This window comes from Esox lucius, chromosome 9, assembly GCF_011004845.1.
Source record: "Esox lucius isolate fEsoLuc1 chromosome 9, fEsoLuc1.pri, whole genome shotgun sequence".
Taxonomy (NCBI): domain Eukaryota; kingdom Metazoa; phylum Chordata; class Actinopteri; order Esociformes; family Esocidae; genus Esox; species Esox lucius.
In genome coordinates, this window is record NC_047577.1 from 8,140,988 (window position 1) to 8,213,076 (window position 72,089).

General features: G+C 41.3%; 1 protein-coding gene and 1 long non-coding RNA gene across 2 annotated transcripts; one reads left to right on the forward strand and one right to left on the reverse strand.

Annotated features, from left to right (window-relative positions):
- The first annotated feature begins 14,494 nt into the window (after positions 1 to 14,494).
- Positions 14,495 to 15,337, forward strand: LOC117594885. The gene is made up of 3 exons (XR_004576170.1): positions 14,495 to 14,585; positions 14,696 to 14,854; positions 15,246 to 15,337. It is a non-coding gene; the product is annotated as an uncharacterized LOC117594885 (long non-coding RNA).
- A 1,652-nt stretch (positions 15,338 to 16,989) lies between these two features.
- On the reverse strand, positions 16,990 to 21,563 carry LOC105007107 (probable carboxypeptidase X1). The gene is made up of 7 exons (XM_034294318.1): positions 21,434 to 21,563; positions 20,470 to 20,858; positions 19,642 to 19,765; positions 18,497 to 18,693; positions 17,912 to 18,386; positions 17,744 to 17,824; positions 16,990 to 17,367 (listed from the first exon to the last, which is right to left on the reverse strand). The coding sequence occupies exons 3-7, from the start codon at positions 19,760 to 19,762 to the stop codon at positions 17,057 to 17,059; spliced, it is 1,185 nt and encodes a 394-aa protein (XP_034150209.1). The 5' UTR covers positions 19,763 to 19,765; positions 20,470 to 20,858; positions 21,434 to 21,563; the 3' UTR covers positions 16,990 to 17,056.
- Positions 21,564 to 72,089: the final 50,526 nt, after the last annotated feature.

Consider the following 72,089-nt stretch of genomic DNA (forward strand, 5'->3'; position numbering starts at 1 on the left):
TTCTCAGTTCACCTATATAATTTACATCTGATTGTGTTGTATCGGAACTACAATCAAATTCACCCATTGTTTCACATAAAGGACCAAATACCTTATTTCAAATAAAACATTTCACACCATCTTGAAGGTCAGCTAACATAACTGTTATTTTGCCTAATTTCTCTACAAGATGAAACTTAGTGTGAATTCTCCAAGTCTCTTCTTATTATCCTAGCACATCAAACACACTCTGAAATCCTGTCATAAATCATGACCCCCCCTTTTTACTCCTTTACCACCACAGGGCTCTCCCTGGAGTGGGGGGTGGTCTACTGACCTAAGAACAAACCCTGGTCTTATCAATAAGGGACACTGGTGTTATCTTGAAACACCCCAGGCATTGACAATAGCAAAACAACCTTTTTTCTCTTCATTCACCTCAAAGAAACCTCTGTTAACCATTAACTTTCCAATGATTGCCTACTAGGACAGAACTTAAATTAGAATTAGAATACCCAATTTTGATAATGTCTGTTTCTCTTCTAAAGAGTCCAAACAAGTTAAAATCCATCTCAAACTGTTTTTTGTGTCAGTGAGTGGAGTGATCCAGTGGGTCTGTACCTCTCTTTATGCAATTTAGACTATGTAAGACTTCTCAACTTGTAAATATAAATTGATGCAGAATTATTTTCTCAATATCAATTAAAACATGGCAAAATGTAGTAAACGTAAGAAATAACAAAATGTGCTCCCTGCACGTTTTTACCCACTTATTCCATAGTGCATAAGATTAATATGATTACTTCTAATCAAATTTTAAATAACTGAAAAGTAACACACCCATCAAATTAGTTATTGCTTAGCTAAACCATTTCAAAATGGTAAGATGTATTCTACTCAACCATAACCATGTTAGATTTCACATAAAACAAACTTTTCAAAGACCCAATTTGACAAACTAGATTATTCACGTAACCTCTTTAAGTACCTATTTAATTTGCTTTGAACTCTAAGTTCAACTCTTTTTCATTTGAGCTCTAAGTTCAACTCTTTTCCACTATAGATAATCATTTCATACAATCCCCCCTTGCTTTCAAGACAGAAAATGACTTCAAGCTTGAAAGCAGAACCATTACAGGACCGAAATTAAAAAGAAAATTGATAGTTGGGAGGAATCTAACATACATCCAGTAAACGTCGCAAACTGAATATCCAACCAAAACAACCGAAAATAAGAAAAACAAAGGAAATAAAAACTGCACCACACACACGGTCGCTCGTGTGAAGGAACTCCCAAATTAGCATATCAAAATTTGCATTTACACAGGCAACGGCCAAACGAAGTTGAGACCAACAAACATCATGACTCAATTTACCTCCTAAACTCTAGGGAATTTTTTCAATTTTAGATATAAGTCTACGTCATTCAAAATAGTGGCGGTCAGCCAAAATCGCTACTTCCATGCATAAATCATGCAAAGACATCGAATTTGTTCTCAGCAATTAACAATGTTGGATGACTTAAGGTCTTCACCCTTACTACAATTTGATTCGAAATCATAAATGTAAACATTAAAGCAACCAAAGGGAAAACTTATTCAGCTTTCACTTAATGTTTTATCATCCCAAAACTGAACATGCTTGTGTTGGTAAAATTACCACGAGAACAGGCTGAACACTCGAATTTAACCCTTTGTAATATGCTACCTTGATATAATGTTAAGGGTGGCGGAAGCCATCCCAGTGGACCTGCCCACCCTTCCTGAAGCTCTGAGCTCAACACATATATGGTGAGCCATTAGCAAGGCCAAATGTTCGTTTATGGTCTACAGACTATACTATCAATTTAGCCTACATTGTTCGTTAACTTAAGATTTTAGATTTAGTGTCCAACCTATCTAATATTTTCGCAGTTTGTAAAAATGTGCTTATCATTATCTATACAGAAACTCAACATTATGGTGGAAATCAGAAACTCTTAAGAATGGCAATCCAGGCAGAAAACAGATTTATGATGTCACTATAATCAAGGTACAATAAGAAATCCAAAGGAAACTCAATGCAGCCTTAAACACCGTTACATCAATACCCTATTTGTTCACTAATGTACCATTCCAGAATATACATTCCATGAACAAGTAGCAGGCGCTGGTTTTAAAAACACAAGTATTATCCCAGTTATCGTTGGAAAACACCATTATTTAACCAAACTCAATTTAGCATGTAAAATAGGACGTCTAATTTTACGGGTTTATTTAAACGGGGAATAAACTGGCTTTGACTATTTGGGGAATAAACGGGCCGTAGTCATTTTACCCTCTTTTGCAGGCTATGACTATATTGGCTGAATCCAGTCTTCATGGAAAACAGCATATTACCTTAATATTAAACCTTTCGCTATCGTCTGCTTCCCACTCCATACAAGGAGAGAGAAAACACTATTTCAACCCCTCATTACGAAACCACGAGACCATATTTTACCAAATCACAGAATCATCATTATACCAATTTCTAAGCTATCCCTGTAATTATATTTCGGACAATATTCCCTTAAACACTTAAGTTAGCAGGCTAACACTCCCACGTGTGCCAGCCATCAGGCAAATTCAATTTCACAATTTCAGCACAAAGGGAAAAGCCAAAAGAGTAGGCCTCGCATAATAACCATGTTAACAACGCAATGTAAGCGTTCGCCCAAACGCACACCAAACAAGAAGAAACATTGCGATTACAAATACTTCCAAGTTAACACCAACCTCGGTAAACGAGATCCAATATTCTATCAAGGAATACTCAATGCAGCCAATCGGATCCCTCGTGCACAGGGAATACCAAAATGGACAAATGCATTTACTAGACCGACCACAACCAGAACAAACACAAGTGGCGCGTGCATATACAACTTCTGTAGCATACTGATCCAAACCATAAGCTGACCAACAATTGCGGCAATTTACAGGAAAGTATGAGATCCAATCTCAATTGCATATTTAAGTCCAACCTAAATTGCAGACGTTCAAGCAGTCCAACCGCTTATAATCCAGCACTAATCGCAACGCAATAGGTTAGCAGCATAGGAATGGTTGTCAGGCCTAACTACAGTCGCTATTAACCAAAACACCACACTTCACAAACACACATACAGGAGCACGCTATACTCCATCACGCAGTCCAACTGCTGCACGGGAATTGGTGTCAGGACATGGAACAAAAACGACATGTTTCTAACTACAGCCGCCCTGACTGCAATACTCAAAAAAAAAACTTCTAGTCACCATACTTACTCAAATCCATCTATCAATTTCCACAAAACCAACCACATTGTTTACTAAAGCATATGAAAACTGTATTAAGGAACAATCTCACCGGTTGATGCTCCCTCTGGTCCCCTGTCTGACCGTCCGCACCCCTCCCTCAGGCGGTTCAGCGTTCCTGCGTGTTCCCGTTGAATCACTCGCGGCAAGGCCAAAGAGATTACGGGTGTGTACACCTGGTGTGTACAACTCCCCACTTTTGGAACTTTTCTTGAAACTCGTAGACATGCTCAACACTTCCAAAGCGGAGCAGAAAACGGCCTCCAGCGGCCCACAGCATTTCCACGTTCACAACGAAAAGGTCCACAGAGCTTATGACTCCAACGATGCAGTGTCCCGATCGGGCCTCCAAGGAGACCCACCTATCGGTCCAGCTGAACTCCGCGGGGTGGGGTGACGGGCGATCAGAGGAGAACGAGCCATCTAACCTGAGCAAAAAAAACTACACCACAGATCAATATACTCCACACTGTCTACACACCGTAGTCTACGCTTTCCAAACAACTTTTCATACGTTACCACGTCCATCTACCTCCAATCAGCCCGACAGGCTGCGCATCCATCACCGAATGAAAACGCCAGTCGCCGGAAAACCTAATAACACTCAAAGAAACATTGTTCACATGTCCAAACACCATATACGTCAGTGATAATTTTTGCCGGTCCAGCGTAAACACGAGAGACCGGCAAAGATTTACTGTCGCACGTCCCCATGTTTCAGATTTACCCAGTAAATCTAATTTATACTCAACCAACCAGAAAGCGAAGTCAAGCTCGTCAGCCCACAAATGAGATTTTAAAAAGGTCCAACCTTTTACTGCAGATTTTAAACTATAAAGTCCAACTTTAAGTTTTTAGACCGAATTGCGTTCTTGCCTCCAAATTCAATTTCCGCAGGAAACCTGTACTGATCAAGCACGAGTCACAGCTCCCGTCAGGCACTCTTTCTCAGCCCGTCAAAGGATAAGCCTTTTCTGGACGATACTAGAATTCCAGAGCTTTCTCTGGCCGTGCACGGTTAACCTGTTAGGAAAGGGACTCAAACCGATCAGGATTAGGATCCCGGACGAGCCCCCAAATTGTGATGGCAATTTCTAAAATCCAAATAATTCTATGAAAATGGTAGGTAAGACAGGAGAAATCAATTGCGCAATAAACGGTCTTAATGAAACTTGCAAGGAGAAAGTATACAGGTTACAAAGTAACGGTGAATAGTTTCTAAATAAAAACATCATTTCGACAGTATTTATTACATAGGAAAAAGGGGTGTGGTAAGATGCTGCCATCTGTTTCATGTCAATCAAACACCTTTCCCTTTGTTCTATCACACACGTCAAATGCTATCTTCCCCCACCTTATCCTTCCTGCCATAATGTTTACTGTAGTGTTTACCCAAAGGGGCCAACTGACCTTACTGCCCCCTGTTGTATCTTCTCCTATCTTGTCCTAAAACCCATTGATCTCCATCTGGACAGACAATAGATGCCCCCTATGCAAATACCAGGTCCCACACATTCCTGTACCTATCTTAACAGTGGGACTCAGTCCTTTACTCAGAGAGAATACATTGTGCATAGAAATTTCCACAACACAAATCATGTTTAATCATTAAAATTTACCACAGGTGGTGTTATGGAATTTCTTAAACTAATGTTTAAAATGTCAGATTTTCTATTCCCTGGAATGTAAATCTAGTCTTTGTTTGTGACATGTCATTGTGTCCTCTGACCATCTGTTAATATGCCTAAACCAATAAGTTTTCTGTCCTTTGTTCTTCAGGAATGTGGCTAGCTGTCTGAGAGTGACTTTTACAATGTTCCCCTACCCCCTTGAGAGTAAACACCTAGAGGAAAACACAAGTGGGGGCAGGAAGGATAAGGAACACATTTTGTCTTTAGAGAATGAATGGGCAGTCTTGTCACATCCCATTTAATTTTTATTCATTGAGACGAGTCAAGTCAGAATGGAGTATTTATTGAATTATTATGCCATGCAAATTATAATGACTTAGTCAAGGTGTAAGGTTCTGATCACATATAGGGTAGCCCAACGCCATACTCCCGACTGTGTAGCTACCAGAACAATACCGGCATCACAAGATGGCAAAAACCAGGCACGCCGTGCTAACATCATGACACAACCCATGCTTGTCCTGAATTGTGTCTAGAACTGAGGTTACTGACCAGTCTCACGTAGTCTAGTTCCCTACAGTCGCCTGCGGGCGACTGAGTGCGCTTACGACCGTACTGGGGACTTGTGTTTAGCTGACAACCGCCCACATCGTCAGCAGTCGTGCAGAAACTGCTAGCGCTATTTTACTTACACTATTTCGTCGATGCACCAGGTAGCGAGACGTGGAAATAAAAGGATAGAAGGAATTACAAATAGCAGATATGAAGACTGGAGTTCCCACACTTCCCTTATCAGTCTTTGAAGGTTTCAAACATTTCTCAAACATGCCCGTTCCCATCACTAAATCAGGCATATAATTAAATCACACAGAGGATCGAAAGGTTGTATATTCCCCACACCTGAGGAAGCCATAGAAAGCCATAAATACATTGCCTTGAAAAAAACTTGTCTTTGGGAAGTACATCTCGAGTCTAACAGGGTGTACTCTACAGGGTGTATAGAAAGGTTCTGCATTGCAGATGCATCTTCAGGCCTACATTTTGAAAAAAAAAAAAAGTATTTATTTGAATTCTGGTTTTTGTTTGCATTGATCGATGTTAAATTCAAACTAGCTATAGCCTTTAAATTGTATTCCTGCCTGGAATGTAGTTCATCAGTTAGCTACGTACAATATGTAACGCGCCACACACACAGACACACACTCAAAATCTGCAATATGAATAGTAAATATGATGTAAACATGAACCTAATATTCGTTAAGCATCAATAATGAATTATTCGTTAATACAAGTAAGAATTCTACAAAAAGTCCAGGGTATGGCAGCCGCAATACCTCACCATACGCAATTGATGCCTATGGCCACGCCAATGGGGCTGACCCTGAACGGTGAGAATGGAGAAGCGTAAAACAGGCCGATGAGATCACCGCGACCAAACTCCTTAGCTAACAGAGTGTCCACCACCTCAGGTTCATAGACCTCACATATTATGTCCCGAAAGAGGCCAAACCACCACGAAGTCCCCCAGGTCAAGGCTCTTCACCATCCTGGGATCGGACTCCTTGAGTGTAGCGGGGCACAATGCCAATATTTATTTGGCTCTGCACTTACTACCATTAAGAGTTCTTATCGATGGAACTTCCACAACAGTGGACTCCAGTTGAGTTGTAGGAGCATCTCAAAGATGATCAACGGAAACATGAGTGTTTTAGTTCTGTTTGTATTTTTTTTATACATTTTCAAACACAAACTTTCTTGTTAGTAATGCAGAGTTCTTCAAATGGTTGACTTGTACACCATAACTCGACTCCCAGCAAGAGAACAATGAGTCACTGGAGAGGCCAAAGTGATTGTTGGCCTCTCACTGTAGAAAACTGATCCTCATCAATTCTCACACTCTGTTGTTTTATCTTGTATGCATTGACAAAGATGTGTAACTCCTTCAAAATTTTGGGTGCCATAATTACAATGATAAACTCAGCGTGTAATATTGATCTAATTCAGGTCTGCAGGTGAAGATGACACCTGTCATTGTGACAGACGGAGATAGGGTGACTGACCTGTACAACCACATGTACTGTGATTGGCCCCACCTACATCTGGTACAGGAACAAACAACTCCTCACCAACCAGGAAGTAAGTCTGCATCTAAACCCAGTCAGCAGTGAGGATGCTGGGAACTATTCCTGTGCTGTAAAAGGACTTGAGTCTCTTCCCTCACCTGAGGAGAAACTCATAGTCAGATGTGAGTATTTCAATAGAAGGTACAGTATCTCACAAAAGTGAGTAAAACCCCTTGTGTTTTTGTAAATATTTGATTATATCTTTAAATGTGACAACACTGAAGAAATGACACTTCGCTACAATGTAAAGTAGTGAGTGTAAAGCTTGTATAACAGTGTAAATTTGCTGTCCACTCAAAATAACACAACACACAGCCATTAATGTCTAAACTGCTGGCAACAAAAGTGGGTCCACCCCTAAGTGAAAATGTCCACATTGGGCAAGTGTCAATATTTTGTGTGGCCACCATTATTTTCCAGCACTGCCTTAACCCTCTTGGGCATGGAGTTCAACAGGGTTTCACTGGTTACCACTGGAATGACAACATCACTGAGCTGGTGGATAGAGACCGTGCACTCCTCCACCTTCCATTTGAGGATGCCCCACAGATAGGGTTTAGGTCTGGGTTTAGGTCTGGAGACATGCGTGGCCAGTCCATCACCTTTACCCTCAGCTTCTTTATCAAGACAGTGGTCGTCTTGGAGGTGTGTTTGGGGTCATTATCATGTAGGAATACTGCCCTGTGGCCCAGTCTCTGAAGGGAGGGGATCATGCTCTGCTTCAATATGTCACAGTATGTTGGCATTCATGGTTCCCTCAATGAACTGTAGCTCCCCGGTGCCGGCAGGACTCATGCAGCCCCAGACCATAACAGTCCCACCTTGACTGTAGGCAAGACACACTTGTCTTTGTACTCCTCACCTGGTTGCTGCCACACATGCTTGACACCCTCTGAACCAAATAAGTTTATCTTGGTCTCATCAGACCACGGGACATGGTTCCAGTAATCCATGTCCTTCGTCTGCTTGTCTTCAGCAAACTGTTTGCAGGATTTCTTGTGCATCATCTTTCGAACGGGCTTCCTACTGGGACGACAGCCATGCAGTGTTGATGCAGTGTGCGGTGTATGGTCAGACAGGCTGACCCCCCACCCCTTCAACCTCTGCTGCAATACTGGCAGCACTGTTACGTCTATTTCCCAAAGACAACCTCTGGATATGATGCTGAGCATGTGCACCCAACTTCTTTGGTCGACCATGGCGAGGCCTGTTCTGAGTGGAACCTGTCCTTTTAAACCGCTGTATGGTCTTGGCCACCGTGCTGCAGCTCAGTTTCAGGGTCTTGGCAATCTTCTTATAGCCTAGGCCATCTTTATGGCAACTATTCTTTTTTTCAGATCCTCAGAGAGTTCTTTGCCATGAGGTACCATGAACTTCCAGTGACCAGTATGAGGGAGTGTGAGAGCAATAACACCAGATTTAACAAACCTGCTCCCCATTCACACCTGAGACGTTCAAACACTAACGAGTCACATGATGCCTAGGAGGGAAAACTGTTAATTGGGCCCAATTTGGACATATTCACTTAGGGGTGTACTCACTTTTTTTTGCCAGCGGTTTAGACATTCATGGCTGTGTGTTGAGTTATTTTGAGGGGACAGCACATGTACAATGTTATACAAGCTGAACACTCACTACTTTACATTTTAGCAAAGTGTCATTTCTTCACATGAAAAGATATAATCAAATATTTAAAGAAATGTGAGGGGTGTACTCACTTTTGTGTGATACTGTATATTATTGTAGTGATGTCTTTTATGTTCTCCATTGCTCATAATATTAATTTCTTCCAGATGCCCCAAAGAACACCTCAGTGTCAGTCAGTCCCTCTGGTAAAATAATGGAGGGCAGTTCAGTGACTCTGACCTGCAGCAGTGATGCCAACCCACCTGTGGACAAATACACCTGGTACAAGAAGACTGTAACCTCACCAAAAGCATCAGGACAGAGTTACAGCATCACTAACATCACATCTGAGGACAGTGGAGAATATTACTGTGAGGCTCAGAATAAATACGGACGTCTAAACTCATCTACTTTGTCTGTGGATGTTCAATGTAAGTAACTATCTGCTACATCTAATGGACACATTTACTGTTACATTGTATTACAGTCATAATTCCAGACTTTCCTCATGTAAAATACTGTGTAGCTGAGAATAAATATGGACGTCTAAACTCTCCCCCATTGTACAGGAACACTAAATGTAAATACACCTAATATCTGATATTTCATTTAACAAATTATACCATACCACACGGTTAAAAACAAAAGCTTAAATTAATACTTACAACATTTGATGTACTGCAAATAGTATTTTTTATAACTTGAATGATCATATATAAGGTACGTGTACAAAGTGTTGTAAATATATATTTTTTTGTTATCTTACATATCTTTAACAAAAGTCCAATCCATCCCTGCAATGAGATAGCTTTGTTCCATTTGTTCTTTGAATTGGGTTACAAAACACTGGCTATCTTAGATTGCTCTGATTTTAAAAAATCTAAATGGGGTGGCGTTGTCATTATATTTTGCCGCAGTGCATGACCTCATGAACAAGACAAAGACAGCAGCTGATATCTGAAACTTTGCACTAATTTGCTGGACACGTTAGGCATTATTAAGAGACTAATAGTTTTTTCATCAAGTTCTGTAATAAACTGCAATTTCTATTTCATGGGAATGTCCACTATGTATGGGTGATTGTATTATTTCACTCATTTAGCAAAGAGTCTGAACCAGAAGCAGAAAGTCAGAGAGATGAGATGGAGAGTAGGGTGAATGAGAAGTGAGTGATAAAAATGATACTAGCCCTCTGGACCTGTTTAGTTTTAAACGTGTTATGGTACACTGTGTTACAGTTTGTCTATTTTGAAGACTTCTGGCCTGAACTATGTTGTTCTCCACAAGACTAAGGTATCCACACTTAATTCTACATAGCAAAAATGTGCCCAAAAACATTGTTGATATAAAGATAATAGTATATGTTTGTATCATTCAGAAAATCTGAATGTGAAGTAGGCTCCATTTTAAATTAGATTGTGAAAATAGTTACCTTTTCTGAGTTTCAGGTAGGACAGGGAATGTGTTTGGGTCATTCTCATACAAGTGTGTGCGGCGGCGCATTTACAAAGTATGCGCTGGTTAATTTTCATGTTAATATTGTGCATATTTCACTTCATTAAGCTTTGCGAATGTTTATGGACATAATTTATTTGAGGCATTGGAGATAGACTGGCTGTAACGTTTTTATCATTTTGACACATTAAGGGACAGGTCTTTACGATTAGTCCCTAAGAAAATTGTGCAAACACAGGAAGTTTGCATATGCAAACACAGGAAGTCGAGCGACTGCCTCTGACAGCAAAAGAACATAGTGTGAAGGTGTGAGAAACGCCATTGTCCTTGGCTCTCATGATGTAGAGCACGTTGTCTGAATATTCTAAGGCAGTATTTTCAAATCATCCCTACAAGGTCTGGGTCCTGCTTGTTTCCTGTTTTTGCCGGACCATGTAAGCGGAGCCGGCCAAGAAGAGCTTTGGGTCATGAAAAAGTTGCCTTTGTTGATAGTTATTGTATAAATGTCATTTACGAATGAAATAAAAAAATATGTTGTTTTACCATGAAATAAAAAAAAATGTTCTCATGCCATGAAATGAAATAGCTTTGGCAGACTCGCCAGCAATTGCTCAACTCTTTTGACTATTCCAGTAAGTTAGTAGATACTGGTAAAGCTTATTACTGGCTAAAACACTGTTAAAATGGCTAGTGGCAAACGCCATACGTAGACGCTATTTGTGGTGGAGGTGAACTTAGTAAGAAACGTTAGTCAGTATAACTGTATCAATGTCATTCATGAATGGCAAATTAACTATTAAAACAGCCAGTGGCAAAAGAGGATTTGTTCTGGATAGAGACAAGAGGCTATACTGACACACAGCAAATGTACAGCTCCGTTGGTTAACCACACAGCTTTTTACGTAAGCGATCTGGGTTCGAATCTCAAGATGGCAACACTTTCTATTGCGGGCCGGCTGAACTAGGCTTGCCTGGTTTCTTGTTACAGTCAATTTGTCTCTTTTCACTGCTTATTTTTCTGTTTTCAATCCCTCTCACCGTTCAACTGAACTCTGTGGGGAAGATTCAACTTGCCTCAACACCAATGGCAGCTACTCCTGTCACTGTCTTCCTGGGTTCAAAAGTAACAGGACTGGACTGTGTGTTAGTAATTACTGTGTAATGAGTGAGTGTGTGTGCATTTGTGTTTGTGTATGTGTGTGTGTGTGTGTGTTTCTGTGTGTGCATGCATGTTTGCACATCCGTGCTTGCTTGCATGGATCCATGTAATTGTGTTGTTTCCTCACTACTCTCTTTCAGACATAAATGAGTGTGTGGAGGATAAACGTTACTGTGGAAATGAAGGGCTTTGCCACAACCTGACTTGCAGCTACTGGTGTCAATGCTCACCTGGATCGACCAACAATGGCCACAAAGGAACTAAATGTGTCGGTGAGGGACTGACACCATTCCACCATTCCTGATAAATGTATTCCCTACTCATGGACTTGTGTAGCTAACGTAGAAGAGTACCTGAGATAAACCCTTTTCATTTTCTTACTTCAGAGCTCAGTTGTGACCCGCAAGAAGCGCAGCCTGGAAAGGTAAAACCTTTGTTTTTACAGTACATTTAGAAAGGTGTGTATTTTGTTGTTTCAACTGTTGTATTTCCCCACTGCTACACATGCCCCACCCCAATCCCAGACTCTTCCAGGCCTTGGCAGTCTCATGTCTCTGGTGAGTGAAAACTGTTTGTGGTTGAGAAGTAAGGTACCATTTCTTTACCCTAACTCCAAGCCTCCAATATTCATAGGACCAACCACATGTCCTGACTATGATAGATTTTCCATGTATTAATATTCTGAGGTGACTTCTGGTCAAGTACACTTAACAAAAATATAAATACAACATGAAGCAATTTTAACAATTCTACTGAGTTTCTTTTCTCAGATCCTCAGAGAGTTCTTTGTCATGAGGTGCCATATTGACCTTCCAGTGACCAGAATGAGGGAGTGTGAGAGCGATAACACCAGATTTGACACACCTGCTCCCCATTCACACCAGAGACCTTGTAACACTAACGAGCCACATGACACCAGGGAGGGAAAATGGCTGATTGGGCCCAATTTGGAAATTTTTGTTGCCAGTGGTTTAGACATTAATGGCTGTGTGTTGAATTATTTTGAGGGGACAGTCAGTCAGTCTGGTTATATACGTCTCCTTTCAGTCAGTCTGGTTATGTACGTCTCCTTTCAGTCAGTCTGGTTATATACATCTCAAGTGCTGGCAGGAAAACCCACACCTACTGACCAACATTCTCTTTAGTCATCTGTTTACTTTGTTTCTCTTTTGTCCAGGAATTGATTAATGCCACTGACCATGTTCAGCAGAATAACAGTGGTCCCCATGGTAGCAGTGATGTGACTAGTTTTTTGCAGACCGTTGAAAATTTCATTAGACTGATCGCTCCACTGCTGACAGAGAAGACGGACAGGATAGAGACTAACTATACAGGTTACACACACACAATCTGAACACACACTAAACACACGCTAAACACACTGAACACACGCTAAACACACCCACTGAACACACGCTAAACACACACAATGAACACACGCTAAAAACAATGAACACACGCTAAACACACACTCTGAACACACGCTAAACACAATGAACACATGCTAAACACAGAATCTGAACACACGCTAAACACAATGAACACACGCTAAACATACACTCTGAACACACACTAAACACACACACTGAACACACGCTAAACACACGCTAAACACAATGAACACACACTAAACACACACACTGAACACACGCTAAACACACACACTGAACACACGCTAAACACACACTCTGAGCACTAATGATTCACAGACCATTTTGCAGGTCCCACAAGGGACCACCCATGTATCACATAGATTAATGGGGTATCTGGTCCATGTTTTGAATTTGCCCATGTTTTGGAACACAGAGGCCAATATACTGGTGAACAGAAACAAGACTCAACCTAAAGGTCCAGTCAGCCTGACCAGTGAGAACGCTCAACTTGACACTACCTGGGAGACTGTTACTGGAGATCAAAAAAATTACCCAGGTAGCCTCATCTAATAGCATCACTGCACACTACTCTAGTTGTTAATAAAGGGACACACTGAAGAGTTCACTGGCAATATTCAGAGTGGCAAATGTTTAGCACCGGGAAATTGTAATAATTTGACCATATTGGAGGCTTATCTGACAGACATTTACAGGATGCAAGCGCGTGCCCAGGTAAGGCCCACCTGGGCACAGCACATGTCCATTTGCCATATAGTGCCCTTTCCAGTTGACACGTGCCCACCCGTCTCCGTTACACACGTCAGGCACTCCGATGGATATGTGGTGTCCGGCATCACGCTCTCCGACACATCGCCATCGTCCGTCCATGTGAGACGACAAATCTGCCCATTTGTTTTCAGTTTCAGCATGCCTCTTGAAAGGTCTGTGCACGGTACTGACAGTTATGTGATTGGTTGTCTTAATGAGAAGGAAAGAGCTAACATCCAATCTCTTAAGGCATTCAATTGAAATTAGGTTAAGTGGTGAGGTTTCAGTGGATAAGGGCTAGGTTTTAGGCTAGGTAACAAGCACTTACCCTGGTCAAACATACTCAGAGCATTCAACCTATTTGAAAATGCAACATCCTCCATCTCCACTGAGTCAACCAATGAAAGGTTTTTTCAGTTTTCTAGTCAGATGTTTTTCCCCCCAATTTTAATAAGGAAATCAAGCTGAGACCAAGGTCTCGTTCATACCTGAGCCCTGTATTCCAGAAAGTAGACAGAAGACAGAAAGAAAACAATGAAACAAATCAACAAGAAGCACACACATTAAGAAAAGCAAAGAAAGACACTTGAACTGCTTTATAGGCACCAATGTTTCAAACATAACTTGACCATGCACGGCATTCCATAAATATGGAGCATAGCAGTTGAAACCGGTATTACCTAACTCAGAGTAAGGCGCTTGGTTTCTCTAGTACCTGCAAGTCTTGTGAGCGTATCTGATAACTGCTGTTTTTCCCAATTGTTATGTTGAGGGGAGAAGCCCTATTTAAAAACATCAACCAGTGTTTTGGCCCTTCTAGGAGTCAGAATGTTCCAGCCAATCAAAACTGTATGGAAGATGAGCTATACGAAAGTTGGCACGAGTAATAAAGCATAGAGCTGCATGATGGACTGGGATAGGGCTGGATCTAGTAAAATTCCCACATTCGAAAACGCTGTATAGCACGTTATCAAGTTTTTGTTTTGTTTGCAGGGTTTGCATTTGTCATCATGGTCAGCTTTAAGAATGTGCATATTCTGAACGGCAATTCATCTCAGACCCAGCAGCTCATATCCAATGCTGTCATAGTGTCTACTGGCAACCCCAACTCAACAAACCTGAACCAACCGGTCAACCTCACCTTCCGTCACCTGGAGGTAGCACCATTTAAAATGGTCTCTGACTTTCAGCAAAACAGGTTTTGCATTGATGCATTTTCAGTGACATAAGGTAATAACAATGTTTTAATGTCCCATAAACCTCCTAGTTGGCTGACAAGGACCCCAACTGTGTTTATTGGTCAGAAGAGAATGGGACGTGGTCTAGGCAGGGCTGCAACTTGGTGATAACAAATGCCACCCACACTTTATGCTCCTATAACCATCTCAGCACTTTCTCTTTGCTACAAGGACTACAACAGGAAAAGGTGATGAGAACAGTAAGGCTCCGCTAAATGGGGGGGGGGGTCTGGGTAAAATATCTGTGTAACAGGTAGGATGGCACAATTCTAGGAACTACTGTATTTGTACATGCTCATGGATTTATAAAATTCCAGGTTGGAGCATTATCAATTTCCTGCTCATTCCCTCCTGATTGTGGAAACTTTCAACAGGGTTCTCTGAAATCCTATTTGAAGTTTTTTCGGTAATAAATTGAAAGTTCCCAGAATTGTAAAAAAATTGTCAGAGACCAATTTTTGCTTCCCCAGGAAACGTCACTGGTTACACAGTTTTGATGCTTTTAGGGTTCTGCTAGGTGTTTTCTACCTTCCTGCCAGCCAGGTGTTTTGTCTAATGCATGTCATTTCTTGACAGCAGCTTTCCAGAGTAATGTGGACGGGCATTCTCGTGGCACTGGCCTGTGTGGTCCTATCCCTGACCACGGCCCTGCTGTGTCGTTTTGCCAGCAGAAGACGCCATGTAGGACGCTACCATCTTAGTGTGAAATTCTTTAGAAAATGAAACATTGGTTTGAACAATGGGTGGTAATGTAATGCTTTATTTTGGATCCATTTGTAACATTGTCCCTTGGATTGCAAGGACATCCAAAGCCAGCACTTGTTTTGGTTGTATAACGATAAACCATTGTTATGGAAATTTTGAACTAAGGTGCATTTGAGAAATGTCTGTCTTTCTATTGGCTGGTATGTAAATCTGTACTTTTATTGTGACACATGTCTGTATAATATCAGAGGACTATTAGGTATTCCTGCCTCGAAGAAGGATGTATTCTTTGTCGTCCTATATATGTATGAATGAGTTACTAGTTAAAGATACAGAGAGGGGTCTGGTGTTTGAATAGGAGACATCCTTGACCGGTACGGGTGGATTAGAGGGGTACTCGTAAATCTGTATAACCCTTTAGTGTCTCTGTTGATTTTCCAGATATTGTGTCTCCTCAGGAGTTGAGAAGGATAAGGTGGGGGGACAGCCCGCCCTTTGGGGTAAACAGATGGCAGCATCTTAACACACCCCTTTTCTATGTAATAAATACGGATTGTTCATGTATGGAGTTAGAGACTCCTCAGACGATTATGTGTGTGTAAGCGGTTGACGCGTATCTCATATGTGCATATTAGTTAATAAAACTGTTCGAATGTACAAAGAGAACTTTGTCTCTGTGTTCCATTCTCCGAGTGTCGATACATTGGAATTTCCATCACACCATAGAAATACAGATATAAGAAGTCTTATAATTGAATGTAAAAAACATCTACTGTGTAGAAGAACTTTAAAAGCAGGGCTTGTCTCTATGGCAAAATACATATCAATTTAGCGATCAGTACGGATTTTTTAAAAATTCACGGTGTATTTGATCAGTATCGAAACACTGAGATTAAGTTTATGCTGTTTTTAAACAATGTAAAAATCTGTAAAAGTAATTTGACAAAACTAATTTGCCAATCGCCACCCACACGTTTATATTAATTGTAGCAGAACCATGCAGAGTAGGAACTTAACTTTCTACCCCAGATGAAAGCTTCTGCCGAAAAGAATAACATGTGGCACACCTTTGTACGTGAATGACAGCAGAAAACATTCAACCCCTGACGCCCCCCGCCTCTCCCAACCCCCACCGTTCCACCTCCTCAACAGAGGAAATCTGATTAAGGTCACAGGGTTAAATGAGGTAGGATGTCTAACTGGGTGATTATGTTTAGGTGTTTTATCTATCCACCCCCCCCCCCCGCCCTCCCACCCCCCAACACTGTCACACTGGTTCTCGTGCGCAGGGGGAATTCCAAATGTGATGTCCACATTCTAGAATTGTGTACTTTATTGGCGTGGCCAGTTCAGCCATGAAGCCCGGGTGTTAATTGGTCAGCGACGCATCAGCTGATGTCGGATCGCTCCGATCACAATGTCAGATTGAACCCGGTTGGGGAACTCATTGGGGATTAATATTACCAGTATTACACTGATGTTATTGTTGGTAGTATTGTAGACATGATCGAGTAATGGCACTAAGGTACCCCAGGGTAGCAGAACCCAATAACAAGACATAGTATGTACACATTGCTGTACATAAGTTCTAAAATAACTGACACTGACTTATACCAGGAAGTTTCATCACAATGTAATAAAAGCATTTTCCAGACATTGTGTGTTGTGGTTGACACAACTCGAGGTCAAGATCCCAGACTGCGTACCCTCCTGCTAGCAGCCGCACGCCTGCGGTTTATTGTTTTGGTGCTTGCTCTCAGCTTTCGCAGACGCCGCTGCCGCAGTGTAATCTGCAGGTCTTTGGGAGGCTTGATCCCCTTGGCCAGCATCTCCTTCAGCCTCTGTCTGGGGGTCTTGGTGAGGCGGAAGTCACACACGGTGGGGTAGTGGTCATACATAACCTGGCACCGGCGCGTGGACGGGTTGTAGCCCTCGGCGCTTGTGGTGACTTCATACTCTCCGGGGTTTAGCAGGCGCCAGTAGTCCCCATCAGCGACTGCGGTAGAGGGAGGTGACCATATTAATCCGGGTTAGCAGATTTCACCTCAGTTCAAACAAGGGGTTTTCATCAGAGTCTGCTGAGGATAGCTGGCTAATGCAACGTTCGGTATGTAGAAACAAATACAGCGCTGACAGATATACTATTAAGCAATCGGTTGTCGAGAAGCCGTGTCTCTGTCCCTCCCTTTCTTTGCTCCGTGACGTAGTGAGAGCAAACGGAATTCAAAAAAGGGAGAACGCCTCAAATATATAATGTGGAAAATTGTAAAATAGAGACAATGATTTTACTTATCAAACCATTAGAACCCATGCACTACTTCAGATTAAAAGGCAGATTAAAAGGTTGTTCATCCACTCAGTGGGCAGCTCACTAGGATGGGGGAACTTGTCGCAGGACAGCTCCACCGTCACGTCGAAGCAGTTGGTGTGCAGATAGGTGAAGTCATTCATGCCTGGAAAACAGAGGTTTCAGACTTAACAATCGTCTCTTGGTATTTAAACGCAACGTCCTCGAGGCGACAATAAAAGCAGTGTCTCACTTCCTGGAACTGTGTGCCAGTTGGCGCCGTTGATGATGTTGTTGTAGCACTGGAAGTTTTCATTGTGACAGGGTCGGCGGTCGGGATTCGACATGGCCTGGTTGGTGCTGGCATACACTGTGGCCAGCCAGCGGAAGAAGCTATTATCGGGTGTGGATGTTTCATCGCGGGGCGCCCAGTCTACGGTCCTGTCGAAGGGGTAGGTGACCACCAGTTCCCCGCCGTGCAGGTTGGCGCTCAGTACGAATTTGCCTAACGTGTGTGATTCTCCAGAACAGCAACTCACAAATGCGTCCTCCGAAGTGTAATACTCTGGTATCGGGATGTAGTGGCTGATGAGCTTGGACTTATCATTATTCTGGAAGTCGTATTCTATAGCATCCCACATGACTTTGTTCAGGTCAGCAAAGTTGTGGTTCATGTCGATGCCTTCGTAGCTATAACGGCCAAGCGCCCACCCTGCCAACTCGGATCCCTGGGGTTAGAGGAGAGAGTGGAGGGTCAGAGGTCAACGATTGGTTGAGAAATACTACTTGTGCGCATCAACAGGCTATCTAAATAACATTCCAACATGCTTTCAGAGACCTTCTTGTAGGCCATTTCGTAACCGTCTGGGTTCATCGAAGGCAGCAGGTGGATGCGTGTCTCTTTGACCAGCCAGACGATGCGCTGGTCGCCCTGTTTGTATTCCTGGCAGATGTACTGCATAAGGTTAAGCAACAGCTCCCGGCCCAGAACTTCATTCCCATGCATTCCTGCTACATAGCGGAATTCAGGCTCACCTTAAGAGAAAGACAAAGCAGTTGTGTTATAACATAAGGCGGTGTCTCCAGGAATTGCGTGTCACTGAGCGTTTCGATAAGAATTGTGATTTACACTACCACCCTTGTCTTGAGACCCACCAGGTTGTAAAAAACATGTCTCGGGCCACTGGTGTGTTTGAGAGGTTAAGGTAGACAGATCATTTAAACTCAGGAAGAAGGTGTCATGGCTGAGGTGGGGGTTTCTTCCTGTTAGGAAAGTACTCTTTCATGCCATTGAGGTTTACCCTCATGTAATCCCTTGGCATAAAGCTCTGAAATCCAGCACATTCTGCTTAGGTTGTTATGCCTTTCAGAAAGTAATCTGAGAAAGAAGAGTTTTTGACCATTGAGTGTGAGTTATATAAAACCGCTGAACATATTAATTTAAAAAGATTGCATTTCAATGGTGGATTTTGCAAAAACAAGATTGGACTGAATCTAACACAACAAACAATACTGCACAAATATTTTTTGGCCTAGAAAATTACTGTCAGCTTCGGGAGAGTACAAATCGCGTCTGTTCCCATTCCCAAGGGGCTTCTATAGGTTCAGAGTGCAACGTTCCTGCAATGTTTTTCAACTTCCCGTCTCAGATTCAGCACACACCCATTACCCCTTCAAAGCAGCAATCTGGGCAGAGTTAGACAGTGCTATATAATAACAACAGGCAGCCAACAATTGCGTTTATATTTTAAAGCTAGTCACCCTACTTTACTTTCTCCTTAGATTACAGTGCAAATTACAGTGCAAAGTCTGCCCAGTTCCCTGTCCACGGCATTCCTGGCTCCGTGTCCCATTGTTCTGGCGGCAAATGGTATGAGGGTCTGCCAGAGATAAGCTCAATGGGGGCAGGGCACGCTCAGTGACTCCACTCAGCTCATGCAGGTGACCCGCGGGCCTCCTGTTGTTGACGCCTGGTCTACTCACCCAGCTCATGCTTCCCAGGGTTGTCTGATATCTCCATGACGTACATCTTCAGGCCCATATGGCTTTTCCCGATGCTGTAGATGCGTGTAATGTCAGGGCAGTCCTCAGTCACTGACTTCATGAGCTAAGGGACAGATTTGAATGGTTTTGAGCGTTATGGTGTTGTCTGTAGGCAGAAGACTTCCATTCCAGTGGAACCAAAGCTTGAGGCGGCCTACCAGACAACTAGACTGGTTTAATTCACGAAGCACCTGGAATAGTGATATGTTAAATGGATAGCTTGACCCGATTACAAAATGGTAGCCTTTCTGGTTCAAATCCCATTAGCCGAGAGACACATTTTAGCATTTGTGCCACAAATCCCAAAAAGCTAGCATTTAGAAATCCTGAAAATAAACCAAGGTAAGAGCACGTGGCCAATGCAAAAAAGAAATTATACACAAGCTACTAACAGTGGCTCTGGACAAGAGTGTCTGCACTGCAAAATGACTTAAACGTAAACCAACCAGCTGGACTGGACACAATTCTGCATTTTAAATGGTCAAGCTTATTATACCTGGCATCAGGTGTGCATTTCTACGGTAGCTTCATCCTCCTACCTCATTTCATTCCCTTCACCAATTTTAAACTTGTAATATCGGTGAAAGCTTGCCTCTATTGCAGATGAAGGAAATTACACAACGAAGGACACAACTAAACTATTGAGACTCAACCCGGAGGCCCTCCATCTCAGCACTGCCTGTTAGGACTAGTGGTCCTCAAAACCAGCGCTAGAACAGGCACAACAAACTCTAGAACATGGCATTCGGTTGTCGACGTGAAACTGACCGTGGCAACGACAACGGCCTGGTAGGCTCCAAGGGGCAGAGTGATGGCTGTCCTCAGAGCAAAGGTGGTGCACACGATGGTGGCCCACCAGGGTCTGATTGACCCAGTCCGCTACGCCCTCGTACCAGCCTGCGCCACCGGTCGTTGACGCCTGTCTACAGAGATGGAGGCACGGCGCCGATCTGTGAAGCCGACTGGGGTGGAGGAGGGGTAACGTGTGAAGTGGGACGTGGCGGTGGCGGCTTGTCGCTCTGCGTTCGCCGGTGAAGGGTGCTGGGGTGACGCTTTGCGCAGGGGGTCCGGATGAGTGCCGGCTGACTTGACATAATTTCCACAGTGAGTCAGTTCTGAGCTGCATGGTCGTCTTCAACCAGAGCATTCTAACAAATCTGTAAGAGGAGGGCATTTTGTATAAGAGGACTTGACCAACAAAGAGCAGAAGCAGGGTGACAATGGACGTGGGCTATCCTTATTGTGAACATACAAAATAAAAAGTGGCAAAGTTTTCTGTAACTAAGCAGAACATTTTCCAAAGTGGAACGTTTCTTCCGTTTCTAGCGAGAACGCCAAGTAGTTAAAGGAGGTTTGAGAAATCAGAGGGCATATACTGTACGTACAAAGAAATCTACAAGAAATGATACGTTTGCTGAATACATGATTCACTTTCACAATGCCCATTGCATCAAAACTGTCCACCGGTTATGGATACTGTCCAAATCAGGAGACCGAACCGTACTCCATAATGTATTGTAAATCGTGGAATTGAGTTCAGTCGTGTAGTTTTAAAATAATTCTGTCACATATCATATTGCAACGGAACCCGACTACTGAATACACTGAACCTAAAGCTTTATAGCCACTCTACAGGAGCGGATATTAGCCTGCGTTTACTATATGTTACACATGCAGTTCGGCTAAATAGCTAATAATAACGTTCTGTCTACCGGTGATAATGCATTCTCACCTTTCTTTGAACCGCTGAAGAACTAATATTAAAAGGAATCCAGTAACGCCACAACAGTTGAATCAGATTGAATTTGTTATGATTTGTTTCATCCAGTGTTTTCACCCATAGACATGTTTTCACCTCCATCTGCCACCATTGTGTCGAGTAAATATGACGTCGGCAAACGACGCCGATCAGGCGTCCGGTCTGAATCTCAACTCGCGCACTTGCATACTGTGTAGTATGCCAGATTAGTATGCGAGAAGATTAGTTAGTCCCAAATAATAGTACGCGGAATATGATTGTCTACTATATATGACGGATGTATCCGTGCATCCTTTTTGGGGTAATCTAGACCAAACCCGTAATACAAAGTATACGATTATCTCGTCTTTTCACATGATGATAGTCAGTTATCGTCACCTATATTGATAGTTAAAAAGTTACTTTTGTTTCAATAAGAACAAACAAAAGTATTAGTATTGCAAACAAAATAATTAATATTGAAAGCAAAACATCAACTAAAAGTATTGAGATCAAAAATATATATTACAAATTAAATATTTTGAAATGCAAAAATTGTTTTTATTGAAAACGAATACAAATAATTATTTGAGAGGGAATATTTTTTCTAGATAACACGATTGGGTTAAAACAAATATGTTTTTGGCTCTAGTTTTTTTCTTATCTTTGGTTACGTTACCCTAGATTTTGCTCTTGTTCTCTTATTTTTGCGTTTGCGAGTTTTTGACACAAATTTCACGTTGGGCGGGTTTAAGAGAGGAAATGCGTCTACATTGGTCAACATCAACAGCTCCAGTCCGTTTTCGTTGTAGGCTTGCTACATTAATAGGTAGACTGGCTGTCGTGCGTGGAACTAGTGACGGGCAACTGAGGCTTTCTGAAGCTTTTGAGGCTTTCATCAAAATGGTTCGATTTTTCGAGGCTTTGAAACTCACTACACAGGGGTGTCACCTGTTGGTCAAGAATAAATATCCAATGCTGAATGATATAGACGTCTTTTCCTTATTACCCAACATGCTGTGGTTACGCATGCCCTTTCCAAAGGGAAATTGTAATGCCCGGTTCGTATCCCGTGTTCTTCTTGCCTTTCCGACTAGCATTTTTCAACTCTGCATCCGTTCTAATGTTTTGTATTAATAAGGCAAGTGTCATAAGATACACAAAATAAAACAAATTATTATACAATACAATAAACAGTATCGTTTGCACATTCATTTTTGTGAATGTCATTCGTTCTTGACAATTAGGCTGGAGACTAATTTAGTTTAATATGTTTTAAAGCATGGTTGGAAAGTTTTTGCATAAATTAGTAGGTTTGGATCTTATTTCTGCAAATGACCTCTCATTGTGACATCTATCCTCAGCTAGTGTTACAACTCACCCCGGTAGTGGGGTAGGTTGTAACAACAGAACTCGTTGTATTTGACATTAACTCATATAATCTGTGTTTGTGTAGTAGACATCCAAGTGAGTTTTATTTGTAGACAAATATGGGTACCGTGTATCAAACTTTGACAGATCTAGCACGAACAACCACTAAGTAACTAAAGTTCAAACAAAAAGTGTTACTGACATCCCCAGTCTCCCCTGCTTCACATGGTTTATATAAGAGATGCCACCATTAAAGTAGATGAAGAGCTTTCAGGGGCAAAGGGTGTGAAACCCTAAAACATCAATGGTCAATAAAATTAAAGGCTGAACTAAAATCTAAAATGATGTGGCTGAGGTGGTACAGAGATCAAAGCCGCTCCCCTGATTGAAATATATCACTGCATTACGGGTTTGAATCCAGGCTACTGCCCTTTCCCTCCAACCTCCACCATCTTTCACCAGTCTCTATCAAGAAAGCATACAAATACCAGAACAAAATGATTATTTTTTTCCTAGCCACTGAAATTCAACACTACTGTTGTTTGCTCCTTGAGGTTTAAGGCCAGGTGTTTTGTAAAGCACTTTGTGACAACTGCTGATGTAAAAAGGGCTTTATAAATACATTTGATTGATTGAGTGACTAAAGATTCATTTCAGTATTGTCTACTCATTACTTTTTCTCAGGCAATCATCAGTTGTGTGTCAACGGAAGAGAACCTGGAGCTAACAGTCAGTGTCAAGTCCCAGAATGAAACTGAGTGCACATAAGATTACAGAGAATTTTATTAGCTCATGTGCTACCTAAGAAATAACTGTCACAATGGTATAATGAAAGTTAGTAAAAAAAGGGTGTGGTCAGTAAACTACATCTGTCAAGCTTACTCAGGAAACAGGAACTACGTTGCTAAACTTGATAAAAAGTGAAATAAAGGAATTAGGAAACTGATGCTGTAGATGATATAAAGCATGAGAGAAAGATGTTTTGGACTACTGTCACTCACCTGTCAAAGAGCATGGGAGCTTTTCTATTTCTGCTGATTCTGGGTCAGTCTATTTTTGTTTTTGTTTTCACCAACACAACATTTGTAAACTATAGCATATTCATGTTTGTAATTTTCTTGTGTCTTTTAGCATTTCTCAAGAGCCATAGTGCAGAAGGAACTGGATGTTTGAATGGCTTAACTTCATCACCCGCATCCATCACCCGCTATGTTCTGCTTCGTAACCTCTGACTGTTTCATCCTAACGTCGTTGGTGCCAACATGAATAACAATATCTCTGTACTCTCTTTACTTGCTAGCTTTAGACTTCGCTAGCTCCCACCCCAGATTTGCGGCTACGTTGCTGGCTCTGCCCCCCGGTAAACAATGTACGATCGCCGGCTGATTATTTAGTCTAAAACTGCGTGTAATGGAATCGCCGATGACTAAGGTTTTAAGTTTGTCAAGGCCACCGGTAGAACATGCCTGCCGATCATTCCCCTCCGAAGACTGCTCAGGCCTTGACTCCGACTCCAGTGGGGAAAACCTGTTCTAAGTCTCTGTTGGATGTAGCAACAATTCAGGTTTAACTGGTCAACAGCATTTCTTCCCAGTGACCAAGAGAAAGTCATTGCCCGGCTTTTGCTTTGTGGCAGGGCACATTATCCTGTTGAATGGATAAATGCAAGTTAAAACTTTACCATACAAATAAGAAGCCATATACAATAGTAACAAGATACAGAACTGCAGCTGCCTTCTCTGGGCCCAAGCTCAATTAAGATGGACTGAGGACCATCTGGCTTGATATCAATGCACAGTTCAAAAGCCAGCATCTGTAATGGTATGGGTGTGAAACAAGAGAAGGCAGCTGCAGTTCTGTATCTTGTTACTATTGTATATGGCTTCTTATTTGTATGGTAAAGTTTTAACTTGCATTTATCCATTCAACAGGATAAAGCGCCCTCCCACAAAGCAAAAATTGTTCAGGAATGGTTTGAGGAACACAACAATGAGTTCAAGGTGTTGACTTGGCCTCCAAATTCCCTAGATCTCAATCCAATAGAGCGTCAGTGAGATGTGCTGGACAAACAGGTCTGATCCATGGAGGCCCCACCTCCTAACTTACAGGACTTAAAGGGTTTGCTGCTAACGTCTTGGTGCCAGATACCACACCTTCAGGTTCTAGTGGAGTCCATGCCTCGACACGCCAGGGCTGTTTTGGCGGCAAAAAGGGGACCTACACATTGTTAGGCAGGTGATAATGTTATGACCACCTCGAAAATTGCTTGTTGACAGAGGGAGCGCAACTATCAATTAAACGCTAATTTCTCGCAATTTTCGAGGGGTCGTAACAGCTGTACATAATAGGGGGTTTCATTTCAGCTACTTCAGCAGTCATCAATCAAAATTTAGTTTTTTAAGAAATATACTGAATATCAAAATAAGTCCTAAATGTCACCCTGTTACTTTTGTAGAACACCTAATTTAACCAGGGTCAATAGGACAACTAGACTATTTGGAACACAGCCAGAACATTGAATGAAACTCCATTATATTGAACAGTCTTTTGTTATATATCATAGCTCTCTTTTCAAATTGAAAGTTACCAGGCAAGTTTGTCACAGGGACAACATTTGCATACAAAGTTCATAAAGTGTCTGAAATGTAAAATATACAGTATAAGAAGTGGCCTTCATATACTGTGTATATATATATATATATATATATATATATATATATATATATATATATATATATATATATATATATATTCCTTCATATGGGAGGAATTAACTTCATCAGACTGGCAACCAGGCTAGCATTTATTCTGCTTTTTACTTTCTGTCCCTTTTACTTTCTTGCTCTACTTGTCTGAAAAAACAAGATACAGGTTGTTACCTTCTCTCTTCTCTGTACCCCCTTCCCCCAAACATCTTTGTCATTCCCTTAGATAGTATAAGACAGGATTGAGTGTTATGTAGTGTGTAATAGACCAGAGAGTTTAGACCATCTAATACAGCAGACTAAGTTTACATGGCGGGTCATTCTGGCCAGTCAGTCCAATATCAAATGCCCAGCTGCTGGCCACAGATTTAAGCCGTGGTATATTGGCGATAAACCACAAACTCCCATGATTCATTGTTGCTCCTATAATCCATTTACCATACCACATATGTCAGACAATCAGCATTCAGGATGTGAAGCACCCAGTCTGTTATTCGCAGTTAAAGTTCAGGTCTTGTTGTGTTCAGGGTCAACAGCACCTCATGAATGACCTTGATGCTCTGTCTGTTACAACAGTTGTCTCTAAATTAATGTAATGACAGAATCTAATCACCAGATGGCAGCAATGAGTCAGTAGACTGCAGGCAAGCCAGTTACTCTGGAACAGATAAGACCAATTGTAGTTTTAAAAGGGAACCGCATTCCCATTCTTGCTTCAAATTGGATTGCAGCTGCTAAAAAGTTTTGGTCTCTTTTAATGTATTTTTGGTTTCATAAAGCACCAAATGTTTTCTAAATGTGGGCGACAGGTCTGGGCTGCAGGCAGGCAGTTTGACATTGTGGTTTGACATTGTCTTGCTGAAATAAGCATGGCCTTCCCTGATAAAGATGTCGTCTTATTAATGGCTTTATATGTTCCTCCAAAACCTTTTTATATTGTTCAGCATTTATGATGCCTTCAGAAATTTGTAATTTACTAATGCCATGTGCACACCAATGTACCCATACCATCACAGATGCTGGCTTTTGAACTGTGCGCTGATAACAAGCCAGATGGTCCCTCTCCAGTTTTCCACTTTGCCTTAGTCCATCTTAATTGAGCTGGGGCCCAGAGAAGGCAGCTGCAGTTCTGGATCTTGTTACTATAGTGTATGGCTTCTTCTTTATATTGGTAAAGTTTTGTGGATGCAGCGACGTACTGTGTTCACAGACAGTGGTTTTCAGATGTGTTCCTGAGCCCATGCAGTGATTTACACTACAGAATTATGTCTGTTTTTAATACAGTGCCGCCTGAGGGCCCGAAGTTCACTGCCTTGTCCAGTGTATACAGAAATTTCTCTGGATTCTCTGAATCTTTTAAAGATTTTATGTACAGTAGATGAGATGAGATCTTTGCAATTCGATGTTGAGAAATGTTATTTTTTAATTGTTGCACTAGTTACCAGCATAGTCTTTCACAGAGTGGTGAACCCCTCCCCATCCTCACTTCTGACAGACACATCCTCTCTGGAATTATTTTTTTTACCAAATCATGTTACTGACCTGTTGAAATTCTTTCTAATTTGTTGTGTGATTTTCCACCAAGTTTAGTTTTTTTCAATACACAACTTTTGTTGTCTCTGTCCCAACTTTTCTGAAACATGTGGCTGCCATAAAATCTAACATGGGCATAAATATTTCAAGAAACTATAAAATGTTTCAGTTCCAACATTTGAGATGTTCTCTTTTTACTATTAGGAAAATCTAAAAAAATGAAGACCTAAACAAAAATGTAACACAACAAGTCGAAAAGACAAGCAATCGGATGAAAAACTATACTCTTTTTAATTGTACTTTCTAATTAAGACAGCACATGGTGGTATTTATGGTAATTATGCTCTCTGTGAATGTTGTGACTTCACCTGGTATGTGGTCAAGTTATCCTGACTTTCTGTGTACATTTTACAGTCCTAACCGAATGTTTCATTTTAGCTATAGAGTGAACAGTTCTGTTAAAACTCATCATATCCACAGCACTACACACGCACAAGCAGTGTCTTGTTGAGTTCAGGTTTTGTTGTGTTCAGGTGGTTCTTCATTCTGGTCTTGCTGTATTTATGTTATGTTGTGTTCAGGTGGTTCTTCATTCAGGTCTTGCTGTATTTATGTAATGTTGTCTGAGGCGAGAAAAACAGAAATGAAACAGAACAGTGTCCCAAATATCACCCTGTTCCCTCTGTAGTACACTACTTTGAAACAGGGCCTTTTTCGGCCGTTAGACTGTTTGGAAGTCAGCCCCTTGATCTGCCTTTATTTTCACCAATCCGTGGTTATGTTCTAGTTTTTCAAAGTTACATAGTTACCCCATTTTAGAGTGACAAAAGTATTTTAAGGAGTACACTTTATTTATAAGAAATTTGTTGTGTTTAGTACTTGATTGCTTAAGTTCGTTTTCTGTGCTGACCAGGGGTGATGTAGGGGACTGCTCTAAACAGGATAAAGCCACCAATAACATAGAAGTCTGATCACCTTTTGCAGAAGGGGCCATGTTGGAGTCGTTTTCATACACATACTCTTCCTCATGGAGAAAGGACAGACAAGATGAGGACATGTTCCACAAAACATTAACATCAAAGTGATCTTCTGATTCAACAGACTCACTTCCTCATCCTCTGTTGTCTCTGCTGTCTGTTGTGCGGTAGGGTCCATGGTCTGGTTTGTGATGTTTGCATTGACATAATCTCCCTCCTGGATAGAGAGGAAAGACAACATGAAGAAATGTTTCACAAAACACAAACATTATCCAGGTCAACAGACTCACCTCCTCGTTGTCTGTATTCTCTGCTGTCTGTTGTGCTGTAGGGTCCATGGTCTGGTTTGTGATGTTTGCATTGACATAATCTCCCTCCTGGATAGAGAGGACAGACAACATGAAGAAATGTTTCACAAAACACAAACATTATCCAGGTCAACAGACTCACCTCCTCATCATCTGTTGTCTCTGCTGTCTGTTGTGCTGTAGGGTCCGTGGTCTGGTTTGTGATGTTTCCATTGACATAATCTCCCTCCTGGATTGAGAGGACAGACAACATGAAGACATTTTTCACAAAACACAAACATTATCCAGGTCAACAGACTCACCTCCTCGTTGTCTGTATTCTCTGCTGTCTGTTGTGCTGTAGGGTCCATGGTCTGGTTTGTGATGTTTACATTGACATAATCTCCCTCCTGGATAGAGAGGACAGACAACATGAAGAAATGTTTCACAAAACACAAACATTATCCAGGTCAACAGACTCACCTCCTCATCATCTGTTGTCTCTGCTGTCTGTTGTGCTGTAGGGTCCGTGGTCTGGTTTGAGATGTTTACATTGACATAATCTCCCTCCTGGATAGAGAGGACAGACAACATGAAGAAATGTTTCACAAAACACAAACATTATCCAGGTCAACAGACTCACCTCCTCGTTGTCTGTATTCTCTGCTGTCTGTTGTGCTGTAGGGTCCATGGTCTGGTTTGTGATGTTTGCATTGACATAATCTCCCTCCTGGATAGAGAGGAAAGACAACATGAAGAAATGTTTCACAAAACACAAACATTATCCAGGTCAACAGACTCACCTCCTCATCATCTGTTGTCTCTGCTGTCTGTTGTGCTGTAGGGTCCGTGGTCTGGTTTGGGATATGTCCATTGACATAATCTCCCTCCTGGATTGAGAGGACAGACAACATGAAGACATTTTTCACAAAACACAAACATTATCCAGGTCAACAGACTCACCTCCTCATCATCTGTTGTCTCTGCTGTCTGTTGTGCTGTAGGGGCCATGGTCTGGTTTGAGATATTTACATTAACATAATCTCCTTCCTGGATAGAGAGGACAGACAACATGAAGAAATGTTTCACAAAACACAAACATCGATCACAATCAACTTCTCATTTCAACTGACTCACCTGTCCATCATTGGCTGGGAATTTGGAAGCCTTCTTTCTGTTTTTTGTAAAGTAATGAATGAATGACTTCATTAATTCAATTATATCTCTATAAAAAACAGGGCCTAGAGAGAGAGAGAGAGAGAGAGACACACACAGTATCTCACAAAAGTGAGTATACTACTCACATTTTTGTAAATATTTGATTATATCTTTACATGTGACAACACAGAAGAAATGACACTTTGCTACAATGTTAAGTACTGAGTGTACAGATTGTATAACGGTGAAAATGTCCAAATTGGTGGTTCTTCCCTCCCCCGTGTCATGTGATTCGTTAGTGTTATGAGGTCTCAAGTGTGAATGTTAAATCTGGTGTTATTGCTCTCTCATTCCCTCATACTGGTCACTGGAAGTTCATCATGGCACCTCATGTCAAAGAACTCTCTGAGAATCTGAAAAAAATAATTGTTGGTCCACAAAAAGATGGCATAGGCTATAAAAAGATTGCCAAGACCCTGAAACTGAGCTGCAACACGGTGATATCCTCCCTTCGAAGACTGGGCCGCAGGGCAGTATTCCAACATGATAACGACCCCAAACACACCTTTAAGACGACCACTGCCTTGTAAAAGAAGCTGAGGGTAAAGGTGATGGACTGGCCACGCATGTCTCCAGACCCAAACCCTATTGAGCATCTGTGGGGCATCTTCGAACGGAAGGTGGAAGAGCACAATATCTCTAACATCCACCAGCTCCGTGATGTTGTCAAGGAGACCACTGCATATATATATAGTGCTAAGTAAAATTATTTGAAGTAAAATAATCTTTAGAAAATGCTTTTCCTCTCACCTGAACCAGATGAATCCAGAGAGACAGACGATGAGAACCAGAACAACCACTGTGATTCCTACAGATGCAGTCAGAACTGATGTCTGTTTCCCTAAAATACAATGTGGATGATATGAATACATGACATGTTGGAATCAACAGAGTATAAATGTAAAGATACATGGCTATCCTCAGGTCAAACCAAGTTGTCTTGAACACATTAACAGAGAGCCCTATGATTTGTTATTTACTTGCTCATTGACCAGGTCACAGCAAGAAATCATAAACAAAGGCCTGTTCACTATTTTCAAATTTAAGTTTCCACAAAATCTCACTGTATAATGATGAGGATTCAGTGCCAGATCTGTCTCTCCATTAGGATTGAGTGCCATCATAATGTATGCTTGTTTTCATTGACAAATGTGTTGAACATTGTCATAATTGAGTTTTGAATGATTGTTTCAGGGCTAATATTTCTAATGCATCTTCAATTGGTGTTGATGAAGATTTTTTCTAAACTGCAAGAAAACAAAGAACTCTCAGAAAAAGGCAAATAATGAATATCAAAATAATTTGAATGATCACCAGGTTGATTTGGAATGCAATGTAAAGTCACCAACCTAGCTGAGATAAAGGGGAGTCCAACAAATTGTATCATTTGGTGCTCAAAAGTTTCCATACCATTGGAGAATTGTTTCTATATGTACCATTAGTAATGAAAACATGAGAGAGCAGACAATCTTATGGGATTCACATTCAACTGTAAGTCATAACAGAATGGCACAATCATAAAACCAAACAATTAACTGACCCCTGTTCACAAAAGCCATACCCATAGTTCTTAATACTGTCTATTGCCCCCTTTAGCATCAATTACAGTGTGCAGTCTTAGTTGTCTATGAGGCCCCGAATTCTTGCAGGTGGTATAGCAGCACATTCATCTTGGCAGAATGCCTCCAGGTCGTGCAAAGTCTTGGGTCATCTTGCATGAACTGCACATTTGAGATTTCCCCAGAGTGGCTCGGTGATATCAAGGTCAGGAGACTGTGATGGCCACCCCAGAACCTTGACCTTTTCTGCTGTAACCACGGTAGGGTCAACTTAGGGTCATTGTCATGCTGGAATGTCCAAGAGCGTTCCATGCGCAGCTTTCATGCAGAAGAATACAAATTGTTTTTACGAAGATATCCTGTTAGGCAGGTCTTTTGACAGTTATTTTCTGCTCCCCATGGCTCAGTATCTAGCCTGCTGAGTGCATCCAGTTTAGAGCTAACAAACTCATTGACTGTTCATGCACAGACACTAAATGCAATTTAAAAAGCCACAGGTGTGGAAAATTCACTTTCAATTGCCATTTTCACCATGTGTGTGTCACCTTGTGTGTTTGTAACATTTCAAGGGTATGTAAACTTTTGATCAGGGCCCTTTGGTTGATTTTGTTATCATGATTTAAAAAGGAGCAAAACAACTATGTGATAATAAATGGCTTCATATGACCAACATAGATGAAATATCAAATGTCTAGACTGAGAAAATGTATCACTTTAAGGGAAAAATAAGTTGATTTAAAATTTCATGGCATCAACACATCTCAAAAAAGTTGGGACAAGGCCATGTTTACCACTGTGTGGCATCCCCTCTTCTTTTTATAACAGACTGCAAACATCTGGGGACTGAGGAGACAAGTTGCTCAAGTTTATGAATAGGAATGTTGTCCCATTCTTGTCTAATACAGGCTTCTAGTTGCTCAACTGTCTTAGGTCTTCTTTGTCGTACCTTCCACTTTATGATGCGCCAAATGTTTTCTATGGGTGAAAGATCTGGACTGCAGGCTGGCCATTTCAGTACCCGGATCCTTCTTCTATGCAGCCATGACATTGTAATTGATGCAGTATGTGGTCTGGCATTGTCATATTGGAAAATGCAAGGTCTTCCCTGAAAGAGACGACGTCTGGATGGGAGCATATGTTGTTCTAGAACTTGGACATAACTGTCAGCATTGATGGTGCCTTTCCAGATGTGTAGGCTGCCCATGCCACATGCACTCATGCAACCCCATACCATCAGAGATGCAGGCTTCTGAACTGAGCGCTGATAACAACTTGGGTTGTCCTTGTCTTCTTTAGTCCGGATGACATGGCGTTCCAGTTTTCCAAAATGAACTTCAAATTTTGATTCGTCTGACCACAGAACACTTTTCCACTTTGCCACAGTCCATTTTAAATTATCCTTGGCCCAGAGAAAACGCCTGCGCTTCTGGATCCTGTTTAGATACGGCTTATTTTTTAACCTATAGAGTTTTAGCCGGCAACGGCGAATGGCTGTCACAGTTTGTGTTCGTGGCGTGTGTGTAAAAAAGGAGTCGAATGCAGGGAGGCAGTCAAAGTATATGTATTGAGTTCCTCTTACAAAAAAGGAGGTAGTACTCAATTAGCGCACAAGCGCATAACAATCGCGCACAGCGGAACCAGAACAAACTGGACATAGAACAATACCACACAAAGAGACCCGGAAACACAGGAACTATTATATGCGACCTAATGAGGGAATGGACACCAGGTGCGTGCAATAAGACATGACAGTGCCGTGGGAGGAGGAGCGGCGTGGCTAGAAGGCCGGCGATGACGTGCGCCGAACACCACGTCGGGAGGGGTGGCGCGCGTCATCGTCACAATGGATTGTGTTCACCGACAATGTTTTCTGGAAGTATTCCTGAGCCCATGTTGTGATTTCCATTACAGTATCTTTCCTGTCTGTGATGCAGTGCCGTCTGAGGGCCCGAAGATCACGAGCATCCAGTATGGTTTTCTGGCCTTGACCCTTACGCACAGAGATTGTTCCAGATTCTCTCAATCTTTGGATGATATTATGCACTGTATTTTTCTCTGACAAACTCCTTTCTGATATTGCTCCACAATTTTTCGCCGCAGCATTGGGGGGAATTGGTGATCCTCTGCCCATCTTGACATCTGAGAGACACTGCCACTCTGAGAGGCTCTTTTTATACCCAATCATGTTGCCAATTGACATAATAGGTTGCCAATTGGTCCTCCAGCTGTTCCTTATCTGTACATTTAACTTTTCCGGCCTCTTATTGCTACCTGTCCCTACTTTTTTGGAATGTGTAGCTCTCATGAAATCCAAAATGAGCCAATATTTGGCATGACATTACAAAATGTCTCACTTTCAACATTCAATATGTTATCTATATTATATTGTGAATTAAATATAAGTTTATGAGATTTGTAAATTATTCCATTCCTTTTTTACTCACAATTTGTACAGTGTCCCACCTTTTTTGGAATCGGGTTTGTAATAATTATCAGAGCTGTAGAGTTATTTGATCCTCTTCCATTCCTGAAGAGGATCATTATTATTATTATTATTCTCCACTGTCCTCAGATGTGATGTTAGTAATGCTGTAACTCTGTCCTGATGCTTTTGGTGAGGTTACATTCTTCTTGTACCAGGGGTTGTAACGGTCCCTTCCCTTTCTGTGTGTCCTTGTCTTTTCCTTGTATGGTCTTTCCTGTTCTTGTTTCAGTTGATCGGTATATTCCTTTCACCTGTGTTTAGCCCCCACCTGTTTCTGTTCTCCTCGTTTGTCTATGTATTTAGTTCAGCCATTTTCTCCCAGTCACTGTTGGTCATTGTGCGTATATGCCTGTTATGTTTGTGTGCCCCTGAACCACTGACCTATTGAGTATTTTTGCAGTGCCTGGCACTCTGTTTGGTTTTCTTCGTTAATAAAAAGAGGAAACACCTCCACCTTCTGCGCCTGCCTCTGTCTCCTAATCTACAACGTGACAGGTGTATTTGTCCACAGGTGAGTATCCATCACTGCTGCAGGTCAGAGTCACTGAACTGCCCTCCACTATTTCACCAGAGGGACTGACTGATACTGAGGTGTTCTTTGGGCTATCAGGTGGAAAGTTACAAAACAGGGTCTTGACAAATCGTTACATTAAAAATTAATTATTGAACAACTTTAATTGTAGAACAATTTATTAATTCCTCCACATGATTGATATATTCAAGGAAGCTTCATTTAATTTGTGTGATGTGGTAGCATTGGTTAAATAAAATATCAGATGTTAGGTGTACTTACATGTAATGTTAATGTACACTAAGGGAGAGCTGAGATGTCCATATTCATTCTCAGCCTCACAGTAATATTCTCCACTGTCCTCAGATGTGACGTCAGTGAAGCTGTAACTCTGTCCTGATTCTTTGGGTGAGGTTACATTCTTCTTGTACCAGGTGTATTTGTCCACAGGTGGGTTGGCATCACTGCTGCAGGTCAGAGTCACTGAACTGCCCTCCACTATTTCGCCAGAGAGACTGACTGACACTGAGGTGTTCTTTGGGCCATCTGTTAAGAATTAATTATGTTAGTAATTCAGGAATTTCTAAAAGTTGGGAGAATTGTGGACATGTATAATATAGGTTAATTTTATTAGGGAAAATGTGTTTTGATTTCAGCAATTGATCCAAAAATGTCCTTTCATCAAATAATTATACAATCAAAGATGCATATTTTAATGAATATTATCCAAAACAGAATCCTATTCATTTCCTTGTATTAACACCCACTGAATTATTCATAAGAGGACCGTAAACATCTCTATAATGACATTCATCTGTGAATTCTGGGTGAAATTCCATATTCCCTACACTGTTCAATTATTGTTTTCTCTAACTAAAAGAAACTGATTGAACTTTGTGTTATTTCTGAAATATCTAAGGGCTTTAGTTTGACGCAATCTGACATTGTTCATCATTGTTCATCACTAATTGGGTGCATTTGGGATTCAACAATGTTAAGGTCACTGTGAGACAGGGTGAGGTCACTGTGAGACAGGGTGAGGTCACTGTGAGACAGGGTGAGGTCACTGTGAGACAGGGTGAGGTCACTGTGAGACAGGGTGAGGTCACTGTGAGACAGGGTGGGGTCACGTTGAGATGACCGGGTGAGGTCACTGAGACAGGGTGAGATTTTGGAGGAGCTTGACAATTTTAATACAGTGGTCATGCAAACGGTGTGTACTTTTATAACCTAGACAACCAGATGAGTGGTGTTCCTTACTAATTAGGTGCCTTAATTAACCAATCAAGTAAAATGAGGGAAAGAGACTCCAGACCCTCAGCCCTCCATGGAGTCGGACACCTGTGATTTACTGTACAACATTAAATACATCATATATTCAATATGATCAAGTCCCCATCCATTTCATGTACTTACATGTGACATTGAGAGTCTTTTCAGGAGACAGGAGAGTCTCATGACCTTTGACACCACAGGAGTATTTGCCTGCATCTTCACTGCTGACTGCGAGGATATGGACAGCAGAGTTGGTGTTGGTGTTTTCTATAGGCTGTCCATTCTTATACCAACTGTATTCTGGGTTGGGGTCCAGACTACATTTAGTTGTACATGTCAGAGTGACCCTGTTCCCCTCTGACACAGATGTAGGCTCCATCTCCAACACAACATCTAAAGTAAAACAACAAATGGGCTCAATTTATACAACAACTCAGAGTGTGGGATACAAGGTTGATCTTCTCCACAACTTTACCAATGTTTGGTTCTCATGGCAACCACACTTTAACAGTCTTAAACAAATGTGTTCACATGCAGGAGTCTATATTTGATGTGCAGCTCATGGTCAACCCAGCTCGTGATTTTCTGAGTCCACCTTTAAGATGGTAATTACAGTAAAACAGGACAGATTACCTGTGACAGTCAGGGAGACAGAAGAGCCAGAAAACCTTCCTCCAGATGTAATGAATCTAAACCTGTACTCAGAGGAGTCAGTTAATCTGAGGTGTGAGATTCTCAGGGTACAGTCATTCTTCTTAACTCTATGGTACTCTATATGATCCTCATATCCTCGTACAAAGATAACATCTTCAGGCTCCTTATTCAGGCTACCATTTAGTGAACCAGAAAGTTTTCCTGAACTCATGATAACTGGGATAAGTGTAAGAACATGGTATGTCCCCTGATGACCCCTTAAAGGCACATATACTCCTAGAGGGGTAAGACTACACTTCTAACCTGAGATTTAAAAAGAAAATATGACAACTTGCTGATATACATTTTAATTAATCTACTGACATATATTTGTCTCGTTACTACATTTTCTAAAGCATTTGGTCAACAGAAGGAAAACAGCATCAGGAGAAAAGTTGTTTTGTCCCTTCACCTCAATTTAGATTAACAGAACAATACCATACATATAGTTCCTTAGTTGATTACTACCCAGTGCCCTTTAACAGTATTATCTCATCTCACCAACTGCCTAGGCCCTGAAATGATGATCATAAACCTCTGTGTTAATATCAGGTGGTGTTATATATCAGTGTAGTTGTTGAATATCCACCTAAAACCACATCACTGTACAAACATTCATTAATTACCTCCAATAGACATCACTAAACCTTTGTTATCCAGGCATCATAAATATAAAGATAGTTTTCTAGTTCTAATTCAAATTAAACCGATTGGTTTTGGTTTATCACTGTACCTGTGACCGAAAGAGTGACTCCAGGTTGGCCAATCCATTTCCCTCCAGGCTGATCTGTAATAAATCTGAACTTGTATTTAAATGAGTCACTCTCTCTCAGGTCTGTGATTATCAGGGTGTGTCTGTTCTCATCACTACGGTACGTCACACAACCTCTGTAGTCTCGGTCATCTCTCAGATTCACATAATTCTCAGTAGGATATACTTTAGTGAACCAGAAGGTTGATGTGACTTTATGACCACTTGGATACTTGTAGGTGCAGCTCAGCTCCACTGTTGACCCGTTCAAGACACAGATACTCTGAGTGGAGTAGGTCACACCCCAGTCACCATGACCCAGAACCACTGAAACACAGTCACACACCATAATGGTACCATAATTAAATTAAATTATATTAGCCAACACTAAAATAGTAATTTCTCCCCGACTTGTTGCTGTAGTTGCAAAGAAAAGCAACCTAACAGAAAGCAACAAAAAAAGAGATATTCTCTCAAAGATGTACATCAAAATGAGCCCATACCTGTCAGACCCCCGAGAAAGACCACCAACAAACATTCTTTAGTTGCCAAGGCCATTGTTGTCATCTCCTGCACTGTAGTCCTAAAAATGCATTAACAATGTATTTTGTAGGTGGTGAATAAATTAACACAAGTGTGAGTTCTGTGTTTAACTCATTTTAAAATAGCCTAGTCAGGGTGTGAAGATATTTACGTGCACAATAAACTTGATAGAAAAGTGTTTCATTTTTTCTTTTCAGGAGGTGACCCTGCATTTTGAATAGAGACAGAATACTGCCCCTTCTGATCACTCATTATCATCTACATCAAGGTGAATGTAACGAGGACGCGCGTGGAATACGCATTGACCTCCCCCCCGGCGTGCGTCATCACCGGCCTTCTAGCCACGCCGCTCCTCCTCCCACGGCACTGTCGTGTCTTGTTATTGCACACACCTGGTGTCCATTCCCTCATTAGGTTGCATATATTAGTTCCCCTTGTTTCTGGGCATCTTTGTGTGATATTGTTTGTGTGTAATGTTTGGTGTTACTGGTTGTGAAGCTGTTTGTAACGTTTATTTTGCGCCTGTGCACTTGTTTTACGCGTGCCATTTTTCAAATAAGAAAAGAAACAGCATTGAAACTACCTCCCTGCGTTTGGCTCCCTCATTCCGACACGCACCTCGACAACACCTGTTACATATACACCTGTTACATATACACCTGTTACATATACACCTGTTACATATACACCTGTTAAATATATACACCTGTTACATATACACCTGTTACATATACACCTGTTACATATACACCTGTTACATATACACACCTGTTACATATACACATGTTACATATACACCTGTTAAATATATACACCTGTTACATATACACCTGTTACATATACACCTGTAACAGTGATATTGAATGAACACCAATATGAAATGCAATAATATTTTTTACCTCCATCTCCCGTCACAAGAAAAAACATATACAGCAAGAATATAGCAAAAAATAAATCAATAAATGCCACTATGAATTAGCAGCACTTTCTTTTTTTTAAATACTGTAAACTAGCAACAATATGGGTAGTATTATTTAATATTAAAGATCTGGTAGTAGTATGGGTATAATATACATAACATAACATAGCAGACCTTTTAGAGAGAATAGGAGTCAGGGTCATTTCACAGCCTGAAGATCTGGTAGAAACTGTTCTGTACAGAATATTTCTATACTGGCAGTCTGTTGGAACTCATGGGTCTGAACAGACAATGGGTCGGGGTGACCCTGGTGTCATGAGACTCCATGAGATGTAGAGGAGGGTAGATAATGAGACCCTTCAGAAAACCCCTGAGGTAAAACACCATTCAGTTAATGTACCAGGATGTAATTCAGCCTGTCAGTAAACTCTCCATAGAACCCCTGTAGAACACTGTGAGGGTCCTCTGGGACAGACTGAATACACAACACTGTGAGGGTCCTCTGGGAAAGACCGAATACACAACACTGTGAAGGTCCTCTGGGACAGACTGAATACACAACACTGTGAGGGTCCTCTGGGACAGACTGAATACACAACACTGTGAGGGTCCTCTGGGACAGACTAAATACACAACACTGTGAGGGTCCTCTAGGACAGACTGAATACATAACACTGTGAGTGTCCTCTGGGACAGACTGAATACACAACACTGTGAGGGTCCTCTGGGACAGACTGAATACACAACACTGTGAGGGTCCTCTAAGACAGACTGAATACACAACACTGTGAGGGTCCTCTGGGACAGACTGAATACACAACACTGTGAGGGTCCTCTGGGACAGACTGAATACACAACACTGTGAGGGTCCTCTGGGACAGACTGAATACACAACACTGTGAGGGTCCTCTGGGACAGACTGAATACACAACACTGTGAGGGTCCTCTTGGACAGACTGAATACACTGTGGATGTGATTTGCTGTTTGACAAGCCTCTTGATGCACATCATGATGACAGAAATGAGTGCTACAAGTCGGTATTTATTCATTTCAGTTACTTTCTCTGTCTTGAGTACTGGGGTGATGGTGGACATCTTGAATCAGTGGAGGAGAGATGACAGAGACCACTCCCACTAGATGTCTGTTTGTCAGTTACAACACGTATGTAACATGTGATGTGATGCATGTCAGTTAACATCCATCTGTTTAAGATGACATGCTGAATGTTAAAAAACACTTCCCTGTTCTACAGTAAATCAACTTACTGTCAGTGAGGGGAATTCAAATGTATTTATGAAGCCCTTTTTATATCAGCAGATGTCACAAAGTGCTTTTACAAAATACTTGGCCTTAAACCCCAAGGAGCAACAGTAGTGTTGAATATTTGTGGCTAGGAAAAACTCCCTAAGAATGCCAAAATGTAGGAAGAAACCTAGAAAGGACCCAGGCTCAGAGGGGTGATCAGTCCTCTTCTAGCTGTGCCAGGTGAACATATTAAGATTACAATTGTAATAATAAATGTGTGTGGGTCTAGAGTCTATTTAAACTTAGTCCAGGTCAGAAGCAAGGAAAGGGACAACACAGGGGAGGTGGAGGTGTCAGCACATTGGCAGATGAAATGGTCAGGCATAGTCTCGATGTGCAGCAAAACCAGGGGGACTCTGGAAAGGGACAGAAACAGGTCCCAAAGCCAGGTACTCCACAGATTTGGGCCAGGACCTCATGCCCTCTAAAGTTTAAAACGGGAGGAGACTGAGAAAATTCAAAAAATGCATTCCTCATATCAACCAGGATTTACAGTGGAGAAGGAGAACTTAATGAAGAAGGAGAACTGACCCTACTCCCCTAGGACAATAATGTAGCAGCGTAACACTTTGGGACTGAGACAGGGGGTCCAGCCACACTGTGGCCCTATCTGAGGGAGGCCCCGGACAGGGCCCAACAGGCAGGAAATCAATCCACCCACATTGCCAAGCATCAACCAAAGGGACACCCACCAACCGCAATCACCCTGAATGAGGGCTGAGTATTGCCAGCAGAGTTCAGCACAATTGCACAAGTGCGCAACAGAGAGACAACAACAAGCCAGTGACTCTGACCCGAGAGCCATTTGGAGGGAGGGCATCCCAGTGACGATGAGAGCCCACCTGGCAAGACAGCAAGGGTGGACAGTGTCAAGCCTTTCTGGTTACTTTCACGCCCCTGGGCCAGGCTACACCTAATCATAGACCATGCTGTAGATATGAGTCTTTAGTAGACACATGAAATGTTGCACTGAGTTTGCATTTCTAACCTTGATTGGCAGATCATTCCACAGTTGTGGAGCTCTATGAGAAAAGGCCCTGCCTCCTGCTGTTTGTTTAGAGATTCAGGGTACAATTAAAAGGCCTGCATCTTGAGATCGTAGGTTACATGTAGGTATGTATGGCTGGATTTAGCGAGGTAAGTAGGAGCAAGTCCATGTATTGATTTATAGGACAACAATGAAACCTTAAAATCAGCCCTAACTAACAGGCAGCCAGTGTAAAGAGGCTAGTACAGGAGTAATGCGTTCAATTTTTCTTTGTTCTAGTTAGGAATCTAGCAGCCATGTGCAGCACGACTACCAACTAATAGTCAGGGGAGAAGTTGCTGGTGCAGAAGTGTCTTGTCCTTGTTGATCATTATTTGTTCTACTAATTCATATCATTGTCCCTCCAGCGTGTCCTTGGTCATCCCCTGGGTCTCCTCCCGGTGGGACGGGACCGGAAACACCTTCCCAGGAAGGCGTTCCGGAGGCATCCGAAACAGATGCCCAAGCCACCTCAGCTGACCCCTCTCGATGTGGAAGAGCAGCAGCTCTACTCTGAGCTCCTCCCGGGTGACCGAACTTTTCATATATATATATATATATATATATATATATATATACACACTCAGCTAAAGGATTATTAGGAACACCATACTAATACTGTGTTTGACCCCCTTTCGCCTTCAGAACTGCCTTAATTCTACGTGGCATTGATTCAACAAGGTGCTGAAAGCATTCTTTAGAAATGTTGGCCCATATTGATAGGATAGCATCTTGCAGTTAATGGAGATTTGTGGGATGCACATCCTTGGCACGAAGCTCCCGTTCCAGCACATCCCAAAGATGCTCTATTGGGTTGAGATCTGGTGACTGTGGGGGCCATTTCAGTACAGTGAACTCACTGTCATGTTCAAGAAACCAATTTGAAATGATTCGAGCTTTGTGACATGGTGCATTATCCTGTTGGAAGTAGCCATCAGAGGATGGGTACATGGTGGTTATAAAGGGATGGACTTGGTCAGAAACAATGCTCAGGTAGGCCGTGGCATTTAAACGATGCCCAATTGGCACTAAGGGGCCTAAAGTGTGCCAAGAAAACATCCCCCACACCATTACACCACCACCACCAGCCTGCACAATGGTAACAAGGCATGATGGATCCATGTTCTCATTCTGTTAACGCCAAATTCTGACTCCACCATCTGAATGTCTCAACAGAAATCGAGACTCATCAGACCAGGCAACTTTCTTCCAGTCTTCAACTGTCCAATTTTGGTGAGCTCGTGCAAATTGTAGCCTCTTTTTCCTATTTGTAGTGGAAAAAGTAGTGAGTGGTACCCGGTGGGGTCTTCTGCTGTTGTAGCCCATCCGCCTCAAGGTTGTGCGTGTTGTGGATTCACAAATGCTTTGCTGCATACCTCGGTTGTAATGAGTGGTTATTTCAGTCAAAGTTGCTCTTCTATCAGCTTGAATCAGTCGGCCCATTCTCCTCTGACCTCTAGCATCAACAAGGTATTTTTGCCCACAGGACTGCCGCATACTGGATGTTTTTCCCTTTTCACACCATTCTTTGTGAACCCTAGAAATGGTTTTGCGTGAAAACCCCAGTAACTGAGCAGATTGTGAAATACTCAGACTGGCCCGTCTGGCACCAACAACCATGCCACGCTCAAAACTGCCTTGTGATTGGTTGATAAGTTGATTGCATTAATGAGAAATTGAACAGGTGTTTCTAATAATCCTTTAGGTGAGTGTATATATATATATATATATATATATATATATATATATATATATATATATATATATATATATATATATATAAAACACTTAAATAATTAAAAATATAAATAAATAAATGCACATTGCATTTACATTTTTACACTAAATAATTTCATTTTGATGGTGTGAAGTTGTGCGTGGACTGTGTGGACTGTGTATTTTATGCTTGAAACACTGTAATTGGACACTGTAATTGGAAACCATCAGGTGAGGGCTGTGTATTATGTAGTACACAAACGAGTTTCAATGTTTCCTTGCCTTTATGAAATACATAATTGGCTCGCTTTAAGAACTATTTGACCAGAGATTTTATGTCATTAGCATGTGGCCTGTTTTCAGTTATGTGCCTTTCATTGTGGCAAGTGCATGATCAGGTGGAGGACTGGATAACTGTGTGTGACTTGTTTTGCCAGGCTGCCAGCACCGATCTATAGGTCAATGATAGGTGTAACCAATGATGTCTGTAGTAGTACAACAGAAGTAGGCCTCATGAACACGCCCCCGGAACCAAACTGACTATTGCCCCTCCCTACATACACACACAACCCTCAAATGGACAAATCTATAACCCCTCCCCACATACAGACAACCCTCAACTGGACAAATCGATATCTCATTATTATTAATGCTCATTCTGTTTGTTTTTATTTCTTTTGTATAAATTGTTGCACTAACGGGCCAGAACAAATTCCTTTTTTGTTCTGCAACTTGGCAATAAAACTCTTGCTGATTCTGAGAACGTTCATCATTGCTATTCTCCTTGTAATATTTAATGTAGTGTGTCATCTGTACATATTTATCTACTGGTTTCTTAGAATCCTGAAAGCGGATTGGTTTATAGCCATGGTATTTGAGAGAGTACAACGCAGGTATGACATCAGATACATTTTTAGATTTCTAGTTGCTTTAGTATCAAGTGTGAGTTCTGTGTTTAACACCTTCTAAATGTAGCCTAGTCAGGGTGTTGCGACATTAACATGCATACAGGAGTTGATAGAAAAGTCCCTGCATTTAAAAAGAGACAGAAAATGAACCCTTCCAATCACTCATCATCATCTACGTCAAGGTGTTACTGAATGTTCCAAAGTTATGAATTCAATCTCTACCCACAGGAATCCTAACATTACTGAAGCCTACAATCACCCTTATGTTTGATATGATGTCCTCATTCAGCTGGTCAATTAGAGACCTACAGTCTATCTTCATATGATGTCCTCATTCAGCTGGTCAATTAGAGACCTACAGTCTATCTTCATATGATGTCCTCATTCAGCTGGTCAATTACTAACCTACAGTCTATCTTCATATGATGTCCTCATTCAGCTGGTCAATTACTAACCTACAGTCTATCTTCAATAACCAGCCTACAGTATCTGGTGGCAAGGTTATTGTTTAAACACCAGTATGAAATGTGTTAATGTTTTATCTTCCATGTCCAGTCAAAATGAATACACATCTAACTACACCATTTCAAACATGGACCATTCAATGTCACTGTGATATAAGGTTCCCAGATTCCCAGAACTATCATGTAAACATCTGACTTGTTCAACTTCATGTACCAGAGACAGTATATCACACAAATACATGCATTTACATCTATACATTTGCACAGTACCTTGGAAAATACATGTCCACCACACGGGACAGGGGATCATGTCTACAAAACCAATAATTTAAATATACATTTAAAAGGATTTACTTACAGTAACACTTTTCTTTTACGTTGTATGTTGAGGAAACAGAAACCGTTTGGGGGATTTTTGGTTTGTGCTTTAGTTTTGTAGTCAGTGACCATAGAGTTGGATAGAGGAATCCTGTGCAACAAACTCTTTTTTAGCCAAGGTATGGACACATTTTTTGCAGTACTTAAATACTACATTACATGACTCTGCCCATTGTGTCACAGAATCTGTAATATCAAATATTTAAATGTGGGCGTTTATACAACTCTATGTTAGGATACAAGATGCAGAGATGGCTTCCTTCCTCAATTACACAAGTTGCCTTTTACAGACTAAACAATGTGATGCTATTATGGGTAACTGGCTGACTGACTAATCTACAACTCATGTTGAGAAGTTATTTATCATGAAGCACGATTTGTAGATCATTCAGTCTCGACTCACCTCTAAAATCATCATCAATTCCAGTTGCTACCACATTTACATGCTGGCCAACCATTGATGTCATACACTTTCATAATAACTGTATGCTGTCACATAGAATGGACCATGTGTCAGGACTCAGCCCTCCTGAGCTGTTTGTCTGTCATTACATCTCCCCGAGTACCATTCTCCTGGTTCCCAGCACTCCACGAAGGCCCCCGTAATCACCACTGATCCTGAGCACCTGCACCAGTCTACACACCTGGGGGGCTGATTGCCACTCTCCCTATAAATAGGAGAGTTCTGCTTTCAGTCCCTGCCAGATTATTGTACAGCCATTAAGCAAGCTATCCTATTCCCTGAGTATCCTGTTTTTGTTATCTTCTGCTCACCGTGTTTTTGTTCCCCGTTCGTTTCCAGACCCTTGTTCCAAGATCCGTCCTGCACCTCCCTCCCAACTACCTGGATCACCTATCTGCCTTCCCGTTATCAACCTTCGCCTGGACTGACTCCCCACTCTGTTGATTGAACCCTGCCTGACCTTCTGACCATTCTTGCCTCCCGGACTTCGTACCACTGCTACCCACTATCCACCCTCCAACAATACATTCATACCCACCTACATAATTCTTGCGTATCTCCACTGTCATCTCAGACTACTACGACAAACATCATCATTGTCCTTTTACCCAGGTGTCTGTATCTGCTTCTGGATCCTACCTCTGTCCTGAGTCCCGGGAGTCGTGACACCATGTTCCTGTAAGGTGTGGATTACCTGACACAGTTATATAAATATATGATGTTTCTATTAGGTGGTGATTATCTGTCAGTGATCTGGGTTCTCTTCTTATTACAGGGTCAAGGCCGTAATGTTGGCCTTCATATTACAGGGTTACCAGGTCATAATGTTGGCCTTCATATTACAGGGTTACTAGGTTATAATGTTGGCCTTCATATTGCAGGGTTACTAGGTTATAATGTTGGCCTTCATATTGCAGGGTTAAAAGGTCATAATGTTGGCCTAGTAACAACATAATTAACTATACACACATGTAATGTATCGAAATTCACACAGACATTGGTTTCAATACAAAAACAATAATTAATATATAAATCAGTTCTACTGCTGAAACTACTATGCTGTACTGATTGTAACAGAGCCAACAGAATCATCTATTGATCAACATGGTTGGAAGACGGCTTCTAAGTAAATACTCCACTGTCATTCTTCAGCAGTTCTTTATGAAGCATCTGCCTCATTCAACTTATTTACAGTACAGTTGAAATACACAGTGATTACATCAGTTTATGGGAAGTGTGTTGTCGAAAGCAAACAGTATTTTACTCTCCAGTTGATTGTGTTCAGGTCTTGCTGCGTTCAGGTCTTGCTCCTTTCAGGTATTGCTGCTTTCAGGTCTTGCAGTGTGTTATTTCCCAATATCTTGTCCCAGAAATAGGATTCTTGCAAAATGTAGCAGATGTTTTATACCAAAATGGAGAAGTTTTATACCAAAATGCTTTACATAATGAACAGAAATCCTCACTGTTGATTTGAAAAATAAAAGATGTTGTTCAACATATTACCAGCTGCACATTTCTCCCCTAGGGGGAGCCAAATCTAGCAAAATCTTTAAACTGTGATTAATCGAAACAGATTAAAAAAATAATAAAAAATGCACACTGATCCCTGTAGGATTCATACCAACTACTTAATTATGTCAGCCACTGGCAATTTTTTGCCCTTCTACTAATCAAAAGGCATTTTTTCAAAAATAACTAAACACATCGGACAGCAAAGATTTGAATGAAAACCACTGGAATTAAAAGCCACCGCCTTACAAATTGAGAAACAGAGTGAATAGTGGTTCTTCCAAGAAATGTATATTTTCAGTCAATGAAACTGGGTACTAGGTGCGTGGGGATGTCCAATAACAGAAAAGTATCCTGTTCTAAATGGGCGTCGTGGGTTAAAACTAGTTGCCTCCACTAAGCCGGGACACCAATCGTTTATGCCACAAAGTGTGCAAAATGTTGTATATATATATATATTTTTTTGTTATAGGCATATTATAAATGTGCAGAAAGCTTAGAATCTCGTTAATCTGCAGTACACAATTTAAAGTAGCTATTATCCTTCTGCGTTGCCTATATGCTATGCACCACGTAAGCAAAGACATGCAGTCTGGCACGAGTTACGCACGAGCGTATGTCTTTGAAACTCGCTAGGTTGAGAGCACACGAGCCACACTTTACGGCAAATTTTGAACGATCACCGTCAGACGCACACACAGGATACACCAACAGTGCGCACCACCCCCACAAATCTTCAACCAAACTTGACTATTGCGCAAGACGCATAGCTGTCGCTGCTCACTAAATTATACTTGGCATTTAAAGTTTAAATGGCTACTCCTAAGTGGAAAAGCAACATCAATTTGGACTAGATTTTTGGAAGAAATCATTGACTGTGAGTGAAGAAACTTAGTGAGTACAATAAGATAGATTTCCCAAGACATACAGTGTATTACCATTAGCATATTAGGCTATGTTAGGCTATGCTATGAGCATTTACCAAACTGACTATAGCCTAATGAGCATTTACTGCCAATTGGGTCACGTCATTATGGTAGATTTCAGTTCATAATGTCCTTATATGTAACCAATTGTCTGTGATTTGGCTATGACATTTTGTGGCTGTTTCTTATGGCCTATTCATCCCCATATTTCTCCCTGAATCCCCAACAGTGATTCAGGAGGTCCCTCTGGCTCTTGACCCCCACTGTGACGCCATCATCTGACTGGCCATTTCAGAGATTTCCCAGAAGTCAATAAGTCTCCCCCTTCTTTCTCCTATTCCCTTCTACTATTTTCCTTTCTACTCCTGCCAACTGTTTGCTTACTATCTAAGTGTTTAGGGAGGCATAGATACCACATATGATCTAACATCATATGTGGTGATCTAACATATGATACAAACACCACATATGATGGTAGATCACCACATAATATACAAACACCACATATGTTATTAGATCAAATATGATGCAAAAACCACATATGTTAGATCACCACATATGATGCAAACACCACACATGTTAGATCATTAGACCCGCCTCCTTGTGGCGCCTCCTGTTAGTATCTTTATGGAGGAATGGAAAAATTCCAGCATGTGTTACATTCCTGGGAGTGTGTAATCCTTATATTAATCCCTTTTGCATGTTTTGTGTAGGTATGAACTTGAAAATTCATAATGTGTTCATAATGTGCACAAAGTGTCCAAATTGGCACAAAGTGGCCAGTCTGGAAAGGACACTTTGGCCTTGCTTTACAAATGAGTAAGTAGATCATTGAATTTTACATCAAATGGCCATGAAACTACCCAGTTTCATGGCCAGATCCTGCTGACATCTAGTGGATCAAGTGGAAAGTTCCTCCAGGTTCCTAATCCATGTTTTGCCTTCCCCACTGCAACTGAAACATGATGAGGAATTTTGTTTTTTACAAACAACACATGTTTTTGGTTTGTTTTATCTTCTGCCAAATCTATTGTGTTATACTTTACTGCATTCATTTGTAATTCCTGCAAACTACAGAGTGTCTCCTTTCAAATGGTACCCAAAAAAATTATACTATATTAAGGTCATGAGCTACAAGCATTTAGATTTGGGTACATCATTTTAGGCGGAAATTGACCTATCCCTGACAGGTTAAGCAGAGAGACAGGAAGCGTGGTAAACTGTACGAGCCCTGTCCCTATCAGGCGATTATCCAGGGCTCGGACTGGAATGGGGGCCTTTAGTGTAATCAGCAGAATGCGTAATGCTGTAGCCAGTGTGCTGTCCAGAAAATGTCCTGCAGTCCAATCAGTCAATCAGAGCCAACGGGAGTGCGGGGCAAGGGTATTTGGGTAAGGAGACAGGAAAACACACTGGTTGAAGTGACAGAGAAGGAGCGGCGGTAGTGCTTCCTACCTGTGGTGGGGTAGGAGGAGCTCCAGGTTTGTCACCTCCTCTTCTGAATGTGAAATGGGGGCAGGTTGGGGAGAAATTACCCCTCTCTCCACAATAGAGACAGAGACCCAGGCTCCTCCATCTCCTGCGCTTTCTATCAGGCAACAGTTTCGCACAAACCATCAGGGCTCGTCCGGTCAGCGCTGAGATGACAGTGGGAACCATCTCCCCTCCGGAGACAACCCTGATGTAGCGTGCAAGGTACAGGTCACACTGAAGGAGGAACCCCCTGCACTCCGCCGGCGTGCCGTCAAAGTGCTCCGGGGAAGGCCCGAGTTATCCCGTGGAACGCCTCAGATGGAACGTTGGATGGTGCTGGTAATTTCGTGGCTGGCGGCGAAAAGGAATGCACCCTCTCTGCCTTGTTAACTTGTTATCAGTATAAAAGACACCTGTCCACAACATCAAACAGTCACACTCCAAACTCCACTATGGCCAAGACCAAAGAGCTTTCAAAGAACACCAGAAACAAAATTGTAGACCTGCACCAGGATGGGAAGACTGAATCTGCAATAGGTAATCAGCTTGGTGTGAAGAAATCAACTCCGGGAGCAATTATAAGAAAATGGAAGACATACAAGACCACTGATAATCTCCCTCGATCCAGGGCTCCACGCAAGATCTCACCCCGTGGGGTCAAAATGATCACAAGAATGGTGAGCATAAATCCCAGAACCACACGGGGGGACCTAGTGAATGACCTGCAGAGAGCTGGGACCAAAGTAACAAAGGCTACCATCTGTAACTTATTACGCCGCCAGGTACTCAAATCCTGTAGTGCCAGATGTGTGTCCCCCCCCCCCCCCCCCCCCCCACTGGCTTAAGCCAGTACATGTCCAGGCCCGTCTGAGGTTTGCTAGAGAGCATTTGGATGATCCAGAACAGGATTGGGAGAATGCCACACGGTCAGATGAATCCAAAATATAACTTTTTGGTAAAAACTCAAATCGTCGTGTTTGGAGGAGAAATAATGCTTAGTTGCATCCAAAGAACACCATACCTACTGTGAAGCATGGGGGTGCAAACATCATGCTTTGGGGCTGTTTTTCTGCAAAGGGACCCAGACGATTGATCCGTGTAAAGGAAAGAATGAATGGGGCCATGTATCATGACATTTTGAGTGAAAACCTCCTTCCCTCAGCGATTGCATTGAAGATGAAACGTGGCTGGGTCTTGACAATGATCACACCCGGGCAACGAAGGAGTGGCTTTGTAAGAAACATTTCAAGGTCCTGGAGTGGCCTAGCCAGTCACCAGATTTCAACCCCATAGAAAATCTTTGGAGGGAGTTGGAAGTCCGTCTTGCCCAGCGACAGCCCCAAAACATCATTGCTCTAGGGGAGATCTGCATGGAGGAATGGGCCAAAATACCAGCACCAGTGTGTGAAAAACTTGTGAAGACTTAAAGAAAACGTTTAACCTCTGTCAAAATACCAACAAAGGGTATTTAACAAAGTATTGAGATGAACATTTGTTATTGACCAAATACTTATTTTCCACCATTTTTTACCAATAAATTCATAAAAAATCCTACAATGTGATTTTCTGGATTTTCTCCCCTTCATTTTTACAGGCCTCTCTCATCTTTTTAAGTGGGAGAACTTGCACAGTTTGTTGCTGACTGAATAATTTTTTGCCCCACTGTATGTCTCGATGAGTTACTGGGCAGCGTTATGTAGAAACCACCATCACCCATTCTGATCAGAGTCAATGTAAATGAAAATTCTGGAGTTTAATCAGTGTCTAGGTCAAGCATTTATTCCGAGGGTATCCAGCGGTTGAATTTCTCAGGTCAACCAAGCCATTTCACAAGACTTATTTTTTTCCCTTTCTGTACTTTCTCATCCAGAACTGCTTCCACTTTAAAAGTTTTATCCTTAGCCACGAATATTTTCAGTCATTCCTGTTCATAAAAGGTCCCAACTATCACATCACCATCGTAATCGTTTATTCTATATACAGGAGGTACCCAAGGAATGCATTCTGCTATTGTAAAATATTCATCTGTGTACCCTTTTGTAAACGCTCCTCTCAAATTTGAGAGTCTCACAGTATTCCCAACCCGGAACATGTAGCTTTGATGACCATTTATCATTATTGTTGTACCATACAGGTTATTGAGAACTAATCTAACATCTTCTTCACAAACGTCAGCAGGCTTCATCTTAATAGACCGATGGTAGCTATGGTTGTATCCATGAATTAAATCTTGAATAACCTCAACGTAGCGATGAGTGTTGGCAGCTGTGAGATACCTCCACATCCGTGATTTAATTGTTTTATTAAATCTCTCAACGATACTCGCTTTGAAATAATTTCCTAATTTTTATGTTGTACTTCTTCATTAACATTTAAAAATGTCAATTAGAAAAATTAATCACTCATGTCAACCAAATCCAGATAAAATTGTGAATGTATAACATGAACTCTATTTCTTTGAAAATGTACAGCTACAGGCCTGTGTAGCATGTATGTATCCTGGGCGCCAGTCATCGGCCTCGCCATTTTTGAGGATCTTCCCGGTTTTCTCCAAGTAAGCTCTTTTCAACCCTCTCTACCCAGGAAGTACCAGGATTTGCCAGGTCGTAGTAAATACTTTTCATAACCTGTTTAGACTTCATAGAGCATTCAAGCAATAATGAGATGTAATACATGTTTAACATCGTTTCATTTGAGATTTCGAAATTACACACCCAAGATACAAACATTACACGAACATTCAGATTTCTTTCTGTTTGTTTATATGTATATTAACACATAAACTGAAGTTACCCTGCCTTTGACAACAGACTCTTTGCTTTCGTCGCACCATGATGCCACTGCGTCGCAGACAGCATCCTCATTAAATCTGTCCATGTATTCATCTTCAGTCTCTGTGTGATGTTCGGCTCCAACATGAGCTCATGCAGAAAGTTCTCAGCGGCTTCGTGAACATCAGTCATCGGTGCGTGAAAACCTGATGCGTTCAAAAGCCTTGACCAACACATGTTTCAGTCGCGGTGTTAAAACTGTCGCCACAATGTCATCATAATGGGTCTCAAGAAAAGAATCAGGCGGATCGAGACAAGAATGGTTCGGGTGGTCCACTTCACATCCGATGCATGCTTTGTGAAGAACAACAACATTTTCCAGAATCATACCCAATGTTGCTTTGATGATCTTTAAAACTTTTGGTGCAAGACATTTGTCCATTTTGTGATAACTCTTGTCAGCATTTAAAAGGTATGACAGATATGAAGACCTAGCTGATCACCAATCCAGTCAATCCAATGGTTGTTTCTTGTTGGGTATGCCGGTGGAATCGAGTCGCGGTCAGGGGTTCAGTAGAAGGCTTCAGCATTATCATCCCAGGCGTCACACTGCCAGTCCTCAGCCTTGGGTTCTTCAATCACTGCTTGGTTGTAATCTTGAGGCATGTTTCGTAAATTCTTCCGACTGCTTGATATTCACAGGCGGTATGTCTGTTTTTATGCTGTGTTGAAGACGGTGTTAGCTTAAGGTGGGGCTTCATTACTGCTTCATTCCCTCTACAACTTTAAACAGTACATCCTGGGTTCCACATCAGACGTTGTAAAACATCCAACATGGACACATCAATGTAATCATAAATTACAAAGTCTCTGGACATGCATACGTCACTCCTGAAGTCCTACCCTTACACACGTCATACAGGAAGTCCATACGTCACACCGGAAGTTCCACCCTACAAATCAAATGTCCCGCCCACCTGTCACAACAATCTGGAAGTCCCGCCCTCCAGGGTCATGAATCACCATTCTGACACATTATACCCTACATTTACTACTCATAACCTGGGTGGCTGTGATCTTTGATGATGTTCCGTGCTTTCCTAAGGCATAGTGTGTGGTGGATGCTTTGCGTGGAGAGCAGGTGGCAGCTGATGATGCGTTCTGCAGACTTTACCACCCTCTGGAGGGCCTTGTGATCAACGTGGAGCAGCTGCCGTATCAGGCAGTAATGCAGCCTAATAGGATGCACAGAATGGTGCTCCTGTAGAAGTTGATTCTAGTTTTTGGAGAATTTATTGAGTCTCCTGAGGTTGTATAGGTGTTTTCTCTTGACCAACTGAGGTCATCCTTGATGAACACATTGAGAAACTTGAAGTCGGAGACTCTCTCCACTGCACCTCCATCGATGTGTATGGGGGTATGACCATCTCTGCTGCTCCCTGAAGTCCACGATCATCTCTTTAGTCTTATAGACGTTGAGAGAAACGTTAAGAGAGAGCTTGTTGTCCTGGCACCATGTAGCGATGTTCCTTACTTCCTGTCTGTAAGTGCTCTCATCGTTGTTGGAGAAGAGACCCAGGATGGTAGTGTCATCTATGAATTTGAGGATGATGCTGGGGCTGTGTGTGCTTCCTACATTGCATTCTATGTGAAGGAAACAGATGCTGAGTGTGAGGTTTGTGGTTTGTGGTTAACCCTACATTCAAGCAGTCAGGGACTGTAAGCCATTTTCAGAATGGGCAGTGCCATTGTATTAATTGGTTTAGCTTGTTTAACACCCATACCATTACAGATGCTGGCTTTTGAACTGTGCATTGATAAGCCAGATGGTCCTTCTCCAGTCCGGAGGACGTTTTCACCTCAGTCCTTAATCTTAATTGAGCTTGGGCCCAGAGAAGGCAGCTGCAGTTTTGTATCTTGTTACTATTGTATATGGCTTCTTATTTGTATGGTAAAGTTTTAACTTGCATTTATCCATTCAACAGGATAATGTGCCCTGCCACAAAGCAAATATTGTTAAGGAAAGGTTTAAGGAACACAACAATGAGTTCATGGTGTGGACTAGGCCTACAAATTCCCTAGATCTCAATCCAATTGAGCATCTGTGGGATGTGCTGGACAAACTGGTCCGATCCATGGAGGCCCACCTCCTAACTTACAGTACTTAAAGGATCTGCTGCTAATGTCTTGGTACCAGATATCACAGCACACTTTCAGAGGTCTGGTGGAGTCCATGCCTCGACAACCTAGGGCTGTTTTTGCGGCAAAAAGGGGACCTACACAATGTTAGGCAGGTGCTCATAATGTTACGACCCCTCGAAAATTGCTTGTTGACAGAGGGAGTGCAACGACCAATTACACGCTTATTTATCACTTCCTCATTGTTTGTATGGGTCGTTGCGCTCCCTCTGTCAATTCTTTGTATGGTAAAGTTTTGTGGATGCAGCGACGTACTGTGTTCACAGACAGTGATTTTCAGAAGTGTTCCTGAGCCCATGCAGTGATTTCCATTACAGAATTATGTCTGTTTTTAATACAGTGCCACTTAAAGACTTGAAGTTAACGACCTTGTCCAGTGTATACAGAGATTTCTCTGGATTCTCTGAATCTTTTAAAGATTATATGTACCATAGATGAGATGAGATCCCCTAATACTTTGCAATTCGATGTTGAGAAATGTTATTCTTTAAATGTTGCACTAGTTACCAGCACAGTCTTTCACAGAGTGGTGAACCCCTCCCCATCCTCACTTCTGACAGACACTCTGGAATGATCTTTTTACCAAATCATGTTACTGACCTGTTGCATTTGTTGTGTGATATTTCACCAAGTTTAGCAAAACGGCAGTATACAACAGCTCTAAAGAAACGTACGTTTAACTGGCAACGCACGCACACGCCATCAAACATGACAACAACAATGATCCACACTGTGGGGAGCAGAGGGGAAACATTTAAACACATACTGATGAGCCAACAGGGACCTGGTGTGAACGATGATTGAAGACATGTGACACAAAACAAGTCCGGGATGCATTCATCTGTGTTGGGAACTGAAGGTGCATGGAACGGTGGCGCTGCTGCTCACCGTACCATGACAGCAATACACAACTTGTCCTGTCTATTGTTGTCTCTGTCCCATCTTTTTTTAAACGTGGCTGGCACTAAATTTTACATGGGCATAAATATTTCAAGAAACAATCAAATGTTTCAGTTCCAACATTTGAGATGTTCTCTTTGTACTATTAAGAAAATCTAAACAAAAGAAGACCTAAACAAACATGTAACACAACAAGTCGTAAAGACAAGCAATCGGATGAAAAACTATACTCTTTTTAATTGTACATTCTAATTAAGACAACACATGGTGGTATTTATTGTAATTATGCTCTCTGTGAATGTTGTGACTTCACCTGGTATGTGGTCAAGTTATTCTGAATTTATGTGTACATTTTACAGTCCTAACCGAATGTTTCATTTTAGCTATAGAGTGAACAGTTCTGTTATAACTTATCATATCCACAGCACTACACACGCACAAGCAGTGTCTTGTCGAGTTCAGGTTTTGTGGTGTTCAGGTGGTTCTTCATTCAGGTCTTGCTGTATTTATGTCATGTTGTGTTCAGGTGTTTCTTCATTCAGGTCTTGCTGTATTTATGTCATATTGTATTCAGGTCCTCTTAGATCTGGGTTTGTAGAAATTAGAGGGATCCTCTTTTTGTCGCCGCCAGTCTGAAGAGAGAAAAACAGATGTGGAACAGAAAGTGTCCCAAATATCAACCTGTTCACTCTGTAGTACACTACCTTTAAACGGGTCTTTATGGCCATTAGACTATTTGGAAGTCAGCCCCTTGATCAGCAATCATATTGACCAATCCGTGGTTATGTTCTAGTTTTTCATTAAATAGTTCCCCCATTTTAGAGCAACAAAAGTATTTGGACAAACTAAATTGTATTTAAAGAAAATCGTGGAGTTTAGTACTTCATTGCATGAGTCAGTATTCGGGGTGAACCCAGTGATGTAGGGGACTGCCCTAACCAGGATAAGGCCACCAAAAACAGAAAAGTCTGGTCACCTTTTGCAGAAGGGGTCATGGCCATGTTGGAGACATTTGCATACACAGACTCCTCCTGATGGAGAAAGGACAGACAAGATGAGGACGTGTTCCAGAAAATATTAACAACAAAGTTATCTTCTGATTCAAAAGTCTCACCTCTCCATCATCTGTTGTCTCTGCTGTCTGTTGTGCTGTAGGGGCCATTGTCTTATTTGAGATGTTTACATTGACATAAACTCCTTCCTGGATAGAGAGGGGAAACAACATGATTTTCTTTCTCGACAAAACACAAACATCGATCACAATCAACTTCTAATTTCAACAGACTCACCTGTCCATCGTCGGCTGTGAATTTGGAGGCCTTCTTTCTGTTTTTTGTAAAGTAATGAATGAATGACTTCATTAATTCAATTATGTCTATATAATAAACAGGGCCTATATATATATATATATATACACATATATATATATATATATATATATATATATATATATATGTATATATATATATCTATCAACATATATATATATATATATCTATCAATATATATCTCTATTAATATATATATATATATATATATAGTTTCTCTCTCTCTCTCTCTCTCTATCAATATATATATATATATATATATATATATATATATATAGGCCCTGTATATATATATATATATATATATATATATATATATATATATATATATATATATATATATATATATTGATAGAGAGAGAGAGAACGATATATATATATATACATACATATATAACACTACACTCACCTAAAGGATTATTAGGAACACCTGTTCAATTTCTCATTAGTGCAATCATCTAATCAACCAATCACATGGCAGTTGCTTCAATGCATTTAGGGGTGTGGTCCTGGTCAAGACAATCTCCTGAACTCCAAACTGAATGTCAGAATGGGAAAGAAAGGTGATTTAAGCAATTCTGAGCGTGGCGTGGTTGTTAGTGCCAGACGGGCCGGTCTGAGTATTTCACAATCTGCTCAATTACTGGGATTTTCACACACAACCATTTCTAGGGTTTACAAAGAATGGTGTGAAAAGGGAAAAACATCCAGTATGCAGCAATCCTGTGGGCGAAAATGCCTTGTTGATGCTAGAGGTCAGCTGAGAATGGGCAGACTGATTCAAGCTGATAGAAGAGCAACTTTAACTGAAATAACCACTCGTTACAACCGAGGTATGCAGCAAACAATTTGCACAAGCTCATCAAAATTGGACAGTTGAAGACTGGAAGAATGTTGCCTGGTCTGATGAGTCTCGATTTCTGTTGAGACATTCAGATGGTAGAGTCAGAATTTGGCGTGAACAGAATGAGAACATGGATCCATCATGCCTTGTTACCACTGTGCAGGCTGGTGGTGGTGGTGTAATGGTCAAACACAGTATTAGTATTGTGTTCCTAATGATCCTTTAGGTGAGTGTATATATATATATATATATATATATATATATATATATATATATATATATATATATAGTGCTTAGTAAAATTATTTGAAGTAAATCAAACTTTAAAAAATGCTTTTCCTCTCACCTGAAACAGATGAATCCAGAGAGACAGAGGATTAGAACCAAAACAACCACTGTGATTCCTACAGATGCAGTAAGAACTGATGTCTGTTTCCCTAAAATACAATGTGGATGATAGGAATACATAACATGTTGTAATCAACAAAGAAAAAATTTAATACAAAATATGAAATACAAATGATCACTTGATTGTGTTATTTCAAAAGAAACTTTAACTGTCATGGAAATTAACTCAGATGATGAAGATATGTCTGATTACTCAAATTGAACCTCCATAAAAATAGCAATTGCAGGAAACAGTGTTTACAGTCTCATCTGCAACACACTGCTTAATGAATGACGTCCTGACCCTGGTTAAACAGGAGACATCACAAGGGGTCCCGCAACTTTCCCAAGGACTCTAAATGACCATTGTAAGTTACCAGACAAATTGGATGTATACTGACAGAACAAAGAAAAGATACATGGCTATCCTCAGGTCAAACCAAGTTGTCTTGAACAGATTAACAGAGAGCCCTATGATTTGTTATTTACTTGCTCATTGACCAGGTCACAGCAAGAAATCATAAACAAAGGCCTGTTCACTATTTTCAAATGTAAGTTTCCACAATATCTCACTGTATAATGATGAGTATTCAGTGCCAGATCTGTCTCTCCATTAGGATTGAGTGCAATCATTATGTATGCTTGTTTTCATTGACAAATGTGTTGAACAAATGTGTCATAATTGTGTTTTGAATTATTGTTTCAGGGCTAAGATTTCTAATACATCTTCAATTGGTGTTGATGAAGATTTTATCTAAACTGCAAGAAAACAAAATCTCTCAAAATAAGGCAAATAATTAATATCTAAATAATTTGTCTGATCACCAGGTTGATTTGGAATGCAGTGTAAAGTCACCAACCTAGCTGAGAAAAAGGGGAGTCTAACAAATGTAAACAGATTTGGTGCTCAAAAGGATCCATACCCTTGGAGAATTGTTACTATATGTACCATTAGTAATGAAAACATGAGAGAGCAGGCAATCTTATGGGATTCACATTCAACTGTAAGTCATAATAGAATGGCACAATCATAAAACAAAACATGGCAACAAAGATAAATAATTAACTGACCCCTTTTCAAAAAAGTAATACCCATAGTTCTTAATACTGTCTATTGCCCCATTTAGCATCAATAACAGTGTGCAGTCTTTTGTAATAGTTGTCTATGAGGCCCCGAATTCTTGCAGGTGGTATAGCTGCCCATTCTTCTTGGTAAAATGCCTCCAGGTCATGCAAAGTCTTGGATCATCTTGCATGAACTGCACGTTTGAGATCTCCCCAGAGTGGTTCGGTGATATTAAGGTCAGGAGACTGTGTTGGCCACTCCAGAAACTTGACCTTTTCTGCTGTAACCACAGGAGGGTCAACTTGGCATTGTGCTTAGGGTCATTGTCATGCTGGAAAGTCCAAGAGCGTCCCATGCACAGCTTTCATGCAGAAGAATGCAAATAGTCTTTATGAAGATATCCTGTTACGCAGGTCTTTTGAAAGTTATTTTCTGCTCCCCATGGCTCAGTATTTAGCCTGTTCAGTGCATCCAGGTGAGAGCTAACAAACTCATTGACTATTTATACATAGACACTAATTGCAATTTAAAATTCTGCAGATGTGAGAAATTAAACTTTAATTGCCATTTTCACCTTGTGTGTGTCACTTGGGTGTTTGTAACAATTCAAGGGTATGTAAACTTTTGATCAGGAACATTTAGTTGATTTTTGTTATCATGATTTAAAATGGAGCAACACAACGATGTGATAATAAATGGCTTCACATGACCAACATCCTTAAGTAAATGCTATTTTTTGCATGATTTGTCACTTTTTCCATAGCACTTCCATTGCTTAAGATGGCAACATGGAATCTGACTTTATATCATGATTGTACAAATTACATAATATGGTAATATCTATAAATATCATGTTTTTAGTATTAATTGAAGCTTTAGTTTATATAGTGGCACTGACTAATGAAAACACCAGAGGGTTAGGTTTACTTACATAGAACATCCACAGACACAGACAAAGAATTGAGACGTCCATATTTATTCTCAGTCTCACAGTAATATTCTCCACTGTCCTCAGATGTGATATTAGTTATGTTGTAACTCTGTCCTGATGCTTTTGGTGAGGTTACAGTCTTCTTGTACCAGGTGTATTTGTCCACAGGTGGGTTGGCATCACTGCTGCAGGTCAGAGTCACTGAACTGCCCTCCACTATTTCACCAGAGGGACTGACTGACACTGAGGTGGTCTTTGGTCCATCTGGGAGACATTTTGTTACAATACAGTGTCTTAAAACAATCAATTACTTCAGATGGCAACGTGGAATCTGGCCTTATATCATGATTGTACATATTACATAATATACTAGTAGGTCTACATATCATGTTTTTAGTATTCATTTAAACTTTAGTTTATATGGTGACACAGACAAATTTAAAACACCAGAGAGTTAGGTTTACTTACATAAAACATCCACAGAGAAATACATAGAGTTGAGACATCCATATATATTCTCAGCCTCACAGTAATATTCTCCACTGTCCTCAGATGTGATGTTAGTGAAGCTGTAACTCTGCCCTGATGCTTTTGGTGAGATTACAGTCTTCTTGTACCAGGCGTATTTGTCCACAGGTGGGTGGGCATCACTGCTGCAGGTCAGAGTCACTGAACTGCCCTCCACTATTTCACCAGAGGAACTGACTAACACTGAGGTGTTCTTTGGTCCATCTGGGGGACATTTTGTTACAACACATAGTTTTAAAACAATCAATTACTTAAGATGGCGACGTGGAATCTGGCCTTATGTCATGATTGTACATATTACATAATGTTCTAGTAGCTTTACAGATCATGTTTTTAGTATTGAAAATGTGGTTTATATGGTGACACAGACAAATATAAAACACCAGAGAGTTAGGTTTACTTACATAAAACATCCACAGAGAAAGACATAGAATTGAGACGTCCATATTTATTCTCAGCTTCACAGTAATATTCTCCACTGTCCTCAGGTCTAATGGTAGTGATGCTGTAACTCTGTCCTGATGCTTTTGGTGAGGTTAAAGTCTTCTTGTACCAGATGTATTTGTCCACAGGTGGGTTGGCATCACTGCTGCAGGTCAGAGTCACTGAACTGCCCTCCATTATTTCACCAGAGGGACTGACTGACACTGAGGTGTTCTTTGGGCCATCTGGATAACATACATTTTGTGAGCAAATCAGGACATTAAAGACACCAATAAAAAATATATACCTTCTATTGAAATACTCACATCTGACTATGAGTTTCTCCTCAGGTGAGTGAAGAGACTCAAGTCCTTTTACAGCACAGAAATAGTTCCCAGCATCCTCACTGGTGACTGGGTTTAGATATAGACTTACTTCCTGGTTGGTGAGGACTTGTTTGTTCCTGTACCAGGTGTAGGTGTGGCCAATCAGAATACATGTGGTTATACAGGTCAGAGTCACACTATCTCCGTCTGTCACAATGACAGCTGTCATCTTCACCTGCAGACCTGAATTAAATAAATATGTAACTCTGAGTTCATGATCTTAGTAATGGCTCCCAATATTGACAAATGTACACATCTTTGTCAATGCATACAAGAAAAAAAAGGCGCATGGAAAATGATTTAAATCAGGATTCTACAGTGAGAGGCCAACAATCACTTTTCAGCATTTCAAGAACTCTGCATTAAACTAACAACTATAAAAATTGAACAGAACTATAACACTGAAGTTTCCATTGATCATCCTTGAGATGCTTCTACAAAACAGTTGGAGTCCACCTGTTTGAAAAGTCAATTGATAAAACATTCAGTGGTGTTTTTACATATAAAAAATTGGGGGGCACAAACCATTTCAAAATGTAGGATACATACCAGTAAAGCTACAAAACTCCCTCTTGCTACACATCAACAAACAGCGTGGCTCCACAAAACACTTTTAAAGACAGAGTGACTGGCTTCTACAAGGTGTTGTAGAACACATACTTGAGAGAGAGAGAGACCTTCTTGTGTAATTGCTCTCCTTCTCTCTCACACACATGTAAAATTACCACTGTCACATTTACAAACCTAAATTAGGAATGTAACCAAGCTCAGAACCAATGTGCCTACAGGGCCATACATGAACAGCAATGAGCTCAACACCACTGAAGGCCACAACAAAGCAGAAAGACAACTTTTTAGGGATACAAATCCATTCTATGACAACAACCTTAATAGATAAGCATGGACACACTGACACTCATCACCATCTATATCAATCGATCCAGCTAAAAAATATGACCAATGCACGGATCAGCACCACAAAGGCAGGAGGTTAAAATATGGGTTCACTCACCAAGACTGAGGGCTCACTTGAAGAGAAAGGTGGCTCGGCGGTGAAGTAATGTAGCTGCTGAATCAGCTGGCTTTCGATAGACAACATGGCCAATCCGTTGAGTCGGGACTGTCCCATGGTATTGCGAGTGAAGGTTTTTACCCTTTTCAAGGTATTTTTTATCCTCTCTGACTCGGATGTCGTCATAGGTGTTGTCATGATAATTTTCAGCAGAGTGACGGTCTTAGCAAAAGCCTCGTCTAGGTTGTTCTCATGGATGGATCTTAACAGAGACAGGGCCGTCTTACCAGTGTGAAGCACAGTGTGGCGGTACAGTGTTCAGCTCAGACTTCAACTTTTCCTTGTTTCCTAAAGGCCATAGCTCTAAGGAATAGCTCATGCTCAGATGAGGGAATGACAAGACAAAATGTGGGAAGGGCGAGCTGTCAACCAGCTTGGCCGCGACCAGGTGGCCACTTTGTGAAAACCTTTGCTCCACCTGGGAGATGTCGCAAGCCTCCTTCATCAGCGGCGCTCTGTTGGTTACTCGTCGGCCTGGCTGGTATGTTCCATCGTGAACGGTGGCAGCCCATTCATTAGTTTGCTTCCGCATATTCTGGACATTCTCCTTGAAACGGGTGAGCGCACTGCTAATCCCAGATGCATTGATTCTGCGTTTTTGCAGTGTGTTGTTTAAAACAAACTTTTGGCATAAAGAAAAAAAAATTCAAGCAGATGCAGAAAGGCTCGCTCCTGGAGTTTTTTGACAGGGCGCATGCCTCACTTCTGGTGGCCTCATCCCATCCTGGTTGTGTGCGTATGTCCTCCATACACAGGAGCAGTGCAGCACGGTTTTCCCAAACTGCATTGACAGTACTACTTTTAAGTTCCATCGTACAGCGGAATGCGTCTCTGTGTTGCCTCAGCAAGTGCCCCAACACATTTTGGAGCGCCAGAGAAAAAGGTGGCAAAAGCAGTTAAATCTGAAAAAAAAACTTGAGGATGCTCATCCTTGATGAACAAAGTTGCTGCAAGGTCAGCTTCAGCTGGTGAGCATAGCAGTGAACAAACTGGGCATGTGGGTATGTCTCTTTCATTAGCGTCTGTACCTCTCTGACGTTTCCACTCATTACAGCCGCACCATCATACGTCTGAGCGATCAGCTTTTCTCCCAGGTTCAGTGGTTCCAGCACACCCGTGATGCTATTAGAGAGGCTGAGTCCAGTTTTTTCTATGACTTCCACAAACTCCAAAAACCTCTCTGTCACTGTATTGTCAGGCAACATGTATCGCAACACAACCACCATTTGGGATTTACAGGAGTCATCAGTTGTCTCATTTGCCTGTATGGCAACAAATGATGTCTCGTCCGCTTGCTTGACTATCCCCTCCCTGTACACTTCATACCTACAGTCTAACAGTTCATTTTGTACAGTGCTAGATGTCCCTTTGGAGATGGGCTAAGCATTATAGTGCCTCTGAAGTCTTGAATTGCCTTCACACATAGTCTAGAAAATGCATCTGAATTTTCCAGGATTCAGGGAGTCCACTGACTCGTCGTGCCCCCGCAGTGCGGTTTCACATTTTCCACACAGTTTAATACATGTTATGATCCGACTGAGAACGTACCTGTTTTCCTCCACCTGTTTGTTATGCTGCTCCATGGAGCGCCAGTATGCACTGTCAACTTGGGTGCGACATTTACCCTTCCAAGTAAGCCCGATTTCACAGCAGCTAACAAACCAGCTAAGACAATCTACCCTCCTTGCTCTTCTTGCCAACTAATGTTGGCGCAAGACAGACAGACAGCCAATCAGGCCTGAAATACGAAATGAGGCTGTAGTGGGACTACCGTCTGTCAGCCACACTTGGCATCAAATTTGTGTGATCTACATTGATCACACTGACATTCTGAGCATGGGTATTTTCACACGTACAATGTACATTGCATTGTGAGAGAGGGTCAATTATATACAATTTAGGAAGATGTTATATTCATAGATAACAAATTATAGGAAGTAAACTTCAAGAAATAAAAATAACAATTTTGTTGCAGTTCTTTTGGTTGACAACAACAACTGCCCCTAATGATAAGTCGCCCCTGAAATCATTGTTTGTCACATTCCTTTTTATATAAGTTCCCACAGTTGTAAAGGGCATGTCAGAGCAACAACCAAGCCAAGATGTTGAAGGAATTTTCCATAGAGCTCAGTGACAGGACTTTTAAGGCACCAATTTGGAGATGGGTATATAAACATGTCTGCAGCATTGAAGGTCCCCAAGACCCCAGTTTCCTTCATGGAAGAACTTTGGAACCGCAAACTCTTTCTATTGCTGGCCACCCATTCAAACTGAACAATCAGGTAGAAAGTCCTTGTTCAGGGAGATGACCAGGAACCCAATGGTGACAGACAAAGCTCCAGAGTTCCTGACTGGTGATGGAAGACAGCCAATCTCTCCAAACCTCATGCATTTAAGGTAGAGTGGGCTGAGGAAAATTGCTCCTCAGTAAATGACACATGACACTTCCCTTGGAGTTCGCCAAAAGGCACTTAAAGTGCACTCAGACCATGAGAAACAAGATTCACCGCTCTGAAGACGAAAATCTGTTGCCTGAATGTCAAGCTTCAGAAACCAGAGACTAACTGGGCCAAAACTAACCCTACGGTGAAGCATGAAACTGGTAGCATAATGCTGTGGGGAGAACAATGACCCTTATCACACAGCCAAGACAATACCGGAGTGGCTTCAGGACACGTCAATGAATGTCCTTGAATGGCCCAGCCAGAGCCCAGGCGGGAAAATGGTTGTGAGGTGACATTCTCCATACAAACGGTTAACACTTGTTAACAATCTGCAGAGAAGAACGGGATAAAATCCCCAAATACAGGTGTGTCTACAGTACCGTGTAGAACCTAAGAACACTGGAGGCAGTATTCACTGACAAAGGTGCTTCAGCACAGTGCTGAGTAATGCGAGGAAGCAGAAGATGCAGCAGTCAAAGGAAACATTTCCATGACAAGGCTTCCGGCAGCGCTGAATGCCACAGAACACCAGATAACTCTGTACATAACCGCATTACAGCATTATAACATAGCTATTTTGCCTGGCCATTATGATCTACAGTATTTCACACAATATTAATATTTCATAAATATATTGAATTTCCCAGACATAAAAGAGAAATAAAGAATAGAATTACAAAGATTTTTACTATACCTGTGAGAGTAAGAGTGACTCCAGGACCCCCAGTATATTTGTCTCCATCTGTTATGAATCTGAACTTGTACACAGCTGAGTCACTCTCTCTCAGGTCTGTGATTGTCAGGGTGTGTCTATACTTCTCATCATGGTACTTCACACGACCTGTATAGTCTGAGTCCACAATCAGGTTCACAGGATTTTTGTATGTATCTTTAGTGTACCAGAAGGTTGATGTTACTGTTCCACTGGGAAATGTGTAAGAGCAGGACATCTCCACTGTTGACCCCTTCAAGACACAGATACTCTGAGTGGAGTAGGTCACACCCCAGGCACCCTGACCCAGTACCACTGAAACACAGTCAGACATTAATAGGATATACAGTACCATTAAACCACAAACCTGTAGCTCTCCTTGAAAATAGAGTCTGCCCACACTTGATTTTGGAAGTGCTGATTTGAATGTGTAACCACAGATTATTTATTTAGTGAGGCATGATAATTAGTGTTTTAATCAAAGTATCTTGTTCAATCTGCAAAATGAATCTAATAATATTTTATGACTGTTATTTTGTAGTCTACATTATTGTAATAAACATTTGTTTTAGAAATCACATTCTTAATGTGTGGGACAGCAGTATGTCTTCATGACAGATATGGGAGAATTGGATGTCTTCGGGGCAGATATACAGAACAGCTGGGTGTCTTCAGGAGAGACATTTGGGACAGCTGGACGTCTTCTAGACAGATATATGGGACAGCTGGGCGTCTTCTAGACAGATATATTGGACAGCTGGACGTCTACAAGGCAGATATATGGGACAGCTGGACATCTTCAGGACAGATATATGGGACACCTGGACATCTTCAGGACAGATGTATGGGACAGCTGGATGTCTTCAGGACAGATATATGGGACAGATGGATGTCTTCAGGACAGACATCAGGGACAGATGGATGTCTTCAGGACAGATATATGGGACTGCTGGATGTCTTCAGAACAGACATAAGGGACAGTTGGATGTCTTCAGGACAGAGATAAGGGACAGCTAGATGTCTTCAGGACATATATATGGGACAGCTGGATGTCTTCAGGACAGACATTAGGGACAGCTGGATGTCTCTGACACAGACATAATGGACAGCTGGATGTCTTCAGGACAGATATATGGAACAGCTAGATGTCTTCAGGACAGACATAAAGGACAGCTGGATGTCTCTGAGACAGACATTAAGGACAGCTGGATGTCTTCAGGACAGATATATGGGACAGCTGGATGTCTTCAGGACAGACATAAGGGACAGCTGGATGTCTCTGAGACAGACATAATGGACAGCTGGATATCTTCAGGACAGATATATGGGACAGCTAGATGTCTTCAGGACAGACATAAAGGACAGCTGGATGTCTCTGAGACAGACATAAGGGACAGCTGGATGTCTTCAGGACAGATATATGGGACAGCTGAATGTCTTTAGGACAAATGTTTGTTCTTTATGAGACTATGAATTGACTCCTGAAATCTGCCACGTTCTTGTTACAGTTGGAATATGAGCAATTATCTGGATACAGGTATGATTATGTTATTATCCACCAAATAAAGTTACTGAAAGCCAGACATTCTGACATCACTCAAACTGCACAGATTGCTCAATGCTCAGTTGGATGATGCAGCTGACAGTAAAGAAACTTGATTTTCTTATTAATTTAGATGTTTCTTGTAGATTGATGAAATGGGAAACAAAACACTCAAATGACACCATACCTGTAACAGACAATATGAAGACCACCAACACACTTCCTGTTGTACTCAACACCATTGTTGTATCTCCCTGTAGTCTTAGAAACATGAAGAACAACTCAGTCTAAATCTGGAGAATAACTATAAAGTGTATACAGATATGTTCCATTGGGTAAACAATTAAGAAAAAACAAGGAATAAAGACAACATATCCAATATTGAAATTGAGAAATGTTATTGTTTTTGAAAAATGCATGCCCATTTTGAATTTAATGTCAGCAACATATTTCTAAAAGTTTGGAACAGGGGTATGTTCATCAGTGTGTTGCATCAGCTCTCTTAACAATACTCTGTAAGTGTTTGGGAACTGAGGAGACCATTTGCGGTAGTTTTGAAAGTGACATTAATTCCTGTTTTTGCTTGAAACAGGATATCAGCTGCTCAACAGTTCGGGGCAGGCCAGTTTAGCACCCTGACTCTTTTACTAAGGAGCCATGCGGTTGTAATATGCAGAATGTGGTCTGGCATTGTCCTGCTGAATAAAGCAAGGTCTTCCATGAAAAAGCTGTTGTCTGCCTATCTGGCTAGCTGTCTTGAAAGGTCATTTACAATGCCCCTTTAGCCCCTAGGTGGAAGGAGGGGCAATTTGCCTACTTGGGTAAACACTGGGAACATAGATGACGCACAAACAGATTTATACTTCAATGTGAAACGCGTCTGCGTTGGGTCTGCAGCCACCGCAGAAAGCCGCACTGGCCCGCTCAGCCAGGCCATATAGTTTAAATAACTATTAGCGCGTAGCTTTGTGCATATTTGAACTGCATCCTTTCCTCAGTGTTATGAATCTGCTGAACAAGCAGACTCACCCTCATCTGCTCAAGACATATTCGGCCAAAGATCAACACCAAGGACAGCGCTGGAAATTCTGTTTTTTTATTTTGTCATTTTGACTAAAACATCTCTCAGTGGTAGACACATCAAGTGAATGAGTTTGTCTAGTTATTTTCAAAAGGACGAAAACAGCGAGCCATTTTAGTCAACACAACGCCCTCTTGTTTTAGTCACAGTTTAGTCCAACTCATAGTTTTTGCCTCATTAACCTCTAATAGCCTAAACCCATCACCATATCAAACAAGGCCAGTGGAACATATCATAATGGTTCGTTAAGTATTTTGATAATGCCAAGAATTTCTCCTATTCATGAAAGAAATGTAAGTGCAGTGTTGTGCACAGTATGGAAGCATAACATTTCCAAAATGTAATTTGCCAGTGGAGAATGCATATTGCACACCTGCTATTATTCGACCTGTATAACTGACATGGATGTCAGTTTGAAATGTAAAAACGAGAGGGAGAACTGAAACTTGAAAAGGTTTTGATAGTTAACCATTAGGGTATACCCACGTCTCAGGCACCAAACTGTGGTCTTTGCCTTTGCGTATATTTTGGGTTGGCGCGCTTTCAGATGTCTTTTGATGACTGTTGTCAGCTTGCAATGCAGGTTTACTATAAGGGTATGCATCATCAACATTCATGAATTTGGACAATGCTAATAATGCTAATTACGGACTGGGACAGAGCTGAATAATGGATTGTTTTAACAAAATGACCATGTGCCTTCAAGAACAACTCGAGGTAAGTGGACTTTTAACTAAATATGATTTTGGGACAAACTATCCCTTTAAGAGTGAACTGAAATCAAACCAGTGACAAGCGAGATCTCTGGGAAAATAATGCACAAATACTTCAAGTTCTTGAAAGTTACGTACTTCTGCTTTAACTGAGACTTTTTAATCTGTGCAGTCATTCCTATATTGTTGGCCGATATGAATGAAAACACCTTCAGATCAAATCAGATGCATTTTAACATTGTTACTGTATAATTTTAACGCAGAGCCAAAAAAAAAATGAATGTGTCACGGATCAACCACTTGTCAAGTGCGTTGTTTTCCATATAAGGCAATATATGCACCTAAAGTGCATGTAATGTTAAGTTAATGGACAATATTGCTACATATTACAATGGATATCTAACTGCTGTGGAACTCTGATAAAGAACATCGATATGATCCCTCAGTCATAGTAATTATCCCTCAATAAAACACAAATTAAGAAGTTGTCTTCTGTATGCAAAAATACATCTAACATTCAACTAAACACAAAACAAGGCAGCATGACTTCTGACAACATCATCATGCAGTGGACATGGCCAGAAATAAATCATGAAATTGTCCTTTATTTTTAAATATTAAAATATTCAAAGATACTTACAGAGTGAAGAGGAGAGAGGTCTTGTACTGTATTTTAAGGAAACAGACACTGTGTGTGAGGTTTGTGGTTTCTGGTTAAAAGTGAAACAAAGCAATGTTTTAGAATTGGCAGCACCATTGAATTCACAGCTTTAGCTTGTTCAACACAACCAATCAACTCATATATCAAGAAATATTTATTTATTTAAATGGAGATTTGTACTGCAAGTTACAGATCACTGAACCTTTTCTACTGTAAAGGTGCCTACTAGATTTCAACACCACCTGTTGGTGACTGCTCAGCTTATTTTCAAAAATATCCACTCCTGTACAACAATCTCATGTCCTGTATATACTGAATATACTACACTCATCACAGGAGCAAAGAAGTCATTTTATATTTCCTCTATTCAACACTGTATTTGTCAACACACAGTGGATTGTAGCGTGAGTTCAGCTGTCCAGTTTACAGAAAACATATTTACAATAAACACTGCATATAATGTCTTGTAATCGTAAAAGTTGAAAAGAGTGTTGGTAGAAAACTGGATGTTGTCCATTTGCACATGTTTGGCTTCATTTTGTCTTCCTGTTTTCAGGTTGTGTTCAGGTCATACTGCATTTGGGTCAGAGGGTTCTGTGGAACTTAATGCACGGGAGACGCAAGCTTGTGGAACACAATGATGTGCATCTCGCCAACCAAAACACTCCCAGGGGGCTACAGCACACCAGCACCTTATCACAGCATACCCATGTCAGCATACCCATGTCGATTATTTCGGTCATGTCCCAGCCTTCATGACCATAGGTGATGGTAGGAATGAAAATAATTATTTGTTAGTTAATTCTTCTGTTACCTCACACATAGTCTATACTGAGACCATCTTTATGCACCCTGAAATGTATTCCCATCCCTTCCCAGATCAAACGTGTTCCAAATAAATATCTAGCAGTATTTGTTGAAACTGGCTACAGTAAATGCGGGATCAGTAGCCGGTGTATGGTTTTAAATGCATTATAAAGACGTTTGTGTAAAACACACGAAAAACTGAAGCTGTTGCTGAAGTCATGTAATATATATAAAACTAAATCCGAGTATGACATGAATAATTAAGAAAATTTTGTCCTGCACACGAAATAAAGTGGGTGTTACAGTGACTCGAAAATGTTGTCCTGTACACAAAAAAAGCCTTTTATGTGGGCTTGTCATGACTTTCGTATACAGAGTTCGTGTAGATGTCACAAAATCCTGAAATTCTCTGTTGCCACACCAGCAACCCCCTACTTCACACAGGTTTTGGTCTGATCTTATAATCAGGTCTCGTTCTGGTTAGGTCATGTTGTGTTCAGGTCTTGTTGTGTTCAGATCTTGTGGTCAGGTCATGTTCAGGTCTTGTTGTGTTCAGATCTTGTGGTCAGGTCATGTTCAGGTCTTGTTGTGTTCAGGTCTTGTGGTAAGGTTGTGTTGTGTTCAGGTCATGTTGTGGTCACGTCTTGTTGTTGTCAGGTCATGTCGTGTTCAGGTGTTGTTGTGGTCTGTTAGTCTTGTTTTTTTGTTTGTAGTCCATGCTGTAGATAGAGGGTTTCGTTTCAGCTGCTTGAGCTGTCATAGAGCTAAAAATAGAGAAACGGAAATGAAACTGAATTTGTGTCCCGAATGTAACCCTGTTACTGTTGTAGTAGACTACATTTAACCAGGGTCTATAGGACAACTAGAATATTGGTTGTAGTACACTACATTTAACCAGGGTCTATAAGACAACTAGAATATCGGTTGTAGTACACTACATTTAACCAGGGTCCATTGGACAACTAGAATATCTGTACACAAAACACATTATTACATATGCAGGAGCATACTGTCCATGTAGCCTCACAACACCATGGCAACCAACAGAATATTGAATGTAAATATAATAGAAAATAAACTAATAGACCATGTGTCAGTAGGGTATTCTGTCATGTGGTGGGGGAGTAAGGGAACCAGGCACAGGCAGAGGTAGTCGGTGTTGATCCTTTAATTTAAACAAACACAGACCACAACAAAAAACGCAATGAAAGAAAAGGGCTGACTTTAGCAGCAAAACAAATGCAGGCTACGGGTATAAAGACACTTACATTCAGCAACACGCGCGCCAACATCCAGTGACAACAACAATGATCCACAATGGGGGGAGCAGAGGGGAAACATTTTAACATATACTAATAGGCCAGTGTCGGGATATAATCTCTCCACCTAGTCCTGGGCCTACCCCGAGGTCTCCTCCCAGCTGGACGTGCCTGGAACACCTCCGTAAGGAGACGTCCTGGGGGCATCCTTATCAGATGCCCGAACCACCTCAACTGGCTCCTTTCGACGCAAAGGAGCAGCAGCTCTACTCCGAGTTCCTCACGGATGGCTGAGCTTCTCACCCTATCCCTAAGGGAGAAGCCAGCCACCCTTCTGAGAAAACACATTTCAGCCGCTTGTACTCGCGATCTTGTTCTTTCGGTCATGACCCAGCCTTCATGACCATAGGTGAGGGCAGGAATGAAAGCCTTCCGGCTCAGCTCCCTTTTCGTCACAATGGTGCAGTAAAGCGAATGCAATACCACCCCCGCTGTTCCGATTCTCCGGCCAATCTCCCGCTCCATTGTCCCCTCAATCACGAACAAGACCCAGAGAAACTTGAACTCCTTTACTTGGGGTAACGCCTCATTCCCTACCCAGAGGAGGCACTCCATCGGTTTCCTGCTGAGAACCATGGCCTCAGATTTAGAGGTGCTAATCCTCATCCCAACTGCTTCAGCACTCGGCTGTAAACCGGTCCAGTGAGTGCTGAAGGTCACAGAAATCATACAATAAGATAGATTACCCAAGACATAGAGTGTATTACCATTAGCATATTAGGCTATGTTATGCTATGTTATGCTATGTTAGGCTATGTCATATGTTATGGAAATTTTGAACTAAGGTACATTTGAGAAATGTCTGTCTTTCTATTGACTGGTATGTAAATCTTTACTTTGATTGTGACACACATGTCTGTATAATATCAGAGGATTATTAGGTATTTGGGCCATGTCCTCCTGCCTAGACAAAGAAGGGTGTCAGTCCTTTCTGTTCTTTAGGAACGTAGGAGAGAGGGATCTGGTATATGTCTTAGGGGTCATTCTTGATTGGTCACAGTAGGTTGTAGGGTTAATCATCTGCTGACCTGGAGGTTGTCTAGATGCTTTAAGTTTCCCTTAAGGGTTGAGAAAGTTAACCACATGAGGGAAGACACCATGTCCCTTGTGTCAAGCCCAGGACATGTGATAGAACAAAGGGCATGTGTTTGATTGACTTGAGACCGATGGGCAACAACTTACCACACCCCTTTTTCTATGTAATAAATACGGATTGTTCATGTATGGAGTTAGAGACACCTCAGACGATTATGTGTGTGTGTGTAAGTTGACGTGTCTCTCATAATAGTCTCTGTGCATAATAGTTAATAAACGGTTATAATGTACAAAGAGAACTTTGTCTCTGTGTCCCTTACTCCGAGTGTCGATACATGGAATTTCCATCACACATATAGTTTCTGAGCATTTACTGCCAATTGGGTCACGTCATTATAGTAGATTTCAGTTCATAATGTCCTTAAATGTAACCAATTGTCTGTGATTTGGCTATGACATTTTGTGGCTGTTTCTTATGGCTTATTCATCCCCATATCCTCCCT

Bases quoted from the DNA above. Each gene is read 5' to 3' on its own strand.
- LOC105007107 (XM_034294318.1), bottom strand. From the start codon at position 19,762: ATGAAGTCAGTGACTGAGGACTGCCCTGACATTACACGCATCTACAGC. The intron at 18,694-19,641 runs GTGAGTAGACCA...CTTTCTCTTAAG, and splicing joins CCCTGGGAAGCATGAGCTGG to GTGAGCCTGAATTCCGCTAT. The intron at 17,825-17,911 runs GTGAGACACTGC...TCTGTTTTCCAG, and splicing joins CTGGCACACAGTTCCAGGAA to GCATGAATGACTTCACCTAT.